The sequence below is a fragment of the Dryas octopetala genome, chromosome 3 (genome assembly GCF_963921425.1).
Source record: "Dryas octopetala chromosome 3, drDryOcto1.1, whole genome shotgun sequence".
Classification (NCBI taxonomy): Eukaryota; Viridiplantae; Streptophyta; class Magnoliopsida; order Rosales; family Rosaceae; genus Dryas; species Dryas octopetala.
In genome coordinates this window covers 17696056-17765920 of record NC_141368.1, presented here as the reverse complement: position 1 = coordinate 17765920, position 69865 = coordinate 17696056, and the positions used below count along the sequence as shown (strand labels likewise).

Below are 69865 nucleotides of genomic sequence, written 5' to 3'. Positions count from 1 at the left end.
TTGGATTACTGGCTTTACACTTCATTGACCCTCTCAGCTTGGTATAGCCGAGATCTTTTCGCTAGAGCCATCCTGCATGGGTCTTGAATTGGGTTTAGAGCTGGGCTGGCATTTCCTTTGGGCTAATTTTATGCTACCTGAAAATCATGGTACAAACACGTACTCATCATTTCAAATCATAATCAATTGATCATGGTGTATCGTTGTTCACCATTTGATGACTGTATGCAATGGAGGTTATAGAGGCTTCTTCATAAGCAACTTAAAAGTGTTGCAAAAATGAGCTTATCATTCTTTTCTTTCTTTTTCCTAGTTTAACCTATCCTTGTACTATAGTTTAAAAGAAGATGGCTGCTAATTGAACATCATTTTCCTCTCATTACACAGCTCTTTCATTTAAATTGTGAAATAATAATTTTAACCCAGTATCAAATGACAAGACTGTCCCCATATTCCCCCTTGGAACCTGAGGTGGCTCTGTGGGTCCAACATCATATAGATGTTGGTTCCGTTAATTTAAACTACCCACTTCATCATTATAGGGAGATCGATCAACCTAAAGGGGAAATTCTACCGATAATTCAGCAAAACTTCCCCTAAATATTTCACTATCCTCACCTGTAAAAACATAAAGATAAACACTTCTATATTATCAACATCCAAAAACAATCCAATTTCCCATCTCAACATTCATCCAACAATAACCAAAAAGTCTCAGACCCACCAAATAATATCTATGCTAAATTAATCATCAGAGCATAACTACAAAGAGTTCCACTCATAAAACCATAACATGAACTAAATGAATATATGAAACGACATTGAGCCTACAATATCAATATACCGATAACGAATGAAGGGATGCCTCAACGTGCTATGGGTCCGACCTCAACAATCTCTACTACCTGGGAGGAGACATTAAGAACAAAACATGAGAACAATCTCAGTGAGTGGACACAAATAAACTTTGAAACTTTTCCTTTAAAATCATTTTATAAAACAAATCATTTTCTTTTGAAAGCCCAAAGTTTTAAAATTCATTTCACAACCCATTTTCGAAAACATCTTAAATTTGTGAATGTTCTCAATGCAAAAGAAGCTCGTTAATATGAAATGTGTAAGAATCTCACAAAATATTCTTTGCAATAAAAACAAGTATTATCATATGCTTGCTAATAAATCAATTAGCTGAAAATACAAATTCTGAAAGATGTCATACTCAAACGTAACTCAACTAGCTAAGAATTTAGGACTTGTCTGGAGACTAATTATAAATACTAAATAAAAATTAAAAACATTAACAAATAACAATTAAAGAATTAAGTTCCATTTGTCACACAATCATAGTTTGTGTAATTTTTATGCAGTCACAGTTTGATAAAATAAATATTGGGTGAGGGTGGGCATTCAAACAGTGAAAGAGGTTTTTGCCTCAAATGAATGCTTGTTTCCCACTTGACACCTAAGCCATTTAGTTTGGTTATTTAGGAAAAAAAACAGTCAATGGATCTTAAAAATAATTAAAAAAACCTAAATGTAATCAAAATTAGAGAAAAGAAATTCAAAATCAATAAACTATACACAAAATAACCAGAACAATTAACCTCAAAACCCAATAATCAAAATCACTTTTAACTTTAGATCTTACCTTGTGATTTGAACTGGAAGAAGCGTAGAGAGATCGTTGACTGAGGCAGATTGAGAGAGAGAGAGAGAGAGAGATCGAGAGAGAGAGATCGAGAACAAAGAGATCTCAATTGAAGATGAGAGAAGATAGAAAGATTGCAAGCTACCGTGGAGCAGAAAAAACGATGCGGCTAGCGTGAGAAAAGAAAACACGTTAGAAGGAAAAAAAGAAAAAAAAGATATTTTATCATATTTGGAAAACATGCCTTTTTGAGTTTTGTTTCTGGAAACTCACTTTCGAAAAAGGGGTTGAGAAACAAGTTTTTTTTTTTTTTTAATTTATCTCTCTTTTTGAAAAAGGAAAAAGAGTTTTGAGAAAAATACAAAACATGTCCTAATTCTTTCAGTTAATTAACATATGCGCGGCCACATTGTTGTAGCCATGGTAGGTACCGTATATTTGCATTATTTCCCTTTAGTAACTACACCCTTAACTAATAATTTATCAAACTACATACCTTATTTCACAACACCTCCATTTGTATTTCTGTAGCCTTAACACCAGCCAACTCATGCCACTATACACAATACACCAAGGTACACCTGCAAAAGTCAGAATGAAGTGAAAAATTGATTTCGTGCCCAAAGTCCTTTTTCTTGTAGTGTATAAAGGAAAGCTTCAAGTGAACTTCATGATCAGATATTTACTGTAATATGGGTGGGTTAATTAAGATATGAATTATGGTTAATTAAAATTACATTAGTGTATTTTTTATTTAAATTTCGGTGCTAGGGACTTACTTATGCAATTTAATAACCATAAGTGAGAGGAGAGAGAGAGAGAGAGGGAGAGAGAGAGAGAGAGAGAGAGAGAGAGAGACATGTGCAAACCTTATGAGGAACTTGTTGCCAACCTTGTGTGAATGCAGTCCTTGAACATGATAGTGTACGTCAATGGTCCTTGAACGTACGTAAATGCCAAAGTGCTGTAACATCTTCTTTGATGGCCCCAAATTTCTCTAATCATCTTGGCCATACAACAGGCACATCCCACACTCTTTTATGTATACGTTCATGTTGGAGACAGGTTGACCAAACCTATTTATAGGGTAGAAGTTAAAAGAGGCCTCGGTGACATTGTTAAAAGTAGTGGGCCTTTTTTCTCCATTTTCTCCTCTTAATCTTTTTGGGAAAGTTTGTTCTCCTCTTAAATTTCTCTCTGGGAAAGTCTGATCTCCTTTGAATTCATTAGGATGCAGAGCGCGGTCATACCACACTAAAACGTGATCAAAATTGACAGTTCTGTTTTGATTCTTGCCGGCCGAATCCCCCAAACCATACAAGTAACTATTGAATTCAAGGCTTTCACCATCATTGGTTTTAAAATGGGATTTACATCCGAATTCAAGACCATAGCCACAAGGATTATAATTGTGGAATCTAATCACAGCACATAGAGCAAAGCCCAAGAAGTTTTTATCAAACCAATGTGGAGGAAGCTTGGTACTTATGGAGGAACCCTCACTTTGAAAGCTGAACCACTTCGGAATATCATTTCCAGGACAACAAATACTAACTGAAGGAGCATCCTGCACCATATATAGATGGACATGTAATTAATGATTATTAATTATGCTGGTGAGAAAATTGCAACTGCTCTAAAACTTTAATTGGTTAGCTAAACACATATCAATTTAACAGGTGACATGAATGTGTGTTGTGTGTGTGTGTGTGTGTATGAGAGAGAGAGAGAGAGAGAGATACCTTGTAATGGTATATTTCTTCTAGTGGTGCAGTTGCCATTCGCATAATTCTAAGACGTGCTTCAACCATTAATATGTTGTTCAGTGCATTCTGATCTAATTGAAGGCAATTAGAAAATATAAGTTGATGACCACGAACTCCATGTTGATCCCAACCTTGCGTGAGTGTAGTAGTAATGGAACCATACACTGTCTCCAATGATGTACAGCCATGTGCGTCCAAACGTTCTAGAAGCAATGGGAGCTCTTGCAATTGTAAGGATCGGAGGCTAATGCAATTGCTTAAGTTTAAGTACTTCAGCCCAGAAGCTTGTTTGATGCTTGTAGGTAAGCTCTCGATCTTGCTTCCACTTAGATTTAATCTTTTTAATGAGGATAAGCTAATGAGGCCATCAGGGATTTCTAATGTGATATTATTGCAGTCACCGAGGTTTAGTTCTTCCAAAGAGCACAAACCAACTGAGAAGGGAGGCAATTTCTTGAGTCTCGAACAGCCCTCAAAGGTGAGAAATTTAAGACTATTTAATTTGTAGATGTTGTTCGGGACATACTCAAGATTTTCGCACACGCGTAGGTGTAATTCTTGAAGCGCAACAAGATTTCCAATGGTAGAGGATAGCCGAATTAGATTTTCAAGCCCACTTAATTTAAGATGCTTTAGACACTCCAAGAGATAAATTTGACCAAGACATTGCAACTTACAAATGTTGGATGGAAGACTCACAAGTCTTCTTGTATGCTTCAGATCAAATGAAACACGACCAGCGAGACACTCCATTATCCCTGTCTGAGGCAAGTTTAAAGTTGTTGTCTTTCTGGGAAGCTCAGACACCCTGCTCATCTCTGACAAATTTAAACTTGTTATTTGACTTGGATCCTCAGAAACCCTGCTCATCTCTGAAAAATTTAAACTTGTTTTTTGCCTGGGCACCTCAGAAACCCTGCTCATCTGAGACAAATTCGAAGTTGTTATTTGCCTGGGAAGCTCTGAAACCTTGCCAAGAGATAAGCAGCCATTTAGATCAACAGTGCTGCTTGAAAGATACTCGAGTTCTTTACAGGAAGTAAGAAACACTGTATAAGGTTTTTCATCCAACCCAACTGATGCAGGCAATTCTTCTATGGCAGTATTATATAGTGTTAAATATTCACACCTGGTTGGTATCTCCGGAAGATGTTTAAGATTCGAACAACCTCCCAAAAACAGAATCTTAAGCTTCACAAGATATTCAAGATATGAAGGAATTTCAACCAAACTTGTACAGTAGCTAAGATCAATTTCCTCCATATTTTGACATCGAGATAAATCTGGAACTTCAATCAAGTACCTGGATCGACTAAGAATGATCTTTTTTAAGTTCCTAATATTCTGTAACAAATTAAAGAAGAATGGTAAGAATAATTTAGCATGAATAACTTTCTGCACTACATTTTAAATAACAAGAAAAAAAAATAATCATACCTGTCCTTTATCCCATAGTCTCTCAACTTGGCTATCTGGCATAATAAGCTCAACAAGATGATGTGGAGAAAATTTTGACGGAAAAGATTTCAAAGGACATCTTTCCCAATGGATATATCTAAGGGCATCAGGAAGAGAACGAAGACCTTGATCAGGAAGGTACACATGGCAATACTGCTTCTTGGTAAAGGGACCATTATCAGAACTATAAAATTTTAGCAGTCTTAGATTATACATCCCTTTGAAGGCTTTACGATTTAACTCTAGCTCTTCAATCTCAGACATGTTTAGGAATATTGCTTCAACATTTTCACTTCCCTGAAAATCAAGAGCAAAGTATATATATTAGTTAGGAAACTATCCAAAAAGGATAGTGTTATTGGCACTCCAAAATGGTCATCCTGCACTTCAACATTTACAAATTTTCTGTTATGTGTTTTTATAATTGGAGTGCAGGATGACTTTTTTAGAGTGCCAATAACACTATATATCCAAAAATATTTATTGTAAACGACATTTGTAGACATATCCACAAGTATATCAAAAATAAGTTTTTCCTATGCAAAATTCAAGCAACCTTTTTTTTTTTTTTAGAAAGGCAACAAATTTAGCACTTACTGTCTTGTTTTTCAATACATGACAGACATCCTCAGGGCTCCACAATATACTGCGTTGCCCAGGCTTTTCTTCACCTTGTTCGCGAACAATTTCCCAACCCATTTGTTGTACCAAATCATGCATCCATAGCTGGTTATATGTTATTGATATGAGAGACATGTCAAGAAGAGTTCTAATTCCTGCAGCCGCAAAGAAACCACATAAATCTAACATTCTTTTTGCATATTCTATAGTCTCCCCTTTATATAAACACGCGATATGCAGAAATATCTTCTTTTCGTCTTTATCTAATCCTTGGTAACTTATTCTCAAGAGTTCTTGAATTTCTGGGTTAGGAACTTTTTCCAATTTATTCAGTTTGCTTATCCATTCTTCTTTGTCGTCACACTTACCAAATGAGGACCCCAAAACTTTAAGAGCTAAAGGAACGCCCTTAGCATAATCTACCACCATTTTTGACAACTCTATATATTCTTCTGAAGGAGAGTTATTTCCGAATGCATTCAAATGAAAGAGCTGAAGAGCTTCTTCAAAATTTAATCCCTTAACCTCGTATATGTAATCATCATCAACTCTTTTATTAAGTAGACGCCTATCTCTTGTTGTAATAATGGATCTACTTCCAGTGCCAAGTAGTTGTTTAGCTAGATCAGCTAGATATTCTAATTGGCTGGGAGTGTTCACATCATCAAGAACAATGAGGGCCTTTGTACGGCGAAGTCTATCTTTAATAAAAGGTGATCCTAAAGAGGGAGTGGCGACATTTATATTTTCTTCATTTAGTAGTGCATGAAGAAGTTCATTTCGCAAATCAATTAGTCCACGACTCTTTGATTTTTCCCTGACATTTGCAAAAAAGCAACAAACATCGAATTCAGAAGAGAGTTTTTGATATACCGCATCAGCAAGGGTGGTCTTGCCAATACCACCCATGCCCCAAATACCTAAAGTGCGAACATCAAGTGAGTCAATGCACAATAATGACTCAATTTTCTCAATATGTTTTTCAATTCCCACCAGGCCTTTTAAATCGCATGTTGATTTACGATTCAATTTCTTCAAAATATCTTTGACAACTGTCTCAACTAATTCGGATTCAGGCCTGACATATATGAAGAAGGATAAATTATAGTTAGTAAGTATATATACATTTCCTAAGTAATCTTCTATTAATCAAATGATCAAAAAAAATAAAATTAATTGAGTTACCTAATTTTATTCGAATCAAATCCAGATAGACTGGCTGCTTTTGTCAAAGCATCCTTCCACTTGCTCACCATGTCCATCCTGTCCTGGAAACGTTGTTCAAGGCGCGCAAATGCAACCGCATAGCTTCCCTCCTGTTTCCTTACATGTGATGGATTGATGCCGCAAAAAACTGGTATAACAAATTGTCCATATAATTCCTTACATTGGAGTATATGCACAACTTCATCTAAGCACCATGTTGAAGAAGCATAGTCTTCTGAAAAAATTATCACTGACACCTTCGATTGCTCGATTGCTTTGGTTAGGGCATGTGAAATTTCATCTCCTCTCTCAAGTTTGTAGTCCATGTAGGTTTCAACTTTATTTTCAAGTAAAGCAGCATGAAGATGGCTAGTAAAATAATCGCGGGTGTCCACACCTCTGAAACTAAGGAAGACATCATACTTTTCTTGAGGGCAGAGGATGACAGCAGAAGAAGAAGAAGCCATATTCATAACCTGCAAATCCATGTTCATAACCTGCAAATCCATATTCATAGTATGATTACTAAACATTAGAAGATTAACAAAATGGTTTTTTAATTTTAAATACCAAATCTCAATAAAACTTATTAAATGTTTAGCACATGAAAATAATTTAAATTACTAAAATAAAAAACTTACAAATTTTGGTCTTCAATCAGAAGATCTAGAACCAGAAACTGGGAAAGTAAAATTATAGATATAAATATTTTGAGAGAAATAGAGGGGAGTAGCGAAATAAAAGATAGAATATTGGCTAAAAGTGTCTAATTCTAAGCTTATGTGTTTTTCTCTAAACAACCTCTCAATTTTTCTTCAACACTTGCACTCTTTAAAGGAAGGCAAAGAGCTTTTGCTTTCTTCAAAATCTTGAAGTAATTTATGGAGATGATTGTGGTCTCCATGGTTACTTTGTCGCATTTAACCACTCAAGAGTCTTCGCATTCAAAATCAAAATGACGTGGAGAGACTTTTGTTGAAGAAATTGAGTGGTTGAAATCTCAATTATTTTTTGGGACAAGAACCGGGTTTAGTAGTAGTGATTTGATAGCATCGTCTTTGAATGCTCTTGAAGCATTGAACTTAGACCACCACTTGACAATTTGTTCTTTATTACCTAATTTTTGTTTCAGGGTGCCTCCATAACCTGTACCTGAGGCATCATTATCAACTACATACTAATTTGAAAGAAATTGGGTCTGCTAAAATGTAGAAATGAGAGAGACGTTTTATTTTTACTTTGCTGACAATGCTTATATGTTGATTTCAATGAAGGTATTAATATCTTTAAAGTGTTGTTTTGAATTTAATTTGAGAAAAAATTAGAAACATTATCAATGTAAACAATTAAGAATTTTGAATAATTATTAAATATCATCGTTCATTATCTTTTGAAATTCATAAAGTGCATTTTTTAGACCAAAAGACATAACATTCCATTGATGATAGTGCCCAAATGGTTCAGTAAAGCAGTTTTATATTTGTGTTCCTCTATTTGAATTTGCCAAATATCAGATTTCATGTCAAATTTTGACCGAGAATACTTTTGCCTTGTGTAATCTTTGTAATAAATTGTGTTTGTTAGGTAATGGATATCTAATCCATTGTAAAATTATCCTCAAAAAAAAAAAAATTCCATTGTAAATTTGGTTTAAGGTTTTATAGTTAATTACCAATCTTGGTTTTCGTCTTTTACTGTAGCATTTTCTAATTAAATTTTTAGAAAGTACAGGTCTTGTGTTTCTATTTCACAATTAATGTTCAAGATCCATTTTAAATCTTTTTTACAGGGATTGTCAACAGCAGAACATACGTACAGTTTGGTCTATTCTGTTTTGAATTTGAGATATTTCTTTTTGGGAGCAATACACATCTAAGGGACTCAACATGAGAAACAGGTAAGGGTTGGATTTACTTCAAGGGAGATTTAAAAAACTAACCAATTAAATTTGTTCCATTTGAAGAATTTTAGCCATTTTTTTAGAAATTTAGAAATCCAACTCTTGGAGTAGTACGTACTAAAGGGAATATTTTTGGTGGAGATGATTGCAGTCAATCCCCATGATTGTTGTGTCGGAATAAGTGGATTGAATTTAGACCACCATTAGGAATAGCTATTTGTTAACATTGTATTTGAATAAATGCTGTCGAAGCCCCAAGGATTGAATTTAGACCACCATTTGAATCTAGTCCTAATGTTCTGCTGGAATGTCACAACAGAACATACAGTTTGGTCTATTCTGTTTTAAGTTTGAGATATTTCCTTTTGGGAGTAATGCTCATCCAAGGGACTCAACATGAGGGATATATAAGAGACAACACATTTAAATTTTGGATTTACTTCAATGAATTATTGAGTTCACAATGGCATCATTAAATCAAACCATATGAAAGAAGATTAGTCTTCTGAGAAAATGATCACCAAAAGCTTTTCATTAGGGCATGTGTAATTTTATATCCTCTCTCAAGTCTATATTTTATGTAGGTTTTGATTTTCTTCTCAAGTAAAGCAGCATGAAGATGGCTGGTAAAGTAATCACGGGTGTCCACACCTCTGAAACTAAGGAAGCTAGACATCATACTTTTCTTGAAGCCAGAAGATGATAGCAATTAAAAGAAGTAAAAGCCATATTCATAACCTGAAAATCAAGATAAAAGTGAAAACAAAAATTAAGTGGTTGGAAGAAAAACGTATTGTTGAAGGATAAGGAATATAGAACAATGGGCCCCTTCCCTCTTAATATCTCTTTTCAATTTGTAGGTTGTGGTGCAAATATCGCACACGAGAGACTGTTTTTGGTGATAAGGTTTTGCGTTCAATCGGTTTTAATTTAAAAGTGACCAAATTCTATTAAAACCTTAAAAAGGGACAGGATTGTTTCTTAGGTCTCTTGTGTCCTAGAGTGTAGAAAGCTCTGCGTTCAATCGGATTTAATTTAAAAGTGACCAAATTCTTTGGACTTAATTACTGGGCAGTGGGAAGAGAATAGTTTGTGTACGTCTTTGTGAGAGAGACTGATAAGAAGACAACAGAGATGAAAGATTTGACTGTAAAAAGCATGGAAACGGATACTTGATGCAAAAGTTATATATGTTCACATGGACTTTTGAGCCATTTGATTAAAAGGTCCGTTGATTTTAGCTACCAAATTATAATATTTTTTCATTTTAACTACCAAAATATTTATATCATTTTACTTTAGGTACTAAATTTAAATTTAGGTACCAATTTTAAAAAACATGGTTATATCGAACTGTGACTGTCTAACAGTCATAACGTTTTTATTGATTTGTTGTTTTTTCAATATTTGCAAGGCTTAAACTTTAGGGTTTTTTTTTTTAAAGTCCATTTTTTAAAATTTACTATTCATCCGGCCCAACCGCTACAGTAAACTACTGTAGCGGCCCACTTTTAAAAAAAACCGTTACTACAGTAACGGCGTTACTGTAGCGCGCTACAGTATTTTTAAAATGCAATTTTTTTTCTTCATTTTAGTGCCATTTAGTACATAAATTACCCAAAAAAAAAAAAATCATAATTTAGGTATTTTTTATTTCATAAACATATTAAATAATAACCAACATAAAACACAAAAAATCAAGATGTCCATAATCTTTTGCATTTTATTAGTAAATATAATTGTTACTATCGAAAAGTAACAATCACCTATTACTACTGTCCGGTAGTAACAATTACCTATTGCTATTGCCCAATAGTAACAATCACCTATTGCTACTGCCAGACAGTGGCAATCAAGTAACAATAACAATAAAATAAAATATAATTTAAACCTAATACAATCCTTGCTATCGAAAAGTAACAATCACCTATTGCTACTGCCCGGCATAACAATCACCTATTGCTATTGCCCGACAGTAACAATCACCTAACAATAGCAATAAAAATAAATTAGAGGATATAATTTAAACCTAATACAATCCTTGTGAAATCATAAACAACCAAATGAATTATAAACCTATGATACAATGACAACAAAATAAAACAAAATCACAATAACTTGAAACTTCCGGATCTAACTTGAAACTTGTTATACGAAATAATTGATTGAATATGGTGGTGAAGTGAAACAGCCCAAAAGTGTAGGCTAAAAGGTAATTTATTTTGCATGTTGAAACTTAGTTATTATACTCTTGCAACCAGTTTTGGATCTTGACTCTGTCATGCAAGCAAGTGATTCTGCAACAAACAATCTTCTCAGACTGCAAGAGACAATTGAAAGGAAAATATTTCATTATGAGAAAGTAAAGAAACTACTAAGAATATCAAGAGCGATCAAGTTATACCTCTTTGTAACCTATTGAAAGTCGTTTTGCATAATCATTGGCCACATGCTGCTTCTTTGTGCCACTAACTACATCAATTATCCCAAAAAATTCAAAGCATGTGTGCACAGTGCATGTAAAAATTATATACATGATACATCAAATAAGTTGCCACTGTCAAACAATAACAATAACATATTATTACTGACTTGAGGCTTTTGCTTCCTCAACTCCTCAATCTGAAAGTTTCTTTCTTAATATTTTTTTATTCATCTTTTTCTCCTAAACCAAACTAAATAGGTAAACTAACCTAACACATTTCCATTCAGATTTCTCAAATTTAATGAGATTTCATACCATATTGCAGGAACATAAAAATCATAGTAGAAGTTTGTTACTGTTAAACAGTAACAATAATAATAACAAGTTCTTATTGACAAACAGTAACAACTAGAACCTCACTTACATTTTCAATTTTAAGTAAACAATTGACAAAAAACCTTACATATTCAACTACTGAGTATGAAAAAATCAAAATAAGTGAGATTTCATACCCTAAGAACATAAAAATCATAGTAAAAGGTTGTTACTGTCAAGCAGTAGCAATAACAGGTTATTACTGATAAATAGTAACAACTAGAGCCTTACTTACATTTTCAATTCTAAGTCAAAAATTGACAACAAGCCTTACACCTTCAAATATTCAACATAAAAAAAAATCAAAATAAGTGAGATTAATTTCATAATCTACAAGAACATATATAAAAATCACAATAAAATGTTGTTACTATCAAACAGTAACAATTTGTTACTGCCAAATAGTAACAACCAAAGCTTCACTTAGCTTTTCAATTATAAGTCAAGCATTGACAACAATAGTTTCATAGCCAATTTTGATTTTACTGTGCCAAATTTTGATAATAAGATGAACAAACTATAAATTTAGCATGTCAAAGCATCCAGCACATCTTCGTGGTCCACAGGGAAAGGAATGAAAATGAAGGGTTGTGTTATCTACAATCATTTAATATAAGCATAATAATGTTGAATCTAGTTCAATTTATTCCAATCTCAGCATCCAAATAAATACACCTACATCAAATTCATGTAAGCTACCAAATACATTTTGGAAAACACCCGACCGCTGAGATATTTTATGTAAAATACTAAAGTAACACCATAAACTAAGATCTCTATGGAATATTAGAAATAATTAAGGTTGAATCATAACCTTTATCACATTCACCAACTTGTTGAGCTGTTCAACAACTTGTCGCAAAACCTTTTCAGTTCCAGACACGACTATGGTAAAGAGAGCTTTGTCCTTGTTCAAACCAACAGCAAGGGACTCGATGTTGTAGCCCCTCCTAGCGAAAACCCCAGCTATTCGGTTTATTATTCCACTCTCATCCCCAACAAATACAGAAATTGTATGGCGTTTCACCCTGAAATGATATATAGGATCAGTGTTAAAAACTTGAAATAGAAGATGTGCACATTGGAAAGCCAAAGAAGGCTTTCTCAGTAGCCTTTTCAGATTTAAAATTTCTGGCTCATTTATGAAAAATTGCAAGGATCAACGGTCACAGTAAAATCAAATTTTCAAACCCTAAAAATTTCAAAATCGTAATTCCTCAAAATTGACAAGCAAAACCATGGGGAAAAGAAAGCTCTTGATTAGAAGAGTAGGAAAATACCACAATCGAGTAGAGTCACCGTCGAGTTCACCTGAAAATTGGTCGAAAAGCTTTTGCTTCTTGACGTCGATCTGTCGCCGTCGCTGGGTGGTTGGACGATCGAAGGCCATGGGAAGGAAGAGGAGAGAGAGGCGAGCATGGAGAGGTGGGTCTCGCCGCCATCCATGGCTGGACGACGATGCATCGAGGAGAGAGAGAGTGACGTTGAAGAGAGATAAGAGAGAGAATGGTGCTGAGTTTGAAATGAGAGAAATGAGAGAAATGAGTGGGGGAGAGACGGAGAAATAAACGGAGGAAGGAAAAAAGGACCGGGTTGGTATAAATTGGCCTTGCTTCGAATATCAAAAAAAGACCTGGGTCTTAAAAGTAGTGAAAGTCTAAAATTGGGCTTTATAATCATTTACTTTAAACTTTAATGTTTAATCTTTGAGTTATATGACTTCATCCCCCAAGCTTAAATCAAAAGTATTAAACTCTTAAAAAATTTAAATTTTTATAAATTAATTTGAAACAGTCACAGTTTAATCACAACGGTGATTGTTCGATAGTCACAACTATATAACAAACTGATTTGTGACATAATCCAAAATGTCTTACTCTAGGTTAGTATCTAAACTAAAAAAAATTAATGGCTTGCTGCTTTATTGAAAAACTATTGATATTTGGTATTTAATTCTAATTTTCTATTGATTAAATATCTATTTGAATTCAGAGAAGTGCATTTAATTAGATCTTTCTCGATCATAGTCCCTCATACATCCCATATTTTAGATTAAAATTCCGACCCTTTCTTTTAATTCTTTTATTCAAATCTGATTTTTAAAACAACGTTGGTTTTCTTCCATTTGCCCCAGACATCAAATAACATACCACATAACAGAAAAAGATGAATAAATGGAGCTGAAATCCCAATGTGTATAGACCGTACTGCAGCAAACAAACACATTAATGGTTGAACACACGAGACAGCCACAATCCCAAAGGGCAAAAATAAGCATATATAAGCTGAAACTCAAAGAGCGCACAAGAACACACGAGAGAGCCACCAAACACCAAAGCGAAACCAAAATATGAAAGTTAATTTCAAACCCTTTTCAGAAAAACAAAATGAAAAAAGAAAAAAGGAGAAAGGGTTAGGTATAAAAGGAGATTATTTCACACAAGAATTTTGTGTTAGAAAAATGTTATTTGCCCAAACTAGTTCTCCCAACTTTATTTCTCAACCTACATGCTAGTCTTGACAAAAAAAAAAAAAAAAAAAAAAAAAAAAAAAAAAAAAAAAAAAAAGGAAAAGATTGTGTGGCCTAGTTGCCCTAATATGATGTACATTTATTCATTATTTGCAAAATTTATATAATAATGCCATGTCAAAGGGCACAATTACGGCACCAACTACACTATAGCACTCCCCTACAAAAAACCTACATGGCCGATAATCATACATTGAACTCTAAAAAAAAAAAAAAGAATAAGATAAAGGGTAATGCTAGGGTGCCTCAAAATTTGTGCCTTTATTGTGCAAAGCCATGTCATTTAAAACTAATTCTTTTTAAGTCAAATTCTTCACATCACAAGGAATGAACTACCCAATTTATCCATATTCTTCTAGATTCATTCCACTCACACCAACCTCAACCCTCACCACCTTCTTCCTCTAGCCTCTCTCTCCTCCTCCCTCTTTCTTTTCTTTCTCTGTCTCTATGGATGTAGAAGCCACTAGATTGATTTTTTAATTATTAATTTTTTGGGTTCGCAATTTTCATCCAATAACAAAATGAAGAAGATGAAAGATTTGTAATCTTGAAATTGAATCTCAATAAAACACAAGTTGTTAATAAGATATTGAACACAATGGAGCACTATTTACAATTAAATTGAATTAATGCTTGAGAAAAATGGTATCCAGACATTGGTTGGTGGTCAATTTTAATTTCACTGAATATTGAACAATGAACAATCATCAATCATCCACGACAATGCTAAAAAAATTTATGTGGACAACTTGTGACTTTATTTTCTTTTCCCCACATAACAAATACATAAAAATAAAAGATCTAAAATTGCATCCTTTTTACCATAAGTGGTAATTATTTTATTCACATATATGATCACAAGAAAGGGAGAGGGAAAGTGATGGAGATCAGGTTTTGAACATAGCCACCAACTCAAAGAGAATTCGACACAAGAGTAAAGGATATGACACTCTTGCTTGTGGCTAAAATAGCTGCTGTATTTTTCTATTAATCATCAAAATCTAAACAGATTTACCACAACTCTTAGCTTAAATAGCCTCTTAACCCTGCATTACTAGGAAATTAATAAAAGGAAAAAAAAATAAAAGAAAGATTACAATAATCCTAATTAAATAAATAATAATTAAAAGATTGACTTTTGCAATGGGTTTCTTTGGGCATTTCTTGGACTGATGTCAATCTTGGTGAGGCCCCTATGCTCCTGCATCAGACTCCCCTAATTTGAAAGAATTCGTTCTCGAATTCGAGCCACTAATTAGTTGGAGAGAATCCCAACAGAATCTTCCATTGTAATAAAGTCATTCTTGATTTGGCTTGCATTTGAAGTCTTCCTTTCCAAATAAACAAATATTTGGAATATTTTTTATTGCTTGAATTGAGGAATTTCTTTTTGCGAATAAATCTCAGCATCCAAAATTTCCTTTCAACACGTTTTATTTGATTGACAATATCAACCAATTGCTTTGGCATTCGCAAACTAAAAATATTGGTCTCGAGAAAATCAATTGAGTGAAATTTGTCATTCGATTGATTCTTCTTCTCAATTCCTTCTGCTTGAAAGTTACCATAACAAATCTCACAAATACCTTGTGCACAACAATCAAATTTCGGAGGCAAATCTAAATTCAATAAATTGGATGAAGAACATGATCCACTAGAATTATTAAACTTATTTGCACCTAATTCATTTTTTCAAAATTCCTAGCTAAATCATTATTGAATGGTTGGTCTTATTCATGTACCTCTCAATGTTTGATTTACTTCAATGAATTATTGAGTTCACAATGGCATTAAATCAAACCATATGAAAGAAGATTAGTCTTCTTAGAAAATGATCACCAAAAGAATGGGTTTCTTTGGGCATTTCTTGGACTGATGTCAATCTTGAGGAGGCCCCTATGCTCCTGCATCAGACTCCCCTAATTTGAAAGAATTCGTTCTCGAATTCGAGCCACTAATTAGTTGGAGAGAATCCCAACAGAATCTTCCATTGTAATAAAGTCATTCTTGATTTGGCTTGCGTTTGAAGTCTTCCTTTCCAAATAAACAAATATTTGGAATATTTTTTATTGCTTGAATTGAGGAATTTCTTTTTGCGAATAAATCTCAGCATCCAAAATTTCCTTTCAACACGTTTTATTTGATTGACAATATCAACCAATTGCTTTGGCATTCGCAAACTAAAAATATTGGTCTCGAGAAAATCAATTGAGTGAAATTTGTCATTCGATTGATTCTTCTTCTCAATTCCTTCTGCTTGAAAGTTACCATAACAAATCTCACAAATACCTTGTGCACAACAATCAAATTTCGGAGGCAAATCTAAATTCAATAAATTGGATGAAGAACATGATCCACTAGAATTATTAAACTTATTTGCACCTAATTCATTTTTTCAAAATTCCTAGCTAAATCATTATTGAATGGTTGGTCTTATTCATGTACCTCTCAATGTTTGATTTACTTCAATGAATTATTGAGTTCACAATGGCATTAAATCAAACCATATGAAAGAAGATTAGTCTTCTTAGAAAATGATCACCAAAAGAATGGGTTTCTTTGGGCATTTCTTGGACTGATGTCAATCTTGATGAGGCCCCTATGCTCCTGCATCAGACTCCTCTAATTTGAAAGAATTCGTTCTCGAATTCGAGCCACTAATTAGTTGGAGAGAATCCCAACAGAATCTTCCATTGTAATAAAGTCATTCTTGATTTGGCTTGCGTTTGAAGTCTTCCTTTCCAAATAAACAAATATTTGGAATATTTTTTATTGCTTGAATTGAGGAATTTCTTTTTGCGAATAAATCTCAGCATCCAAAATTTCCTTCCAACACGTTTTATTTGATTGACAATCGCAAACTAAAAATATTGGTCTCGAGAAAATCAATTGAGTGAAATTTGTCATTCGATTGATTCTTCTTCTCAATTCCTTCTGCTTGAAAGTTACCATAACAAATCTCACAAATACCTTGTGCACAACAATCAAATTTCGGAGGCAAATCTAAATTCAATAAATTGGATGAAGAACATGATCCACTAGAATTATTAAACTTATTTGCACCTAATTCATTTTTTCAAAATTCCTAGCTAAGTCATTATTGAACGGTTGGTCTTATTCATGTACCTCTCAATGTTTGATTTACTTCAATGAATTATTGAGTTCACAATGGCATTAAATCAAACCATATGAAAGAAGATTAGTCTTCTGAGAAAATGATCACCAAAAGCTTTTTCATTAGGGCATGTGTAATTTTATATCCTCTCTCAAGTCTGTATTTTATGTAGGTTTTGATTTTCTTCTCAAGTAAAGCAGCATGAAGATGGTTGGTAAAGTAATCACGGGTGTCCACTCCTCTGAAAGTAAGGAAGCTAGACATCATACTTTTCTTGAAGCCAGAAGATGATAGCAAAAGAAGTAAAAGCCATATTCATAACCTGAAAATCAAGATAAAAGTGAAAACAAAAATTAAGTGGTTGGAAGAAAAACGTACAGTTGAAGGATAAGGAATATAGAACAATGGGCCCCTTCCCTCTTAATATCTCTTTTCAATTTGTAGGTTGTGGTGCAAATATCGCACACGAGAGACTGTTTTTGGTGATAAGGTTTTGAAACCATTGTGCATGGTCCCTGGGGGCACTACTACAAATTAAAACCTTAAAAAGGGACAGGATTGTTTCTTAGGTCTCTTGTGTCCTAGAGTGTAGAAAGCTCTGCGTTCAATCGGTTTTAATTTAAAAGTGACCAAATTGCTTGGACTTAATTACTGGGCAGTGGGAAGAGAATAGTTTGTGTACGTCTTTGTGGGAGAGACTGATAAGAAGACAACAGAGATGAAAGATTTGACTGTAAAAAGCATGGAAACGGATACTTGATGCAAAAGTTATATATGTTCACATGGACTTTTGAGCCATTTGATTAAATATCTATTTGAATTCAGAGAAGTGCCCTGAATTAGATCTTTTTCGATCATAGTCCCTCATACATCCCATATTTTAAATTAAAATTCCGACCCTTTCTTTTAATTCTTTTATTCAAATCTGATTTTTAAAACAACGTTGGTTTTCTTCCATTTGCCCCAGACATCAAATAACATACCACAAAACAGAAAAAGATGAATAAATGGAGCTGAAATCCCAATGTATAGACCGTACTGCAGCAAACAAGCGCAATGGTTGAACACACGAGACAGCCACAATCCCAAAGGGTAAAAACAAGCATATATAAGCTGAAACTCAAAGAGCGCACAAGAACACACGAGAGAGCCACCAAACACCAAAGCGAAACAAAAATATGAAAGTTAATTTCAAACCCTTTTCAGAAAAACAAAATGAAAAAAGAAAAAAGGAGAAAGGGTTATGTATAAAAGGAGATTATTTCACACAAGAATTTTGTGTTAGAAAAATATTATTTGCCCAAACTTTTTCTCCCAACTTTATTTCTCAACTTACATGCTAGTCTCGACAGAAAAAAAAAAAAAAAAAAAAAAAAAAAAAGGAAAAGATTGTGTGCCCTAGTTGCCCTAATATGATGTATATTTATTCATTATTTGAAATTTTATATAATAATGCCATGTCATAAGGGCACAATTAGGGCACCAACTGCACTCTAGCACTCCCCAACAAAAAACCTACATGGCCGGTAGTCATACATTGAACTCTAAAAAATAAAAAAATAAAAAAATAAAAAAATAAAATAGAATAAAATAAAGGGTAATGCTAGGGTGCCTCAAAATTTGTGTCTTAATTGTGCCTCAAAGCCATGTCATTTAAAATTAATTATTTTTTAAGTCAAATTCTTCACATCACAAGGAATGAACTACCCAATTTATCCATGTGTGCCACAATCTTCTAGATTCATTCCACTCACACCAACCTCCACCCTCACCACCTCCTTCCTCTTGCCTCTCTCTCCTCCTCCCTCTTTCTTTCTTTCTCTATCTCTATGGATGTAGAAGCCACCAGATTGATTTTTTAATAATTAATTTTTTGGGTACGCAATTTTCATCCAATAACAAAATGAAGAAGATGAAAGATTTGTAATCTTGAAACTGAATCTCAATAAAACACAAGTTGTTAAGATATTGAACACAATGGAGCACTATTTACGATTAAATTGAATTAATGCTTGAGAACAATGTATCCAGACATTGGTTGGTGGTCAATTAACTTCATTGAACAATGAACAATCATCAATCATCCACGACAATGCTAAAAAATTTATGTGGACAACTTGTGACTTTATTTTCTTTTCCTCACATAACAAATACATAAAAATAAAAGATCTAAAACTGCATCCTTTTTACCATAAGTGGTAATTATTTTATTCGCTTATATGATCACAAGAAAGGGAGAGGGAAAGTGATGGAGATCAGGTTTTGAACATAGCCCACCAACTCAAAGAGAACTCGACACAAGAGTAAAGGATAAGGAGGCTAAATTCATGCCGCTTAAGTTGAAAAACAAAAGTTCGGGCGATAAGCATTTTCCTATCACACAATTTCCTCACCATCACATCCCAAAAAGTAAGGAAATGGTTAACACAGCTAGGCATTTACACATCCAAATACGTACGTGCAGGGGCACTATTCAACGTGAGGCATTTAAACGCTCAAAAAATTCTTGGTGCAAGCCTGCAAGGTATGCAACAATTGCAGCAGCAAGAAAAAAAAAAAATTTATAAATATTAAATCCTAAACCAATAAAATATCCTAAACTATATATGGTAAAACACACATCACACACTTAAATCATCTATAATTACCTGAAAAATTGTCATTGTAATTGTATTTTTAGCTGCTGCAACTACAACGTACTGCAACTCTAGCTATTTTTGAGCGATATTGACACTCCCATTTGTACATTTGTACTCCTTACTTTACTTTTATATATTTATTCTCCTTTTATTTATTAAGCTACCATAGTTATCCTTCATAGCATTTTAACTTTTTAGAATACTCGATCTTCGTCCTTTTTATTTTTCTAAATCTCATTTTCAAAGAACAATAGGCAACATTAATTCTCTTCGGTAAAAAGAATGACAATAGCTCTTAACCAATAACTTTTTCATCTCCGGCTCCCACGTGATTTCCCACACCTTTTTCTTATTTTTTTAATTTGGTTTTATTTTATTTTTTTGGGGAAAAATGACTTGCGTTCATACAAGAAGAAACTACAACATCAAGTAGGATAAAAGAAAGCCAAATTGGTTCAGTCCCAATCCAAGACATAAAATCAGCAATTGAAATAGCAAACTCAGCTAAATGACGAGCAACTTAATTAGCACTCCAACCCCATTTAAATCTTTTTTCTTTTGTTTAGCTCCATTTAAATCTCAATTGCCCGTCTATATATGTACGTGTTTTATTGTTTGAATCTTTTCCATTAATGTTTGGATGATAATTTTTATTTGGGTAAAAACAAATATGCAAATATGGTCTCAGAAATAGTGTAATGCTAGGTACGTAGACCACACGGCGGAAAAATTATTGTCTGTGTCCGTAACACTACGTGACATGATGATATAATGTTACTAATTCACTCAAATTATGACACGTGTAAAATTTGAAGAGTATTGTTTTGGGTCTAGAATTTTAAATATTAATTTTATAGACACATGTTATAATTTGAGTGAATTGTTGATGCAAAAATCCGTAAGAGAGATGCAACAATTTAAGGTGGATGATCTGGCTGATTGGAAGCCTTGTTGGATGATGAATTGGATGTTGATTTGAGATGATCAAGATTTGTTGAATTGCTGGTTGAAGCTGATGAGATCTTCCTGCACGAACACAAGATCAAAGGAGAAGGACCGGTGTGGTACCAGCCAAATATGCTCCGATGATGATCGAAGTCAATAAAGTGTATTTGAAGGTGTTTGAGTAAGAACAAAGAAGAGCAAGTGATGAACTTGGGAGAATATGGAAGAACAATGCAAGATCTTCTGGGATACTTTCAGCTGTTTGTATGTATTTGTGTGGTCTTTTGTGAGTAAATTGTGAACCCTACCTTTGTGCATATAAGTGGGTTTATATAGACAAAGGAAATGGTGAAGGTTAATTAAGTTACCTGCATGATGATGAATGACTGACAAGAGGCCACACATTCGATCATGAACAATAGCATGCACAGCTGCCCCTATCTTTGCATTCAATGTTGCATTGAATGCAAGTATGGAAGAACAAGTGAAATACCCTCATAGTCATGGTTGTGAGCTGGGATGTCCCATATGTCAGAAAGTTATGTCAGGTGCACTTGAGTATGGCGGTTCGTCCTAATGTATCTTCTTAGAATGGTGGTGGGAGGCCGAGCCGATCTGAACACATATGTCCCCATGTGTAGATGTGGAATCCATGTGTGATCGGATCTATCACACCCCAATTTGTAATTAAGAACTAATTAGATTAAGGTGTGAATCATACTCTAATTATAGAATTAACTTCTATAACTAGAATATGATGGAGTATAATAAAATAAAATAAGAAAAACTGTATACTAATAACTTACCATACTAAATTCAGCTTAGTTTAAAATACACAATCTATCTCAGTAACTTAAGTTTAACAGAACTTCCGAAAATAAAACGAAACTAAACTTCAAAATCTGTTCACACTTATTTACACAAACTTCTTCATCTTACTTCTTCTAAAGGTTTTGATCTTCAGTATTTGAACCTGCAAAGTCAATAAGGGGGTGAGCTCTAAGCAATGGCTCAGTAGGGACATTTCACCTTAACATGCAAAATTAATTATATTGAATCTCATTGAATCATACAACATGGAGCAGATAATATATATTTAATAATATTATAGAGCATGAATGTTATGTTGCACTTCCTTTATTTAAACCCTTGAAAAGTAAATTGCATCACATCTTCACTCCAGTCGCAACCGAAATGCAAGATATCCTAACTTTGGTCCCAACCGAAGGTCCCAATGCGCATTGGGAAAATGATAGTTTTATCAGTCGCAACTGAAGAAGCGTCTCTCCCCACGCATTTATGAATTTAAATTTGACACCCAATCCCTTCTCACCACTGTAAACTTCAATTCTCAATGAATTATGCTTCACATTCAAATAAATGCACATAATTATATATAATAATTAATTACCTTATATCGTGCTCAAATAATTCAAATAATTCATATAAGTCACATATTAGCACGCATATTGCATTTTTCAACTAACATTCAATAAAATCAAATTTTTGCAGTTTAAGGTTCCTCATATCCCCCTACCTCGAAAACAAACTTAATCCGCCGCTAGAAATAGCCTTGTGTCTCCGGGTCATTCTCCGAACCTAATTCCGTACAAGAAAATTACAATTAATTACGGAATAAAAATCGCTCACTCTCTAATTCTAGTGTGTGTAGTGAAAACACTAAGTTAGGGGTCTCGGATTGCAAAAAGGAGGCAACCATCGGACTCGGAATCGAAAATGCAATGGTGAGGGACTTTCCTCGGTCATCGGAGTCGCTGCACGCCGCCGCACGCACCTCCACGTGCCGGTGGTGCGAGCGGTGGTCCGACGGCACTGTTCATCATCTTCAACCTTGCTGCCAGTTTTCGCTTATTTGTTTCCAACTTTGGCTCGTTGTTTACCCTATCAAATCAACTCCAAATTGAGAAAACTTATACTCGTTTTAAAGATATGCAAATTTCTTTTACAACCATCCAAAGAACACTCAAAACGGATCTCTAAAACTCAAGTTATAAGGCCTTAAATTAGGCTACCTGAACACTGTCAAAATTTGCAGAAAAATGGCAAATTTTCCAAAATTCAACCAAACTCATTTTTCTTCGATTCTCATCATCCAAATCAGTTTCTAAGGCTAATAAATAATAAATTATAACTTAAACTTCAACCAAAATCAAAGGAAACACAATCAAATGAATTAAAATTCAAAAACTCAAAACTGAAAATTTGCTCTCTACACCCCAACCCGAAAATCCTTCACTTCTCCATCAATCTCTAGGTTGTTTGTGATCTTAAAGACGACTCTAACAATCAAATAAACCTCACCAATACAGATACCATCACCTAAATTCGAATCCAAGAAAACAGAGTATATGGAGGTGGAGCTTACCTCTTCTTCCTCTTTCCCTTTATCTATCTATCTATCTATCTCTCTCTCTCTCTCTCTCTCTCTCTCTCTCTCTCTCTCTCTCTCTCTCTCTCTCTCCTTCTCTCTCTCTCTCTCTCCTTCTCCTCTCTCTCTGATTTTCTGGGCTTTCTTTCTCTCGGGTTGGCTGGGGTTATGGGGTTTTGCTGGGTTTGTTAATCAAACCCAACCTTAAGTTATTAAACACACACACACACACACTCTCCACCGCCACACCACCGCCTCAATACGAGCACACACCTCACCTATATCTCAACCACTCACAAAACTCACACACATAAACCAAAACACACCCACACAAAACTAGAAGCTGCTGGACTTGCATCCAGCAACTTAAATTTAATTTTTTAAATTAATTTTTTTTTTACATAAATATAAATATAAAAATAAATATAATTATAACTAATCAAATAAAATTATTAACTAATTAAATAAAACTAAGTTATTACAGGATCGGACATGGACAAGTCGACGGAGCCGATCAGGTAGATAGTGTAGTGATCCCTTTAAGTGAAAATCGGCTGTGACTAGAATTTGAGAGGATGATCACCAAAGGCCAAACCGAACCGGGTGTCCACTTCATGATGGATTTCTCCAAGTGTAGAGAAATAGTGTTGATCGGTTCGGATCGGCGAGAAGCAGTCCCTAGGCCGAGCCGAACACATGTCATTTGTGAATCTCCCATGTATGAGGCAGTAAGATGTGCCGAATTGGAAGAGTAAGGCATTGGGCCGAGTCGAACCAAATGGTCGAGATGATCCGGTGATGACAAGATTGTCAAAGTAAGTCTGATCATGATCGATCATTGGGCCGGGCCGAGCCAAACCAATGGTCGAGATGATCCGGTGATGACAAGATTGTCAAAGCAAGTCCGATCATGATTGGTTGACCAAGCCAAAGTGATAAGGCTACTGGGGTGGCTGACCAGGTCAACCGTTGACTGGTCAAGATGTTACGTAGGATCTTTGAGGCGGTGGACTAGAACATCCGAGCCGAGCTGAATATATGACTTTGTAAATGTCTCATGTACAATGATCATCTTGTCTAGTTTGATCAACAAAATGATGATCTGGCCGGAGCCGAGCCAAGGTGAGTGGTACAATCATCATCTCGTCTAGCCGAACCAATCCAACCTGTACAATCATGATCTCTTCTAGCCGAACCGATCCGAGCTAAAGACTTTGGAAGTGATGTTCCAGGTTCTAATAGAATGTTTAATGATTGAGATGTGATTGGAGAAAGATAATCTCCAGATCCTAGTCGAATTGATGGTGTCCGAATGAGATGATCTCTCGAATTCCCGGTGGATCCTAATGTCAATTCGGATCGGACATGGGTAACCCGGAGGTAAGAGCCGATCTCAGATGTTGTACATGTTGTTGGCATTGCTAAGCTGACATGATGACACAGATGGCTAGGTCTGACCAAGTTGACCATTGAAAAGTCAGAACAAAAATGAGACCTGGTGTGCCACGTGTTGGTCTGTGATTAGCCATTGAATTCATGTGAATTTATCCACAAACATGAATTAATAACATTATGTCAACATGTCGATATTATAGTTGCACACAAAGAACTTGGTCCAATACTAAGAAGACCAATACAAACTGAATCCTTAGTATTAATGAAAGTGAAAAGGGAATTTCCACCTAACTGATGTAGAACAAATGGCAGAACGGTTCATGCAACAACTCGGCCGCCAGAAGCCCAAGAAAAGAAACAAGCTTCAGCCCGGCCCAGTGTCAGAAATGGGCCCATGATACACCGATTCAAAGGGAACGACGAGACAAATTCAATGGGCCTATTTTGGCCAAATTCCTTCGTTTAGGGCTTCAAATAAGCAATTTAGTGTTTTTGAATAAATTTCCTAAATTGCACTTTATTTCCCTTTTTATTTCCGTTTTGAATTTCGAACGTCTAGGGTTCTGAACGTATTTAAACAACCTTTTGGCTGTTTGTAAGTTTCAGTTTTATTATTTTCAATCAGAAAAACCTTGAGATTTCTTTCATTTCTCTGGTGGATTCCAGATTCTTTCTTAGGGATTAACGCTGGTTTTCCCTAATATATCTTAATTGCGTGTTACGCTGCGTCAAGTGGTATCAGAGCAAGGAGTTACCTGGCTCGATGGGTGATCATCCCAAAGAAGGAGATCGCGGACTTGATGCCCTATGGGAGGCTGTGAACAAACAAACCACGGAGACTACTCAGCTATCGACTCAACTTGAACAGATTCGACAGTTGTTAGTGGGTTTGAATCTTCAGGGTAATCCTAACCCTAACCCTAACCCTAACGGACAGGGTAATCTCAGACAACAACCAGTTGACGAAAGACTAGCCATGGGATTTGCCCGTGGTAACAACCGGCGACAACAACCTGAGAGTGACGATGAATCCGATGAAGAAGAAGAAGTCCCGAATATTCGCAATAACGAACGGCCGCGATACAACCACAACCAGAACTTTGATGACTACAGGTTAAAAGCTGATATTCCCTATTTCAATGGACATATGCAGGTCGAGGATTTCCTTGATTGGCTTACAGAAGTGGAAAGGTTCTTTGATATCATGGAGGTTCCCGAGGGAAAAATGGTGAGGATGGCTGCTTTCCGTCTGAAAGCCAGCGCGGCTGTTTGGTGGGATCAGTTACAGAAAAGTCGAAACAGACAAGGGAAAAATCCTGTCAGAACTTGGCGGAGAATGAAACAATTGATGATGGATAGATTCCTACCCCAGGACTATGAGCAATATCTTTACCGCCTCTATCTGAACTGTACCCAAGGTGTGAGATCTGTTGCGGATTATACGGATGAGTTTTTGCGACTAGCAGAACGCAACAATCTGGCGGAGTCGGAACATCAAACTGTGGCAAGATATATGAGTGGTCTGAAGCCATCGATCCAAGAAAAAAATTGGATTGCAAACTCTCTGGAGCGTTCACGAGGCTCACAATATGGCCTTGAAAGCCGAACTCATGGAAAGGGAGAGACGACCTGGATTTGGGAATAACACCTATCGAAGGAACATACCAGAGGTGTCAACCTCTAGTACTACTGATAAAGGAAAGGGGATTCTACCTATCCCTGCGATCCCTCCAAAGGTTCAGGGCCAACCTTTCAAACCCACCGAGAGTGGTGGCAGATTCCCAAATAGAAACCAGACTCGGGCTCAAAACCAAAGGTCGAATCCGTATGCCAAACCAACAACGGACATCTGTTATAGATGCAATAAACCAGGTCATCGATCAAATGTGTGTCCAGAAAGACGAACTGCAAACCTTGCGGAAGCTAAGGGGTTTGAGGATGACACTGAAGAAACCCAACTTGAAGATGAATATGAAGGGGTTGAGTTTGCTCAAGAGGAAGGCGGAGAACATGTTAATTTTGTCTTGCAGCGAATTCTCTTTTCACCCAAGCAGGAGGGGCAACGTCATAACATATTCCGCTCACTTTGTTCCATTAGAAACAAAGTTTGCAACCTGATTGTGGATGGCGGCAGCTGTGAAAACTTTGTAGCTAAAAGACTGGTGGATTATTTGCAGTTACCAACAGAGAAGCATGCAGCCCCATATTCCCTAGGGTGGGTCAAGAAAGGCCCTTCAGTGCAAGTAACCGAAGTTTGTCGAGTTCCTCTCTCCATCGGTAAGCACTATAAAGAAGAAATTTTGTGTGATGTCATTGATATGGATGCGTGTCATATTCTCTTGGGTCGACCATGGCAGTTTGACGTTGATGTCACCCATAGAGGTCGAGATAATGTCTACTTGTTTGCTTGGGGTTCTCACAAGATTGCACTGGCACCAATAAGTCAGACAGGGAAGACTGAACGACCAAGAATAGAGAGTTCAAATTTTCTGGCTATTTCTAGCAGTGAACATGAACTTGTGAAAGCTGCAGAGGAGGCCCATGCAATTTATCCGTTAGTAGTTAAAGGTTTGCTGACAGCCGAGACAAAAGGGGCGACGATTCCCACAGAAGTGCACAAAATTTTGGGTGATTTTCAAGAGTTGGTTTCTGATGACCTGCCAGATCAACTTCCTCCTATGAGAGATATACAGCACCACATTGACTTGGTGCCAGGAGCTAGTTTACCCAACCTTCCTCATTACAGAATGAGCCCGAAAGAGAATGAGATATTGAAGGAGAAGATTGAAGAGCTGTTGAAAAAAGGGTTTATTCGTGAGAGTATGAGCCCGTGTGCAGTGCCTGTTTTGTTAGTTCCAAAGAAGGATGGTAGCTGGCGCATGTGTGTTGACAGTAGGGCGATCAACAAGATCACTATCAAATATCGGTTCCCTATACCGCGCCTGGATGACATGTTGGATGTGCTAGCTAGATGGATCAAAGTTGTTCTCTAAGATTGATCTCCGCAGTGGCTACCACCAAATTCGGATCAAACCAGGGGATGAGTGGAAGACAGCTTTCAAAAACAAGGATGGATTGTACGAGTGGCTGGTGATGCCATTCGGCTTGTCTAATGCTCCGAGTACTTTTATGCGCCTCATGAACCAGGTTCTACGCCCTTTTATTGGTTCATTTGTTGTAGTTTATTTTGATGATATCCTTATCTACAGCAAGACCAAGGAGGAGCACTTAGCTCACTTGCGACAGGTTTTAATGGTGCTAAAGGACAACCAGCTTTTTGTCAACTTGAAGAAGTGCTCCTTCCTCACCAGCAAGCTATTGTTTCTGGGTTTTGTAATTAGTGCGGAAGGAATTCATGTGGATGAGGAGAAGATTCGAGCTATCAGGGAGTGGCCCACCCCAAAAACAGTGGGTGAGGTAAGAAGTTTCCATGGGTTAGCTACATTTTATCGGAGGTTTGTGCGAAATTTTAGTGTTATTACTGCTCCTATTACTGAGTGTTTGAAGCAAGGCCGATTTCATTGGGGAGAAGAACATGAGAGAAGTTTTGCTCTAATCAAGGAGAAACTTTGTACTACCCCAGTGTTGGCACTTCCCAATTTTGAGAAGATATTCGAGGTCGAATGTGATGCTAGTGGAGTGGGAGTCGGTGCTGTGTTGTCACAAGAAAAGAGGCCAGTAGCATTTTTCAGTGAGAAACTGAGTGAAGCTCGGCAGAAATGGAGTACTTATGACCAGGAGTTCTATGCCGTTGTGAGAGCTTTGAAGCAGTGGGAGCATTACTTGATACAACGGGAGTTTGTGCTGTATACTGATCACCAAGCTCTAAAATTTATTAATAGTCAGAAGCAGGTTAATAAAATGCATGTCTGATGGGCCACTTTTCTACAGAAGTTTCTTTTTGTGATTAAACACAAGGCTGGAGCCTTGAACCGAGTGGCAGACGCATTGAGTAGACGAGCCACTTTGCTTATCACTCTTTCTCAAGAAATAGTTGGGTTCCAGTTTCTGAGAGACTTGTATGTTGCAGACGATGATTTCAAAGACCTGTGGGCCAAGTGTGTCCAAAACCAACCCGTCATGGATTTCCATGTTAGTGATGGGTATTTGTTTAAGGGCAACAGATTGTGCATCCCTATCTCTTCTTTAAGGGAGAAATTGATCCGAGACCTACATGGTGGAGGATTAAGTGTGCATTTGGGCCGAGACAAGACTATTGCTAGCTTGGAGGAGCGTTACTTTTGGCCACAACTGAAGAGGGATGTGGGAAATATTGTGAGAAAATGTTACACCTGCCAGGTGGCCAAGGGTCAGTCTCAAAACACTGGACTTTATATGTCTTTGCCTGTTCCTAACGATATTTGGCAGGACCTCTCTATGGATTTTGTGCTGGGTCTTCCACGAACCCAAAGGGGAGTGGATTCTGTTTTTGTTGTTGTTGACAGGTTCTCAAAGATGTCGCACTTTATTCCATGCCGGAAGACATCTGATGCATCCAACATAGCCAAATTGTTCTTTCGGGAGGTTGTTAGATTGCATGGAGTGCCCCAGTCTATTACCTCTGATCGTGACACCAAGTTCCTCAGCCATTTTTGGATCACTTTGTGGAGGATGTTTGGGACAGCCTTGAATCGTAGTAGCACAGCCCATCCCCAAACTGATGGACAAACAGAGGTGACGAACAGATCCTTGGGCAATATGATTCGCAGCATTTGTGGAGACAAACCAAAACAGTGGGACTTCGCTTTGCCCCAGGCAGAATTTGCATACAACAGTGTTGCCCATAGTGCAACTGGACAGTCGCCGTTCTCTCTGGTTTACACTGCGACTCCTAAACATGTGGTTGATCTAGTGAAACTTCCCAAGGGACATGGGGTAAGTGTGGCAGCTGAAAATATGGCGGAAGAGGTTCAAACTATGCAGGCTGAGGTCCGGAAAAAGTTAGAGGCCACAAATGCCAAGTACAAGGCTGCTGCAGACAAACATAGGCGAGTGAAGGTGTTCAAAGAAGGTGATTCAGTGATGATTTTCTTGAGGAAAGATAGATTCCCAATGGGTACCTACAACAAACTGAAACCACGCAAGTATGGTCCTTACAAAATTCTCCATCGGATTAATGACAATGCTTATGTGGTGGACTTGCCGGAGTCAATGGGAATTTCTAGCACTTTTAATGTGGCGGACTTGCATGCTTTCCATGCCGATACAGAGCCTTTGTATCCTGAAGATAACTCGGGGTCGAGTTCTTCTGAAGTGGAGGAGACTGATGTAGAACAAATGGCAGAACGGTTCATGCAACAACTCGACCGCCAGAAGCCCAAGAAAAGAAACAAGCTTCAGCCCGGCCCAGTGTCAGAAATGGGCCCAGAAATTCCTTCGTTTAGGGCTTCAAATAAGCAATTTAGTGTTTTTGAATAAATTTCCTAAATTGCACTTTATTTCCATTTTTATTTCCGTTTTGAATTTCGAACGTCTAGGGTTCTGAACGTATTTAAACAACCTTTTGGCTGTTTGTAAGTTTCAGTTTTATTATTTTCAATCAGAAAAACCTTGAGATTTCTCTCATTTCTCTGATGGATTCCAGATTCTTTCTTAGGGATTAACGCTGGTTTTCCCTAATATATCTTAATTGCGTGTTACGCTGTGTCACTAACAATGAAAGAAATATCATTGAATCATTCAAATGAAATAAAAGGTTATAAGAGATAGAAGAAAGAAGAGGCAACATGCTCGACTTTGAATTGACTAATTACTACTAAGACAGAAGAAGAATGGACCCAGCTATTTCCTCTTTTTCATGCAAATGTGAGATGTCGCACACGAGACAGTTTGTGGTCATAAAGAGATTTGGCCGTACAACACATGACTTGACATACTTCGTGTTTTCATGATCCCATTGTGGTCCCTGAAAGCTCTGCGCTCAATGGGTTCAACTCAAAACCTCATCTGAATCTAACACCCACCTACCATAATATTGCTTCTACTTAATTACTTGAAATTAATCACTTGTTTCAACTTAATTAACTCTAGCCATTACAGAAAAAGCTTTCTTCTCTCTCCTCAACTCTCCCTCTCCGACCCTCCCAGCCTCGTACTTCAGAGGGGGGTTGCAAGAGGTAAGCTCTCCATATTGTTTCTTAGGTCTTGTGTCCTAGAGTACGTGTAGAAAGCTCAGCCTTCAATCGGTTTTAATTTAAAAGTGACCAAATGTTGGACTTAATTACTGGGCAGTGTGAAGAGAATAGTTTGTGTACGTCTTTGTGAGAGAGACTGATAAGAAGACAACAGAGATGAAAGATTTGACTGTAAAAAAAGCATGGAAACGGTTACTTGATCCAAAAGTTATATATGTTCACATGGACTTATAATTATTGAGCCATTTGATTAAATATCTATTTGAATTCAGTGCACTTAGATCTTTTTCGATCATAGTCCTTCATACATCCCATATTTTACATGAAAAATTTCGGCCCTTTCTTTTAATTCTTGTATTCAAATATGATTTTTAAAACAACGTTGGTTTTCTTCCATTTGCCCCAGACATCAAATAACATATATACCACATAACAGAAAAGATGAATAAATATATGGAGCTGAAACCTCAATGTATATAGAACTGCAGCAAACAAACACAATGGTTGAACACACGAGACAGCCATAATCCCAAAGGGCAAAAACCAAACATAAGCTGAAACTCAAAGAGCGCGCAAGAACACACGAGACAGCCACCAAACGCCAAAGCGAAACCAAAATCTGAAAGTTTGAACCCTTTTCAGAAAGAAAAGAAAAAAAAAAAAAAAAAAAAGAAAGAAGAAGAAGAAGAAAGGGCTATGTACAAAAGAAGATCATTTCACACAAGAATTTTGTGATAGAAAAATGCTATTTGCCCAAACTTGTTCTCTCAACTTTATTTCTCAACCTACATGGTAGTCTCGACAAAAATTAAAGGGAAAAGATTTTATGTCCTAGTAGGGCAGAAGATCTAAGTGCCAAATAATGAATAAATATACGTATATTTATTCATTACTACAACTCCAACGTCTGTTTATTTTCTACATTTCCTACGTACACTTAGTACTTCTCCTCTTAATCATTTTATTTTCTGTTTGATTTGTTAGGTAATTACGTGAATTTGAAAGGGGTTATACCTTGATGAAGATTAGAGAAGTTCTTTATCATTTAAATTGAGTTTAATATATAACTTTCTTGCTGTACGTGATTTTTTGAGAATTGTTGGGCCAAGACTAATTGGAGAGGCATGAGTCTAAATCGGTAATAACCAAACACCCAATAATGCAGAGAATGGTAGCCTTGTTAATAACTAAACTGTACATAATCCTGCAGATCGACAATAAACTTGATGAATATGCAGGAAAGAGTTTATTTGAAATTTACCCATATGCTTGGTCGAGATCGAACTGTTAAGGATGAAAGGTGAAAATCGACAAAATAAAGAAAAGAAAAGTGAACTGAAATTATTATTTTTTTATTTCTTTTGAAGAATAAAGATCTGAATAGGTATAGGTAGAGTTCCCAAAATCTGAATTTTTAGGGTTCTAAAATTTTAAATTAGGACTCATTTTTTATTTTTTTTCAAAAGGACTTTAGATTGGGGATAAAACTCTTTTTTATTTTTTGGCTGGGGGGAAGTAAAATATTTTTTATTCTTTTTTTGTAATTTAAATTTTGCAAGATATATTTTAATAAAGGTTTGTAAAATTTATATAATAATGTAATGTCATTATGACAGAATTAAGCCGGACACCAACTGTTAGGGCACTCTAGCACTTCACAAAAAAAGAACCTACATCCATGGTAGTCATACATTGGACTTTAAAGAAAGAAAAACTAAAAAAAAATAAGATAAACCCTGAAAAATAAATTCATGCCACTTCAGTTAAAAACAAAAGTTGGGGCTATAAGCATTTTCCTATTACAATTATCTCACTATCACTTCCCAAAAAATAAGGAAATGGATCACAGCTAGGCATCTACATGTCCAAATACGTGCAGGGGCACTATTCAACATGAGGCATTTGAACGCTCAAAATACTCTTGGTGCAAGGTATGCAACTGCACAATTGCAGCAGCAAAAAAAAAATATATATATAAATCTTAAATCATAAACCAATAATATCCTAAACTATGGTAAAACACACATCACACACTTAAATTATCTGTAATAACCTCAAAAATTGTCATTGTAATTGTAATATATTATAGCTGCTGCAACTACAACTGCAACTGCCACTGTAGCTTTTTTTGAGCGATATTCGCACTCCCGTTTGTATATATTTGCACTCCCTACTTTACTTTTAGGGGGTTATCCCAACTCAGATTTTAAAGGAGTTTAATGAATTTTAAAATTCATAGAATCTATCAAAATCCAAAGGAATTTGGTGGAATTCTCATGGAATTTGTTATGTGTTAAAAGTGCATTTAAATCCATCTAAATCCATTAAAATCCTTCACTTAAAGAAATTCATGACTTTTTGAGGACACATGGATTTCATTAGAATCCATTAAAATCTGAGTTGGTGACACCTAAAGTTCATTGGAATCTATTAAAATCTAAGTTGGGGACACCTAGATTTCATTGGACTTTAAGTTGGGAACACCCCACTTATATTTTTATTCTCCTTTATTTACTAAGTTACCATAATTATCCTTCATAGCATTTAACTTTTTAGAATCCTCAATCTTCATCCTTTTTATTTTTCTAAATCTCATTTTCAAAGAACAATATATAGCAACAATTCTCTTCAGAAAAAAGAATGACACTAGCTCTTAACCAATAACTTTTTCATCTCCGGCTCCCACGTAATTTCCCACACCTTTTCCTTAGTCTTTTTGTTTTTTTGTTTTTTTTTCTTTTCTGGAAAAATAACTTACGTTAATACAAGAAGAAACTACATCATCAAGTAGGATGAGAGAAAGCCAAATTGGTTCAGTCCCAATCCAAGACATAAAATCATTAATTGAAATAGCAATTTAATTAGCACTCCAACCCCATTTAAATTTTTTTTCTTTTGCTTGGCTCCATTTAAATCGCCGGTCCATATATGTGACTTATTGTTTGACTCTTTTTCATTAATGTTTGGATGATAATTTTTGTTTGGGTAAAAAAAAAATATGCAGATATGGTCTCGAAAATAGTGTAATGCAAGGTAGATCACACGTTGAAAAAATTATTGTGCATGACCGTAACACCACGTGACATAATAATATGGTGTTACTAATTCACTCAAATTATAACACGTGAAAAATTTTAAGAGTATTGATTTGGGTTTAGAGTTTTAGATATTAATTGTATTAACACGTGTTATAATTTGAATAAATCAATAATATTATGTCAACATATAACGTGATTTTACAGTCTCACACAAAAAACTAGGTCCTACTAAAAAGACCAATACAATGTGAATCCTTAGTATTAATGAAAGTGAAAGGGAATTGCCACCAATTCAACTTTGAGCGAATTATGGTTCAATCTTTTAATTTTCCAATGGACCACTTTAATTCTTCTTTTCAATTTGTACGTTGTGGTCCCTTTCCTCTCTCCAATTTGGAAGTAAGTGCATACAGATGTGAGATGTCTCCCACGAGACGGTTTGTGGTGATGAGTTTTGTCCGGACGACACATGACTTCTCTTCATGGTTTAATGTCAGCACAATGTCAAAATCTAAAAATTTTTATTTTTCTATTTTTGTCCAATTGTATTTTTTATTTTTGGCCAAGAGTTTTGTCCAATTGTTAATTCACATAGTTTCTTTTAATTTTATTTTGATTAATAGTGACTATCATAGTATTTTGAAAAAGTTAATTGACTAATTTATAATATTGAAATATTTATTAATTTTTTTGTAATTAGCCCTTTATTAAATTTCAACCAATGTATAATACATCGAAACCTTACTATTACAATAGCACCAGTAATTATTGTTATGGCCATAAACTAATATTTTCTAAAAAATATAAGTTACATTTAATTTATTACAAAAGAATTTTTTTAATAATAAATTTTGTATAAATTTTTGGCATTATGTATTGCAGGTTATTAAAAAAAGAGAAAATTACAAATTTGGTCTACTTATTTTATACCTAGTTCAATTTTGGTCCACGATTTTTTTTAAGTTATGTTTTGATTTACTAATTATTTCACTTGTTCAATAAAGGTCCAAATTTGTTTTCTCAAATTTGTCCCGTCTTTTACTCTATCAAATCTCAGCCAAATTCAACAAACATATACTTGTTTTAAAGCTATGCATCTCCTGTAACAACCATATAAAAATCATTTAAATCGGAGTTCTAAAACTCAAGATCATTGACTCCAAAATAGGGTACCTGAAACTACTAATTTTTCCTAGAAAAGTTTTAAGATTTTTCAAACTTCACCAAACTTTAATTCTCTTTTATTTTAATACTCCAAATTGATCCTATGACTAAAAAATGATGAAATATAACTTATACTTCAATTATAATTGAAGAAAATATAACCAAAATGATTTAAAATTATTACTTAAAAAAGATCGTGGACTAAAATTGAATTAGCTATAAAATAAGTGGACCAAAATTAAACTTAAAAAAGATCGTGGACCAAAATTAAACTTAAAAAAGATCGTGGACCAAAATTAAACTAGGTATAAAATAAGTAGACTAAATTTGTAATTTCCTCTTAAAAAAAATACAAGGTATTGCATGTGGTAGCCTTATTATTAATAAAATAATGTTTCTCGTGTGAAATATAATAATTATTAGTAAGTAGTTGAGAATCTAACAAAAAAATGATAAAATATATATTTTTATGTACAAGGGCATTTTAGTAATAAAGCTGGCTTTGATTCTAATTCCTTTGTGTTACTAAACAGCTTAGGAATTAGTCATATTCTCATTCAATTTTAGAAAGCTAGTAACCATGCACCTCAGTGGGAATGTCGTTTCATTCAAATTCTTTCATTTTGATTTATTTCCTGTATGATTCATTCCTATTCCAATCGCATGTAAGTAAATATTTTAATAACCATAAAAAATAAAAAAATAAAAAATCTCTTTAAAATTAACAAGAAAAATATATAATTAACCTAAAAAACTTGATCTTCTTTAGCCGAGCAAAGTTTTTAGAGGAACACAGAGGTGGTCACTGCTAGTCTCGAAAACCCAGACTCTATTGGCCTTCAACCTTGAGCTCAAGCTCGTTAAGGATTAATCAAGTCAATCACAAGGCCGACTCAATTGCAGCCCAATTTTCAAGTTGTATGTGAAGGAAGTTCATATTTCCAACTTCAATTTTCAATTTTTAATTTTCCTGCTAATTTCTATTGATAGGATGATTAATGTATGTTCCATAAAATTACAAGCCAGTTACCTTTTTCGTAGTAAATTATTAACATGATTAAGGATTCAAATTTAGTAAGTTGTGCCTTGTAAATAAATTAATGTTTTTTTCTTGAGATTTTGCTTTTGAAGAGAATGGATGCACAACACATATAGTATGGGGGTACATATGCAAATGTGTAGATTTACATTGACACGTAATAAGAGTATCCAAACACTAAAAACACATAAATGAGCAGATACCATTACCAACTCTAAGTATTCAACCTTTTGTTTGTTTTAAAAAAAATTTCAATTTAAGACCAATTTTAAGTTGTAAATCTATTAATGAATCAATGAATCATACTATATCATCTAGAGGTTTTCATGAAACATTTGCATACATTCCACCATTTCTACTCAAAAAGTAGTGAAAAGCTAGGAAATTTGTTTTAATCATAACAATTATATGATTCTATCAACATGTAACAGCTTACAAAAACATAAGATTACTGGCCTCTTCATCACTGTGGGACTTAGTCTGGACGACCATGACTCCACAATCAAAGCATTACTGGGCTGCAAACATAGAACAAGATGATGTTATATATGGTAATAACTACAAGTCATTGAAGAACACTATTGATGTAGATTAATTGGTATCTAGTAATATTTTTTATAAGTACGTGATGTAGACTAGCATTTATATTTTGCCTTATTATCCTAAGATACCTCCATGCTTTCAATTGCCTTATTTATATTGATGTAGAGTGGTATCATATACAGTAGGACAATTTTCTCAAATTTAAATTTCATAGTGTCCTTTCTTTAATCAGCCTTCTAAACAAACACATTTTACAGTTCACGCTCTTAAGATAAATAATATAAACTAAGCAAAGGTTCCATTCATGTAGAGTATGGAAAGAAGAGAACCTGATGGGACAATTGTTGGTGATACAGAGCACCAGAAGACTCTTTGGTAACAGGTGATACAATACCAACACTAAGCAACCAATCTTAATTGCATCTCTTGTTTGGAACCCAATTCCGCATCATTTTCGGTCTCATTTTCTCTGCTACCATCGCCATCTCTTTAGCCTTACTCTGCAAATTTAATATTAGTCGATCTACAACTTAAAACCATTCGAAACAGTGGAAACACCATTGGATCAAAAATATCTATGTTGATATATATACACACGTACACATGCATCACTCCCAAACTAATTTCTAACCATGTAAAAAATAAACCATCATAATAATATAAATATATATATACACTATATTTTTTTCTTTCACGGATTTTCATCGCCGAGCACTCAGTAGTGTATTTTTCTTCTTTCTCCGAGTACTTGACGCTGGTTAATTTGTTGGTTTTATGTTAGGTTTTAACCTAGGAATTTTGAGTGTCGGTTTTATATATGTTCGATTCTTCCCCCTAAAATGCAGCCTCAACAAACCTCATTCTACACCCTAGGAGGGTAGGGGTGAACCGTCGAAAAAATACCCTCACAAATCGGCAGAGGAAGCGGTGCCGAGCGCTTGTTGCAACGATCGGCTGTTATAAAAATTTTGCTACGTATCGAGCCCTCGATGACGAGAATCCTCAAAAAAAAAAAAAAAAAAAAAAAAGGGCAGACATGTCTACCCTAGAGAAAATCCCTATATATATAATAAGAATTATATAGCCACTCGTTTAAGGGAATAATGAGGAAAATTGTGAGGACACTTGGCAGAATAAGAACAAAACTGATCGACAAGGAAAAGGTGAGTGTAAAAGATGGATAGCATTCCACTTTCTTGAATTGAAATGTATGATTATGAACTAACATTATAATATACTAGCCCCTCTGCACTAAGTAACGCGTGTGCGAATAGGCTCTCCCTATTGTGCAAATGTCAATATTTTTGTACACTTTGTCGAATAAAATTTCTTATTGTGCATACATAAAAATGTTTTTTAATGAAATAATAATTTATTTGAAAAAAGTTCCTCAATTTGACTTCTCATAAAATAAATTATAGCATCAATGTGAATTTTTGTATATATTTTTTTGTGCATGCCATTGTAAATTATATATATATATATATATAGTCATACGTAGCTTATAAATACTGTAAATTATAGTACTCACACGTAGCTTATATATAGTTTATAGTTGTTGCATGCAATAAACCATGCCATTCATAATCATGAAGTGACTATTAGAAATAGATCGAAATATAAACACAATTGTTCAACATCTAAGAGAAGGCATAGAACATTATACAAAGTAAGCTTCCTTGATTTGATGATATTGTACTCTACTCTATAATCGCTTTCTCTAGAAAGGTCTTTTATGCTCAAACATAATCAGTAAACAAAGTCTCTGTGCGGGCTTGCAGCTCTAGTGGTTGAGTGCATTTATCCTTACACCAAGGACCAAAGTTTGAATCTTCTCCCACTTTGGCCTCGATCCCTTGTAAGCCAAAAATAGTGTTTGAATTAAATAGTGCTTATTGTGGAAAAAATGCCTTACAAAAAATTAACAGTTAATTACAAAAAAGTTCACTTTTAGAGCCCTTTGTACAAAAAACTCACCTAAAAAATTGAACGACAAATAAATCACTTTTTTGTACAAATAAGTACACGTTATGTTTTTTTCCATGGTTTTTTTTTATATATATATAAAAACTAAGCAAATTGTCACAATAACAATAATTGCTTATGTCAAACAGTAGTAATTAATAGTGTATTTTTGCAATTTAAATAGTTATTGATCCACAGTAACAATGATTGCTATTGTCAAACAGTAGCAATTAATAGTGTATTTTTATAATTTAAATAGTTATTAATCCACAGTAACAATGTTGTTATTGTTAAACAGTAACAATTAATAGTGTATTTTTGCAATTTAAATAATTACTGTTAGACAATAACAATTATCAAATGTACTAAGGTACTATAGCGCGCTACAATAACTCTACTACAGTAGTACCTAATTTTTAAAAAGTGGGCCGACTGGGAATTGGGGTTCCGCATTTGGGTTTTTTTTTAAACTACTTTTGTCCAAATGGAATTATTATAAAAAAATCCAAAAATTAATGACAACTATAAACTCAGTCAGATCCCCAATAAATAATCGAAATATATAGTGAAAAAATAAGTGTCCAAAGTGAAATTTGATATATATATATATATATATCAAATGCAAACTAAACCAAGAAACGTTCAAAAACTCAGAATATTAAACCAATAAAAAAAACTCCTAGCTCTTAAAAGAGCAATGTAAATGTCATTTATGGTCCTCTTAATGGATCTAGTCATCTAAACTATATATAGGCCATTTCCGTTAAGGTATACTTCAACTTAAACAACTTAAACATGATGAGGTATGGCTTGTGGGACCCACTTCGCATTATAATTCGATGATCAAAACCGTCTATTTTTTAAGTCTACATACAAGGATCATCCTTGCAAAAAATTAGATAAATCAGAAATCGTTTAACTATTTGAATAAAGGGCTACCATTTCCAAGTATTAATGGAATCCATATATTCGTTTATTTATTCTATCACAATTAAATGTCTTAATGATTTTCGATTTACCTAATTTTTTGCAAGAATAATCCTTATATAAAGACTTAAAAAATAGACGGCTTCGATCATCAATTTACAATGCGGAGTAGGTCCCACAAAACATATCTCATCATGTTTAAGATGAGGTATACCTTAACGGAAGGGTATAATATTGCACATTAATTAATTGAATTGTGCTAGCCTATTCATATGCAGCATATGTATGTATGAGAAAAATACCCAGCAGTTCAATCAGCAAAAATTAACTTAAAGATGCAAAAACTAAACACTAAAACACTCAAATTCTGAAAACGGTATGGCCAAAAGTAGAATGAACTACATCAAACAAAATTACGAAATAGAAATACTATGACACTAAAAGTAAAAGCAAGATTCAACATTTGAAATTAATAGAAAAATTAAGAACCTTAATATATACCAAATTAACATGGGGCACATCCAAGTTAGTATCAGTGCGTAATGAACTAATACCGTCAGCATGTGAACCTTTGATTTAAAGCAGCACTCATCCTGAAATGTATACTTGAAGCCTTCAAGATTTATTGGGTTGCATAAGTCATCAATGAAAAGCTTCACTTGGACAACCTAAACAAAGACACGATTAGTAAGAAAAAATATGTTTAGACAATCCAGGCTAAGAATATAATAGACACATCAAAAGTACCTTAGTATCTGTCAAAAGAAATAAATTTTTCATACATCAAATAAGAAAAACCCATCTTTCTCCACACATTTAAATATATCAAATCAACATAAATGTTTTTAGATGAGCCAAACCAAAAACCTATAAAAAAAAAAAAAAGGTGTAAACATGAGAAAAGTCTATGGTAATTAATCTACAATTCAGGAAAAAAAAATTAACATAGGCTCTCTCTCTCTCATCCAAAACAAACTTTTGGTAGAATCCCTCCCAATATCTACACCCGCATTTCATCAAACACCTCATATGCAACATAAATAAAAAATTTAACCTTTTAAAAAAAAAGTCTAGAACATAAGAAAAAGTCTGTGGTAATATACAATTCAGAAAAAAAAAAAAAAAAAAAAAAAAAAAAAAAAAAAAAAAAACATAGGCTCTCTCTCTCTCTCTCTCATCCTAAACAAACTTTGTATAAAATTCCTAACAATACCTACACCCGCATTTCATCAAATTAACACATCATATTCAACATAAATTGTCAAATACAAACAAAAAAAAAAAATTTTATTTTGATTATATAACTATCCTATGTAACTAAATCCCTGACAAAAAACGAAAAAATCTAGAACAATGTAAATTCCCAAATGATTAGTAAGATCACAGTAACATAAACACAAAGGGGAAAAGGTACATTTTTTGGGCTAGATTTATCCACCTAGGAAGTCACCTGCTACTCGGAATCGGAAGCTCACAAATTGAACCTTGACGCCTCTTCTTGAAGTTTTTGTAACCTTGTTAACGATCACTACTAGGAAGTACCCCATTAGATATCACTACATAGATATCAGTTTTAACAAAATTGATATAGTAGAAATTTTTTATATCAGTTAGATTTTTAGTTTTTTAAAACTGATTTCTAAATACATTTATATATCGCCACATTTTTAAATTTGATATCTAATTTTTCGGTATAAGTTATTATTCTGCAAAAACCGATATCTAAATCCTTACTGATATCTTTGTTTCAGCTAAAAAAACTAAAATAAAAATTTGAAGACTATTACTTAAATTTTTGGACTAATTTCCCAATACTTCAACCCGATACCCTCCTCTCTCAAACACAAACACTCTCAAACTTTACTCACCCCAAGCTCTCTCTCTCTCACACCCTCACTGATCGAGACCACACTCACCACCCTCGTTCTCTTCAACCTCCGAATCCAATCCCAGAGACAGAGATCGACATAGACAGATGGAGAGAGAGAAGAATAGCCATGGACGATAGCTGTGCGGTGTGCGGTCTGCTCCCCCTGCGTCGCTCGCCTTCGCTTCATCTGCCAAGACCGCCGATGCTTCATCTTCAAGTCCGAGCCAGCGAAAGAGAAAGAGAGCCGTTGCGTCGCCGTTCTCACAGTCCTTGTCATCGTCGCGTCGTTGACCTTGGCGATGACGTCGGCCCTCAAGAGCTTTCTCTGCCTCGCTCATCGTCTTGGGTTGCAGTCAAAAGGTAAGATTAGTCATCTCGATCCCCTGGGTTCTCTCTTTCTCTCTGTCCTCGATCTTCTCTCTATCTCATGCTGGGTTCTTTCTTTCTCTCTGTCCACTTCTCTCTTTACTGAAATTAGGGTTTCCAAATTGGGGTTTTCTGTTTGTTTAGGTTTTTCTTAAAATTAGGGTTTTTCCCGGTGGTATTTGAGGAGGTTGAAGATCTTGTTTTGGGATTTTTAACAGAAAGCAACTGGTCGGAGGTAAGAAGAGAGATTGGGTGTTGGCATCTTTAATTGTGGTAGCGTTGGGGCTGACAATTACAACTTTGAGTGATTTTAATCTGCAAGCAATAGAACCTATATAGTACCTAGCTAGAAGAGAGAGAGTCAGAGAGAAGGTTACAAGATGTTGGATATTGATTTTAACTTGTTCAATACAAATATTAGTCTGCCATGATATCTACCATTCTGCTAGTTTACAGGATGCATTCTTGAGAGATGGCAGGCTTGAAACTATGGAGTACAAGTAGCACCATACTTATAGACTTTTCAACTAACTCTAGTTTTCATGAGAATTCGGTTATACTTGGTTGAGTGTTTCTGTAAACTGTGTTCTGGCTATAGTTTTGTGAGTTTGATAAGCTAATATACATTATTGAAGTTATTAATACTGTGTTTCTAGGCCCCTGAATTGCACATGGAAATCCATAAGCATGGTTTTGGTCAACAGGCGATGGGAGCTGCTGCTGGACCTTCCACTTCATCGGGTGCAAAGGTGAATTGGAAATCTCATGGTTCTCTTTTTCTTGACATTTTGTTCTTTTTGTTTCTGGTTTTCTTTTCTAAATGATATTAGTCTTTGCCAATTTAATTATTTTTATTTTGTGTGTTTATGAATTCATGGAATCATGGATGTAGGCTGTGTGGCTGATATGTAGTTGATGAAAGATTAACTTCAGTGCATTGCATTTGCAGTTACATATGGTTCAACTCAAATGCTTTTTGAATACCAAGCAATGTGACAGATAGCATGCCAATATCTTATTTTTTAAAGATAAATGAGTTCTTGTGGCCAAAAAAAAAAAAAAGAGTTCACATGAGTGGTACCAAATATGAAACACCACTTGGTATCCAAATTTGGGATTTATTTTAGTGCTTGTAGAATTTCTGATTTTTTACATGTAACATGCTTGAAGTTTAATTATGTACAGCAGTCTGTCTCTGTGTTCTTATATTATGGTTAGTTTCTTCATCTGTTGATGAATTATTACTGTTTCCCCTTCTCTACAGGCTACAAAGAAAAAGAAGAGCAGTGATCTCAAGTATGACATATTTGGTTGGATAATCCTTGCTGTTGGAATTGTCGCTTGGGTAGGATTTGCAAAATCCCATGTGCCTCCCCCACCTCCGCGGTGAGCATAGCATTTGGTTGGTCTTAATCTTTGGCCCTCTGGAAGGCAGTTTGGAGATTAATCATTCATCAGCAGGTGGAATTCATGTGAAATTGATTCATATTTGGCTGACCATCCATAAGTTAACCCGGTGGTCTCTGTCTCTGTCTCTCTCTCTCTCTCTCTCTATCTATATCTATCTATTTATCTATCTATCCTGCACTTGCACATGGATCCAACAAACAGAACTCTGCTCTCTCAAAACTCCTTACCTACTCTTGAAGTCCTACTTGGAATTTTGAAGTTTTTGTTTGCCTAAACTATCCAATTCACATGAGTCTTGTCAATTGATTAATTATTGATATTAATATATATATTGATTAATTATTGATATGTATATATAATAAATATATATACATAGATAATACTTGCCTACAGTTTCCAAGAGCTTTCCTACCATTCATTGTTGATATTATTTTATACTGTTAATAGTGTTCCCCGTTTAGTTCTTGTAAATTACCAACTAGATCTGTTTATGTTAATTATTTTGGCACCTCTTTGATGTTGCTCTAATTTTCTTGAAGCTTCCTCATCCTCTTACTGACTTGTTAATTAATTTCCTTGTTTTAAGGCTTCAAGGTTGAGAAACACATAATTGAAATAAAAGCAACTGAAGCAGAGTTTGCTAGAAGGAGAGAAGCTAGTGAGTTAGAAGTTGAAGCTAGGACAAATGAGATTTCCTACATAAAATGTTTTTTTTTTTTTTTTTTTAAAAGCTAGCATTTCTCAAACAGTAATTGGATTAAGGTTTCAATATAGACTTTGCTGCAGTTTCCACCTAATTTGGTTGCAGATCCAAAATATTTGATGAGTGGGCATATTAAAATTTGTCCTATATACAAGAAAGTAAGAAACTCATTGCAGCAAGACTTAGAATATATATGGGTGTACTATTAAAGTTCCTTATCTTAACATTAGTTTGTAGGGATATATTTGTATATAATACAATGAATATAAACCACCTTATATATGATATTCATTTGTGGATGGCTTAGCAGAGACAAAGATGGAAGAGTTCATGTTATTTCCACAAGATGCAGCTTAATTAGGAGTGGTTATTCTAAAATATGTAGATTGCAGCAATCATATGTTCCAGATTACTTGAAACATGTGGAGGTGCATGCTCTCTCTCTCTCTCTCTCTCTCTCTCTCTCTCTCTCTCTCTCTCTCTATCCCTCTATGTCTTGCATCTTTCTAGTCTGTTTGATTTCCAGTGCTCTCAATTAGCAGCAGATTTAGTAGATTGTGCTAGTAATCTTGTCACTAACACATGATAGGAAGATTACCCTGCATGACTGGAATTGAAAAATAAGTTTGTAAATATATGACTTCCTTAGAAAGTAAAGCAGTGATAAAATTGTAACTAAGTAAGACACTTGAACTTTCATGGCATTTATATAAATGAAGGTGAGCTTTTGTTTACTGTCCAAAGAGGTGTTGGATATGGAAGTGCAAGAGTGGCATGTCCAATTTATATTGTTTGTACATAATGGTGTCATTTGTATAATATATATGTTTGTATATATTGTTTTCATTTATATCTAATTTAATATTAAAATGTTTTTAACTTCTAATTTTAGTTCTGTTTTTTTTTTTTTATTCAAAGAAAATGATGTAAGCCAAGTCAATGTGCTAATTTGAACTTTACTCCTTCGAAAAGCTTTTTTATTTATTGCTTGCTTATGTGCTAATTTGTGGGAAAGAGTCTGGTTTTGGGCATCATTATGGGCGTTCTTACAAATCTGTTTGTTTCTATCAATTTGTGGGAAAGAGGTTCATCCAACCATCATTATGTGGATAATTTCTTACAAATCTGTTTGTTTCTATCAATATATGTAGGTTGCAGAGCACATGGTCTATCTCTCTCTCTCTCTCTCTCTCTCATCTTTCATCTCTCAGCCTTTTGAGTCCTATATTCTCAATGTGAAGGTTACTCTATGTTAAACATGGTATTATCTAGGATCTAGTTTCTGTTATGTCTTTTTAATCATTAATCTTTCTAGTTTTCTTGTTAAGATGGAATAATACTCCAGAGTCTAATTTGTTAATATGTTGGTATTATTTTTTGCAGGTTTAGGTAGATAATCCTTGGCTCATGCTCCATTTTTTCTAATGCAAGTGGTATGCAAAAAGATTTTTGCATCCTAATGTTGTACGTAGTAGCATATGATTATATTTAGACCAAGTGTTGCTGCCATTTCAATATTTGTAAACCGAGAGCTTGGAGGTAAGGCCCTAACCCTAGCTTGTATTATGCTCTTAGTTGGTTGTAATTGTGTGTTGTTGTGTGAAAAGGCCAAGCTTTTTGACAGAAAGGCTTTGATTTTCATGGAAACTACACAATCTGCCTACATTGCACAGTTTTGACCTTGTGTCATATTTCTGAAATTCTGAAGTGTTTGACAAGGCTTTTGAATTTGGTTTTTGGACCATTTAAACTAGACATCTCAACAATAATTTCAAGCTCTGAATCACTGAAATCCGATTTGAGATGTATTTTCTATGATTTTCTAAAATTGATTCTGTTTTGCTAGAAAATGACAGTTTTACTACGCAGTGCATTATTACGAGTTTGGTTGCACCATTGTGATTTTGAGTAGTGCTTTTGACCTGATACTTATGGAACAAGTACTAGACATGTTCAAGAGTGTTTTAAATAAAAAATCTTATGAATTGAAGCTATGTTTGAATGATTTGGTACTTTGGGTCTAGTTTGTAGCATTCGACAGGTTTTGTTGGTTTTGATTTGGTGAAATTTACATGCATGAGTGATAATTTGGGTAACAAATCTGATTTGAGTATTGGTTTGAGCTTTTGCATGTGTTGGCTGCCAATATGTAAATATTAATGCACTTTTTTATAATGTTTTCAGTGGAGTAATTCGAAGTACAAGCGGAGCGGTTACACATAAGAAAATTTTGATGAAATTCGAGTTGAATGGGTAGAGTTTGTTACCCTCAATATATTTAGACTGACATGCATGTTGGTATAAATCTGGTACATGTTTTGAGCATTTTGTGGATATGATCGAGCTGTCCAAAAACTTTATATCTTGTACGAGGATATAGCTGCAGTATTGAGGATGGAGGAACTTTCAGCAACCTGCATAGTTGTGTACATGAGGTCAGTGTACTCTTTGATTCATCTACATTGTTTTTTTTTCCTCATAAACTGTTGTGATACAAATGGATGCTTGAAAATTTTTAGGTACCTGTACGATAGGCTTATCGAATCCAACATGGCTGAAATGGTTGGTCTTGTGGACCCAGCACGTGTCTCTGTGGGAATTGGAAATTCAGAGAATAGATCAAAGTACCTAGTGTGCATCATTTAGAACTAGCCATGCCTTATATTTTGTGCAGATTTTTGAAGTTTCTTAGGGGGGTTAAAAATGGATTAGCTAGCTAGGGTTATCCCTACTTGTTGAGGGATTTGTAATTTATTTTTGTTAACTTGAATATGGTTGAAATTGGATGTTGGAAATATTGTATGAGAATGTTGGATGAAATTGATTGAAGCATTTAAATTGCACAAATTGGATGGTGCATGTTCGAATTTTTATATCAAATATTTGACAGGAAAAACTGATATCTAACAATCCATTTTAATTTTGTTTTTTTTAATTAAAAAAAATTTACAATATCCGTTCAATACTGATATCTAATGTCTTAAATCTGATATTTATACAGGCATATACATCGAAAAAAAAAATAATAGCGATATCTAATATAATTTTTATATCACATGGTAGCTCAAACATGATGTTTAAAAGACTTATAATATCTGAAACAACGGACAAACATCTATACAGATATATCGGTTTTATTTAAAACTCTGATGTGTTAACAATATTAAATATCGCTTTAATAAAAAAAGTGATGTAACAACTTACCAAACATAGCTTTTGCTGAGTTTACAATATCGAAAAATATAACCAAACCGATATATAATATACATGTTAATGTCAGTTTTTAAAAAACTAATGATATTGAAAGTACATTACATATCGGAATCCATTCATATAGATAGCGGAAACTTAAAAATTCGATATATATTATGTATTAACAATATCGGAAATTCAACAAATAGGATGTCTAAGTTTTTATAAACATCGGGTAAAAACCGATATTGAAAATAGGGTACATTAGATATCACGTCTGCCCTTATCGGTCGCAAACCTAATAGACATCAGTGTTCCACTGATCTCTAATGGGGTACTTCCTAGTAGTGGATTTCTCTACTTCCCTCTTGTATGCACTTTGTCACCCACTGGCTTTGGCTGAACGTGGGATGAATGACGGTTTCGAGCGTCATTTCTATCATTCGTTGTCCCCCATTTTGCTGTGTGGATTCAGAACTTTTAACACGTGATTAATTAATTTTACAACACTAAAGGCATAAGGAAATAATAAAAAGCATAAGGAAATAAAAAACGAAACTCTCACAATTGTTGTGCACGGTTGTTGAATCTTGCCAACATGAGGGTTCTTGTCCCAAAATTCATCAATAGTTCGATACTCTTGGGGTTTTCGTCTTCTTCTGTCTTCTCTCGGGTGTGCATTAGTTTTTTCATAATTTTGGGATTTTTGAAACTCTGAATGAGAGAAACTGAGGTAGTGGAGTTAAGGTTGGGGTAGTGCTTGGTCTAAAGGGATGTAGAAAACTGCTGGTAACTGCCGGGTGCAACGTACGTCGTGATAAAAAAGTTCGTTCTTCTTTTTGTTTTTGTTTTTGTTTTTCAATTTTCACTTATGTCTTTTACTGATTTGCCCTTATTATATTATAATGTTCAGATGTTCTTTAGTTACCTTTTTTTTTAATACACATATCCAAACCGTGTGTGAGTACAAAATTTGAACCAGACACTGTCTCCAGTGATGTGCAGCCATGTGCGTCCAAATGTCGCAGATTCAACGGGAGATCTTGCAATTGTAAAGATCGAAGGCTCTTGCAGTTGCTTATGTCTAAGTCCCTCAGCCCAGAAACTTGTTTGATGTTTGCAGGTACGCTGTCAATCTTGGTTCCACTTAGATCTAAGCTTTCTAATGAGGATAAGCTAATCATGAGGCCATCAGGCAATTTTTTGAGTCTCGAACAGCCCTCAAAGGTGAGATCTCTAAGATAGTTTAAATTGTAGATGTTGTTCGGGACAGACTCAAGGTTTTTGCACATATCCAGGGGTAAATATTTAAGCCCAATTAAATTTTCAATGGACGAGGCAGATAGCTCTTTAACTGCTGTTCCACTTAAATAAAGTAGCTTCAGACATTCCATGGGCTCCAAGATTTCTGGGAAGCATTCGAATTTAGAGCAACCACTGAGAAAAAGATTACCAAGAGATTTCGACTTACAAATGTTGGATGGGAGCCTCACAAGCCTTTCGCAATAATTCAGATCAATTGAAACAAGACCAGAGAGAGACTCAAATATTGATGAGGGCACTACTTCTATTGATGTCCCCTGCAAATTCAAAGTTGTTATATTCCTGGGAAGCTCTGAAACCTTGCCAAGAGATGGGCACCAATATGGACGAAGCTCTTGGAGTTTATTTAACTTACAAGTGCTGCTTGGAAGATTCTTAAGGTAGCGACAGCTATAAATTTGTAACTCCCGAAGTTTTTCACAAGACCAAACTGATGAAGGCAATTCCTCTATTGCAGTCCCACATACATTTAACCATTCAATATTGGTTGGTATTTCCGGAAAATTTTTAAGATTCGAGCAATCTCCCACATCCAGATTCTTAAGCTTGTCAAGTTTTTCAAAATATGAAGGAATTGCAACCAAACTCGTACAATAGCAAAGATCTATAGACTCCATATTTTGACACTCAGATAAATCTGGAACTTCCGTTAGCTGCCTAGAAGAACGAAGATCGATCTTTTTTAAGTTCCTAATATTCTGTAACAAATTAAAGAAAAATGGTAATTAAGATTGGATAACTTAGTAACAATAACTCTCCACACTACATATAATGTAACAAAGAACAAAATTAATCATACCTGGCCTTTATGCCAAAGTTTCTCAACTTGGCTACCAGGCATATGAAGCTCAACAAGATTGCATGGAGAAAATTTTGACGGCAATGATTTCAATGGGCAGGGAAATTCTAACATAACTGCAGGCATTAGATGCCTTCAAGCTTTTGACCGTTAGATCAGTAAATGTTGATCTAACGGTTAAGAAAAAAACTTATGGGCCAGCAGGTAGCAAGTTAATGAGATGAGAGAGAAAGTGAGCTAATATACAGGGTTAGCACTTATCGGTAGCCTTTCACGAAAAAACCCAGACTTCCACAGGGGCAGAGCTGAGCTCAGTGCACAACCCAGCAGGGGCAGAGCTGAGCTCAGTGCACAACCCAATCCGAGATCCATCCACACTTCCAGAGGGACAGAGCTCACTTCACAAAGAATCAATTTAATGGGTACATCGAGACTTCCACAGGGGCAGAGCTGAGCTCAGTGCACAACCCAATCCGAGATCCATCCACACTTCCAGAGGGACAGAGCTCACTTCACAAAGAATCAATTTAATGGGACAGAGCTCAACCACGAATTGCACATCCATCACACGAATTGCTCACTCCTTCCTCTGTTGTGCTCTGTTAATTTAAGGTATTTTGCACTATGGGTTTGGTATGGTCTTGACGTTTTCCCATTTAATTTGAAGATTTGGCTTAAAATTGTTATTGGGGTATGGGTTCATGTGGATAGTTTTGATAATTGTTCGATTTCAAGGTATGGATATATTTAGGGATTTCAGGACATTTGCATGCAAAACGCTATAAATGATTATGACTGCTCATGTCCTTTTGGAATGTGTGTGTGTGTATGTGTGTGCTATTTATCTACTAATAAGTCTCTGCTGCATTGATTAAAAGAAAGAATATACATGTATCTTTCCTGTGCCAATCTGTAATCTGCATGACTTTATCTAGACATCATAATGTTGACCTTAAGTTTTAACCGGATTATTAGAAAGATACTTATATCATCAATACATGTACCTTACAAACCATACTAAAAACCAGTCTTTTAGTGGAAGAATAGTGATTGCATTACTTAAACATTACTCTTGCATGGTGGACCTTCTAGGTAGGGCTGGTCATTTGGAAGAAGCAGAAGAGATTATCAATGGCATGTCAGTTAAGGCAGATGCTGTGGTGTGGGGTGCATTATTCTTTGCTTGTTATATTCATAAAAATATTTTGATGGCAGAAAGAGCAGCTTCCAAGCTTCTCGAGTTGGACCCTCATGATAGTGGAGTTTACATTTTGCTTGCAAAAATGTATAGGGAATCAAATATGTGGGAGGAGGCAGGGAGGGTGCAAAATATGATGAAGGAGAGAGGAGTAGAGAAGACTCCTGGTTGCAGCTCAATTGAGGTCAATGACATTGTATATGAGTTTATTGTCAGAGACAAATCACACCCTCGGACGAAACAGATATATGATTGTTTAGTTCAGTTAACAAGACAAATAGAGCTTGTTGGTTGTTTATCTGCAGTTCATGCAGTTTGAAATGACTTTCTCCTTGGTTCTTAATTTAGGCAACAAATTTGAATTAGCAGGTAAAGGAGAAGAGTGCATGTGAAGTGTCCTTCATTTCAAACTGCTAGACAACGTTCAAAGAGTGCATTTTAAGAGTGTAGTTTGCTTTGAAGTGATCTAAATTAAAGAGTATCTAGAACAAAATCTGGACAGCTATACAATTGCAACAATTGAAGAACTTCTCTATTCTTTGGTGCTTCTGCTCTGGTATGAACCCTTAGGAGCTGCTTTTTTGTTTTTTGTTTTTTTTTTGCCCCTCTTGTTTTGTACTTTTATGATTCTCTGAAAATGCTCACCCTTCTGGATTGACATTTTTCCTTAACAAAAAATAATAATAGGACTTTCCTGAATGCAATTTGTTTTTGTGTTTATTATACTGACCATGCTTTCTGCACTAATGTCAGGGTTCTTACAAGGAAAACATGATAGCTTTTCTTCACCAGCACCAAAATGTTGTCAAGGTTGCTAGCCAAGTACATCGCAGTTCCATCCTTTGTCAAGGTATTCAAAGTTGCTCCATTGGCTTTTGAAGGGCTGCTATTTATCAAAGCTAATTTCCACGAGGTAATGGACCATTACTTGCCCCAGAATTCAATATTGCACTTTCTAGAAATTGTCATTTTTATGGGAACTTTTTCTCTCAGATGAGCATGAAATGGACTTCGATCAATTTGGGATACTTATAAAAGTAAAGTTCAGGTGATTGCATTTTCGTTCCTGTTTACATATACTTTCATGGCACTACTTATTTGCGTTTGGAAGTTTAATTTATGACCTGATATAGTAGATTACCATTTTATAGCTGGAAAAGTCATTAGGATAGAGACGTCTTTTTCATTGGATTACTTCTGCCTTGACACTCTTGTGAGAGGTATTCAATTGGTTTAGAGAAGAAGGGAAATCTAGTGCACAATCCCTTAATAAGCTATATTGGATTTGGAACCATTATTAATACCAAATTTGAGATAATGTAAATTAGATCTCTTCCTAACTGCTTGGTTTTCTTTGTCAATCCAATTAATTTGATACACTTGGTACCAATTATTGCTTAATTGAAAGTCTGTCTTAGGTTAATGCGAAGTGTCTGGTTTCTCTTATTGCATTAAATGCTATGAATTCATAGTTTTGATTTGTTATGTGAAATTGTGCTTCTGAATAATTGGGTTGGTAGTTCTGTTCACTCAATGTATATCTTCATGTTAAAATTGTGTGAAGAAGCAACCTTGCCTCCAGACCTATTGCAGAGGCAGAGTATCTTGCCATTGTGTGGTCTGCAACGTCTCAGCAATCAACACATGAAGATTGACTAGTATTTCATACCAAGTGTGTTCAAGCTAGTTGCTGATATTTTCCAAACCACTTCCAATGGTCCCATTATGTTCTCCAAGGATCAAAATTGGTCTCTGAAACTCTCCGTGCTTTTGGAACATGTATTTGAACAAATATTGATTAGTTAAATGAATGGATGAAATTTTTTATGAATGGATGGATTTTTGTTGAATGGATGGATTTTTATGAGAGAATGGAATATAAATAACATTTATAACATCCAAATCCCATTAAAAATTGACATGTATAATCTTGTTTGTTTATATCAATTTCAGGAGGTTTTATACATCGAAAAAACTTGATTACGATTTCCAATCTTGTTTTGGATATCAGTTGGGCTGAAAAAACAAATGGCATTTGCTTTGTTCTTTTGACAATTCATCCATTGCGTTTGATCTGTTGAAATGATTTTAAACGATTCGACAGGGACTGCTCAGGATCCCAATTATAACAGCATTATTCAATGATTAAAAAACAGAAAAAGATTTTGGTTAATACATAAAGGGGCAGCAAAATACAAGCATGTGTATTGGCAAAATATGTATTGGCACTTTTGGGTACTTGATATTCAACAAATTTTACCCAACTCAAGAATGCCTAAACATTTTGATACAATATTGATTAAAAATGTAAAACACATGTAAATGTGTAATGTATATAGTTTTAGACTTTTAGTACAAGGTTTTTAATTAAACTTGTTAATACTTAATACCTTAAAAAATTTGATCTAAAAAAAACCCCCTACAAAATTTAAAATTCAAAAAACTAAAACTGAAAATCACTAAAACAAAAAAATTAAAACACAAAATATTGAAATTGAAACCAAAAAAATTCCATCCTCGCCCAAAATATAAAATTAACCCACCCAAGTTGAAAAAAAAATGAACCTCTGGCGCGTCTCCAGACTTGTCAAATAGTGTAATTTTGAATTGCATGTCAAAACCTGATTGTTACACAGGAGCTTGTATATAGCACTCTGAGAATGCAATTGCCCTTTCGTGTATACACAGTTGCAGTGCGAAACGTTTTTTTGGCCCAGTGATGAAATTACCATTTTCTTGAGATTTGGTTCAAGAAAATGGTAACTTACAATTCATTGAGAAAAAGTTACCATTTCTTGAGAAAACAAAATCAAGAAAATGGTAAGTTTGGTCACGCTGGGGCTGGATTACCACTTTTTTGAATGAAGTTACCATTTTCTTGATCAATTGATCAAGAAAGTGGTAACGTGTTTTGCTTCACTGATTCCGTTACCATTTTCTTGATATTTGGTTCAAGAAAATGGTAACTTCGATCAAGAATGTGGTAACTTACCATTTCTTAAGAAAATGTTACCATTTCTTGAGGAAAAAAATCAAGAGAATTGTAACTTTGGTCAAGATTGGCCTTAGTTACCACATTCTTGAACTAAGTTACCATTTTCTTGATCGAACGATCAAGAAAGTGGTAACATGTTTTGCTTGGCTGATTTGGTTACCATTTTCTTGATGTTTGGTTCAAGAAAATGGTAACTTGGATCAACAAAATGGTAACTTACCATTTCTTAACAAAAAGTTACCATTTCTTGAGAAAAAAAATCAAAAAAATGGTAGCTTTGGTCAAGCTTGGGCTTGGTTACCACTTTCTTGATCAAAGTTACCATTTTCTTGATCGAACGATCAAGAAAGTGGTAACGTTTTCTGCCCCACTGATTTAGTTACCATTTTCTTGAGGATTGGTTTAAGAAAATGGTAACTTGGATCAAGAAAATGGTAACTTACTATTTCTTAAGAAAAAGTTACCATTTCTTGAGGAAATAAATCAAGAAAATGGTAACTTTTGTCAAGCTTGGGCTTGGTTACCACTTTCTTGATCAAAGTTACCATTTTCTTGATCGAACAATCAAGAAAGTGGTAACGTTTTTTGCTTGGCTAATTTGGTTACCATTTTCTTGAGGATTGGTTCAAGAAAATGGTAACTTGGATGAAGAAAATGGTAACTTACCATCTCTTGATCCAAAGTTACCATTTCTTGAGGAAAAAAATTAAGAAAATTGTAACTTTGATCAAGGTTGAGATTGGTTACCACATTCTTGAACCAAGTTACCATTTTCTTGATCAAATGATCAAGAAAGTGGTAACGTTTTTTGCTTGGCTGATTTGGTTACCATTTTCTTGAGGATTGGTTCAAGAAAATGGTAACTTGGATAAAGAAAATGGTAACTTACCATTTCTTGAGAAAAAGTTACCATTTCTTGAGGAAAAAAATCAAGAAAATGGTAAGTTTGGTCAAGCTTAGGCTGAGTTACCACTTTCTTGAACCAAGTTACCATTTTCTTGATCGATTGATCAAGAAAGTAGTAACGTGTTTTGCTTGGCTGATTTGGTTACCATTTTCTTGATGTTTGGTTTAAGAAAATGGTAACTTTGATCAAGAATGTGGTAACTTACCATTTCTTGAGAAAATGTTACCATTTCTTGAGGGAAAAAATCAAGAAAATTGTAACTTTGGTCAAGATTGGCCTTTGTTACCACATTCTTGAACCAAGTTACTATTTTCTTGATCAAACGATCACGAATTTGGTAACGTGTTTTGCTTGGCTGATTTGGTTACCATTTTCTTGATGGTTGGTTCAAGAAAATGGTAACTTTGATCAAGAATGTGGTAACTTACCATTTCTTGAGAAAATTTTACCATTTCTTGAGAAAAAAGATCAAGAAAATGGTAAGTTTGGTCAAGATATAATTTTGTGATTGCATGTTCAAACCGGATTGGCAAACAGGAGCTAGTTTTTAATACTCAGAGAATGCAATTGCCTTTTCATCTATGTACAGTTGCATGCGTAGGTGGTTACCACATTCTTGATGTGAATTTACCATTTTATTGAATTTAAGATCAAGAAAGTGGTAACTTGGGTTTTAGGCAGTTTTGTGAAGTTACCACTTTTTTGATGCATCCCTCAAGAAAGTGGTAACTCATAGTCAAAATTTGGTAAGTAACCAAATCTTGACAGAGTTACCACTTTCTTGAGGGATGCATCAAAAAAGTGGTAAAACCCAAATCACACAGAACTTCCGCTCATTTCACTCTCCATTCAAAATAAATAACGTAGCCTCACCCAGACCCTCGCTCGCCGCCCTCGACTCTCTCTCGCCGTCCTGGCACTGTCGTTCAATCCTCGCTTGGCCACCCTTTCGCCATCCTCCCACCAAAAACGCAGAAAACTCAGAAACCCATCCTAGCACGTCCATCGCCCATCATACCAGAAGACTCAGACCCTCTCTCACTGAGTTTCGAAACCTAGAAACCCAGAAAACTCACTCAGACTCTTTCTCTCACCGAGTTTCGATCTCTCAGAAACTATAAAACTCCGACTCTGTCTCTCTCACCCAGGTTAGGGCTTCGATTTGTTTACATTTGATTTTGTAGATTTATTCATATGTCAAACTCTCTATCTCTTTCATGAATTTAATATTTGGATTTTGAACTAATTTATGCAGGCTCAACAGGCACTTGCAGCAATTTAACTGAAGCCAAGACACGTTGAATGACAAATATTTCTGCGCAGGGATGACCTGTGTTTATGCAGGTTGAATTATGTGATTTGTCAACTTCAATCCCAAATCCCTTTTATCCCTGTGCACCACTGACATCTGGGAAGCAGAGTATGAAAACAAATTGGCACTGCTAAATCAAAAGGAGAATCGGTATATTCATTTTTCTAAGGTTCTCCTCTGTGTGTTTGTTTTTGTTAGGAATAAGTTTGACTATGACTATGCACAGGGGACAATTACATGCATTAGTTTTATTAAAGAGTGGACAATTTAGGAATATATGAAGGATTATCACAGTGCACACCTTTATTTCTTTACTATTGATTCTGAATATCATCTTTTCTTTGACCTCTGATATATGAAGGATTACTACCTTTCCAATTAATTGATTGCGTACTATTTTTTCGTGTGGCAATAAGAGTTTTTTCATTTGTAGTGAATAGTTATAGCTTTCCCTTTTTTCTGTTTAATTTGTGCAAGGAAAAAGAAAAGTGGGGTTTGTTTTTATGCTCTTTTTCTTTTCAAAATCTTGGAAAGGGGGGGGGAGGAGGAGTACGTAAGTGGGGCTGATTTGTTAGGCTATTTTATTTTCCATGAAGGTTTAAAATTAGATATACTTTACGATGATGAGGTTCCGTTGAAATTATTCAGAAACTTGATCAGGTGGAGAGCAATATTTCTAAATAACTGGAAGGTATGAGATCATGCGTAGGATGGGTTTGTTGAGCACCCTTGTAGGCTGGGTCTACAATTCATATGATGACATCCATAAACTGGAAATGCATGCACTGTTTAGCTTTTCCACTTTTTTTTGGGTGTCAATATTCATTAACTAAAATTTGCACTAGTTGAAAGACAGTATTGCTTTAGGGAGAACAAATTGAAAGTTTTACTTTAACTTAACTTTAAAGCCCATGGTACATTTTGAAGCCATGGTAGACAGTCAAGTGAGATGTATATGTTCTTATTGAAATTATCCTGTTACTATATTGTGTCTACCTAATCTTTTTACGTAAAAAGTAATCTTCTTTTCACTAAATGTTTTTACTTTTATGCATCTCTTAATCAAAATTTGTAATTATCTATTAAATCTTGCAGGTAGCATCCTTCAAGCACACAATTGCTAAAAAAGATGAGAAGATTGAGTGATTGCTGAAGGTCAATAGTAATGTCTATTGATTGACATGACTTTCTCTTCATTATGAAGCCTAGAGTCTCTTTCCTCTTGCAGGTTTTTTTTTTTTTTTTGGATTCTCATATCTTTTATCAATGCAATAATTTCTTTGCTCTTGCAGTTGTTAACTTGTTGCAATATATTATGAAACATTTGACTGCTTCATTTACAAACTATGAAATAGGACTGTATTAGATAGCTTCTAGGAAGTGTATGTATGTGCAGTAAAAATATCTTAAATATGTCCTTTTTTTTATTAAATGAAATCATTGTCATTTTCTGGAATTATATGGAAGTTGGACTTTTACCTTGATTATTCTTGTTTCAGAATTTGTACATAGAAAGTTTCACTTCTTGGGATATCTATTCATCTTATTGAAGACACTTTGTCGAATTACATATATATAACCACAACGTTTGTAGTTTTTCAATTGACTAGTGCTTGCATGTTCTGTTTACTTGTTTAATAGGAACACTGACTTCCACATTTGAGAAATAGATTTCACATCTAGACAATTGGCAAGAGGAGGTCTACCTGAAGGTACTATCTCTCTCTCTCTCTCTCTCTCTCTCTCTCTCTCTCTCTCTCTCTCTCTCTCTCTCGCTCTCTCTCTCTCTCTCTCTCTCTCACTCCCTCTATCTCTCCCTCTCTCTCTTACTTTGAGAATTTATGGTGACTGTCTTTTCTACTATCTATTTGGGTAGTGTTGTGAAGATATACAAGTTGTAAGAGCGATTGCTTACTTAATATGAAATATAAGTAGGAATAATCTGTTTAGTATAAAAGTCTTAATTCACAATTTTGTATTATTTTCTTAGTATAAAAGTCTTAATGTGTTTAATATAAGTAGGAATAATATGTTTAGTATAAAATCAAGTATATTATGATTAAGTGAATTCATTGTTTCCATCCATGTTTGTTTTGGTTGAAATTGCAGGATGTGTTCAATCTATTTCCAAATTTCAATGTGGCTGAGTTAATCTAGGCATGCATTTGCAGGTATACAAGACATCACATGGTCGCATTTTAGCTTATGAATTTATGAACTCGTTACGTGCTGTTTTTCTGAGTTTGTTCGTTACTCGCATACAAGAAATCACCCAGTGGCTAAATCTAGCCAAATCCCAAAGCATATATATGTGTAATAACAAAAATTCATAACCACAAAACATATGTTTTATATAAATTGTAAAACATATCTAAAGCAATAAATGTAATAAAAAAATCGAAAGTGGTAACGTGTTTTGCTTGGCTGATTTGGTTACCATTTTCTTGAGTATTCGTTCAGGAAAATGGTAACTTCGATCAACAAAATAATAACTTACCATTTCTTGAGATTAAGTTACCAATTCTTTAAAAAAAAATTTAAACAAATGGTAAGTTTGGTGAAGATTAAATTTTGTGATCGCATGTCCAAACCTGATTGCCAAACAGGAGCTCGTATTTAAGGCTTGTAGAATGCAATTGCATGATGGTCGGCATACAGTTGCCTGTGTACGTGGTTACCACATTCTTGATGTGAAGTTACCATTTTCTTCAATATAAGATCAATAAAGTGGTATCCTGGGTTTTAGGCAGTTTTGTGAAGTTACCACTTTTTTGAGGGATCCCTCAAGAAAGTGGTAACTCTTGGTCAAGATTTGGTAAGTTACAAAATATTGCCTGAGTTACCAGTTTCTTGAGAGGTGCATCAAAAAAATGGTAAAACCCAAATCACACAGAATTTCCGCTCAGCTCACTCTCGATTCAAAATAAATAACCTAGCCTCACCCAGACTCTATCTCGCCGCCCTCGCCCTCTGAGGCCCTCACCTTCTGACTGAATCCTCGCCCTCTTGCCACCCTCGATCTCGCCATCCTCTCACCGAAAACTCAGAAACCCATCCCAGAAAGATCAGACTCTCTCTCGCCGTCCTGGCACTGTCGTTCAATCCTCGTTGTCGCCACCCTTTCGCCATCCTCCCACCAAAAACGCAGAAAACTCAGAAACCCATCCTAGCACGTCCATCGCCCATCATCCCAGAAAACTCAGACCCTCTCTCACTGAGTTTCGAAACATAGAAACCCAGAAAACTCACGCTCACTCTCTATCTCACCGAGTTTCGATCTCGCAGAAACCGTAAAACTCAGACGCTGTCTCGCTCACCCAGGTTAGGGCTTCGATTTGTTTACATTTTTTTTTGTAGTTTTATTCATATGTCAAACTCTCCATCTCTTTCATGAACTGAATATTTGGATTTTGAACTAATTCATTCAGGCTCAGAAACAGGCACTTGCAGCAATTTACATTGAAGCCAAGACACGTTCAAGTTTGGTTTCAGAACAGGAGCAAGGTAAGATTTCCATATATCAAATATGCAGATATGCTTATATTTGTTTTTGGGATTTTAAAAACAAATAATAAAAAAATCACTTACACAAGCGTATTAGAAAGCTAGTATTTTCTAAACGAATTTAGTAAACTAAGTTGTGAGATTGGTTGCTTAATGTTATGGATTTCATTTATGGCAGCTTGATACCTGGTTCCTAACTTGTGAGTAATTTAGTAAACTAAACTGTTATTGGTTGCTATACTTGCTTGCTGTGTTATTGGTTAGGAATTTTAAAAATTTATTGTTAATAAAAACAAGTGATGAGAGTTGTAGAGCTGAAGTAGTCCCAACAGGGGCTGCGGCGGCTACCCCTCTTCAATCTAGTACGGAAGTTACTCAAAATAAGCAAAACGTGGGATTTTTTCTCTTTTTGATCATCTCCCTGCCCTTGTACTTGTTTTTGCTGTAAAGGTTGGGTATGTATGTAATTTGTTTGTTTGGAGTTTGTTTTTAATTTTTTTGTGCATGTGGTCGGTTTTTTTTCTACTGTCATACACGCGGATGTCAAGTTATTTAGTCTTGGGAGGACAGATATCCATTTTAGGTTCTCCCATTTCAGGAAGGAGTTTGCAAAATGTTTCGTGAAAACAAAATGAATGGCCATAAAAAGAAAGAAGAAAAAGCTTCTTGAAAAGACTATGATTTTTCATTCAAAAGCATTATTATCTTGCTGCAGTTGAATATTGGAAATTGCGTACATGGTGTGTTATGGATCAAAATTTCACATTGTTAGGTATTTTTCCATAATATGTTTGCAAAGAATAAAGACAATGTGTTTTTGTGCAAGTAGGAACATATGGCCAACGACTTAGGTCCACGGTGCTTAGTTTGCAATGGTTCAATGCAATATATTGCCAATTTTGAAGGTAATCAACGTCCAGCCTGGGGATGCGAAGGGACTAATGTAAGTGAACGTTGTTGTTAAGTTTGCCCAATCCTTAAAGCAACGAAAACATTGAAATGTCATAATGCATGTGTTTTGTATTAGGGTAAGGCTGACTGCCATGGCTGGATATGGGTAGATGAGTACAGTAGCTGTGGATTCACAATTGTTTCGGCATCACAACCACCCAAAGATACCGGAGTGTCAAATGTTGCGGATTCATCACAAGGGTCAGCTGCCCCTGATTTATCTCAACAGTCCAGACCACTGGATTTGGTGGATGAAGAACCTGGGAACGACTATCATTCAGAGTCATCGCCGGACTGCACCCCTGCCAATTGGCGTCCATGGTGGCCATCTGACTCATCGTGGTCACCTGATCCTGATGACATTTACTCCCCGTAATAACGAATGTAATTATAATGTGAAAAACTGGTCGTAACGTCACCAAACTTGGCAGGCTACAATTGGGAGGCTTTTTGCAGTTACTCTTGATTAATTTTGCAGTTTTCATGTAGTGATAATTGCTTCTTCGGTATCTGCTTGGTTATTGTTGTACTAAGACTCAATCTAAGTACTATGGATGAAGTGTATGCTTGGCCATTTTATTTTATGCATTTTGTTCGTTCTGTTGTTTATGGATGTGAGTAATGTGACTGTGTGTATGAATACGTGGCTGCATTGTTTGGTAAATAAATGACGTAGCGGTGTGCATCCTGAAAATTATGACAATTAAGTTATTGAGACGTTAATAAGTTTATGTTCGTTAGTAAATATTCAGGCACTCCAACTTAAACTAGCAGAGGATAATTGGGTATGTTAGACTAGACAAATACATTCATTTAAGAAGAGATGCTGAAAAACATATTGTCATGGGCAGGGGCTTGCCTCCGTAATAATATGCCTTATAGGAACCTCAGTTGTGCACGAGGATGCAGTAGACCTATCATTCAATACCAGGCAGAGTAAACGTGTCCAAGAAGGAGGCAGATTCTTCAACAGATGCTGCCTCCGGCGCGTTTCCAGACTAGTCAAACTGTGTAATTTTAGATTGCATGTCAAAACCGGATTGCCAAACAGGAGCTTGCATTGAGTAGTCTGAGAATGCAATTGCCCTTCCGTCTATACACAGTTGCAGTGCGAAACGTTTTATGGCCCAGTGATTCCGTTACCATTTTCTTGAGATTTGGTTCAAGAAAATGGTAACTTGAATTAAGAATATGGTAACTTGGTATATAACTATAGAAGCAGTTTTGTTCAGAATTTTGGATTGCATGTCCAAACCTGATTGTCAAACAGGAGCGTGTATTTAGAAGTCTAATAATGCAATTGCCTTTTCGTCTACACGCAGTTGCAGTGCGAAACGATTTTTGGCCCAGTGATGAAATTACCATTCTTTTGATGTTGGGTTCAATAAAATGGTAACTTGGATCAAAAAAATGGTAACTTACAAATTTTTGACAAAAAGTTACCATTTCTGGAGAACAAAAATCAAGAAAATAGCAACTTTGGTCAAGGTTGGGCTTGGTTACCACTTTCTTGATCAAAGTTACCATTTTCTTGATCAAACGATCAAGAAAGTGGTAACGTTTTTAGCCCCACCGATTTGCTTACCAGTTTCTTGAGGATTAGTTCAAGAAAATGGTAACTTGGGTCAAGAAAATGGTAACTTACCATTTCTTGAGCTAAACTTACCATTTCTTGAGAAAAATAATCAATAAAATGGTAACTTTGGTCAAGATTTGGCTTGGTTACCACATTCTTGACTGCGGTTACCATTTTCTTGATCGAATGATCAAGAAAGTGGTAACGTTTTTTTGCCCCACTCATTTGCTTACCATTTTCTTGAGGTTTGGTTCAAGAAAATGGTAACCTCAATCAAGAAAATGGTAATTTACCATTTCTTGAGCTAAAGTTACCATTTCTTGAGGAAAAAAAACAAGAAAATGGTAAGTTTGGTCAAGATTGGGCTTGGTTACCACATTCTTGAACCAAGTTACCATTTTCTTGATCGAATGATTAAGAAAGTAGTAACAACACTGATTTGGTTACCATTTTCTTGAGGATAGGTTCAAGAAAATGGTAACTTGGATCAAGAAAATAGTAACTTACCATTTCTTGAGAAAAAGTTACCATTTCTTGAGAAAAAAAAACAAGAAAATGGTAACTTTGGTCAAGGTTGGGCTTGGTTACCACTTTTTTGATCGAAGTTACCATTTTCTTGATCAAATGATCAAGAAAGTGGTAATGTTTTTTGTTTGGCTGATTTGCTTACCATTTTCTTGAGGATTGGTTCAAGAAAATGGTAACTTGGATCAAGAAAATGGTAACTTACCATTTCTTGAGAAAAAGTTACTATTTCTTGAGGAAAAAATCAAGAAAATGGTAACTTTGGTCAAGATTGGGCTTGGTTACCACATTCTTGAACCAAGTTACCATTTTCTTGATCGAACGATCAAGAAAGTGGTAACGGTTTTTGCCCCACTGATTTGTTACCATTTTCTTGATGTTTGGTTCAAGAAAATGGTAACTTTGATCAAGAAAATGGTAACTTACTATTTCTTGAGAAAAAGTTACCATTTCTTGAGGAAAAAAATCAAAAAAATGGTAATTTTGGTCATGATTGGGCTTGGTTACCAGATTCTTGAACCAAGTTACCATTTTCTTGATCGAATGATCAAAAAAGTGGTAACTTGGTTTGAGGCAAGGTTTTAGTTACCATTTTCTTGATGTTTGGTTCAAGAAAATGGTAACTTCGATCAAGAATATGGTAAGTTACCAAATCTTGATCAAGAGTTACCATTATCTTGAAGGATGCATCAAAAAATTGGTAAAACTTGTTTACCAGTTCAGCAGGTTATCAATTTTTTTTTTTTTTTTTTTTTTGGTGCAGGCATTGCATGCCTGCTGTCATGATAGAAGGTCCCCAATGGGCATCTTTCCCAATGAAAATATCTAAGGGCATCAGGAAGACACTTAAGACCTTGATCAGGGACGTACACTCTAGAGCCACCACCAAAGTTATACAATTTTAGCAATCTTAGATTATACATTGTTTTGAAGACTTTACGACCCAAATATAGCTCTTCAATCTTAGACATGTCTAAGAATATTGCTTCAACTTTATTAGTTCCCTGGCAATCAAGAGCAAAGTATATATAAATGAGCATACAATAGACAAAAAGATAAATAAATAAATAAATATATTACTACATACTACATTTGTAGAAATATCTAACTTCTTTATTGAAAATGTGCTTTTTCTATGCAAAATTCAAGCAAATTTTCAAGAAAGGCAAAGACATTTGGCTCTTACTGTCTTATTTTTCAGTACATGATAGGCCTCCTCAGCAGTCCAAATTATATCGCGTCCTCCTGGCTCTTTCTTATCTTGCTCACGAACAATTTCCCAACCCATTTGTTGTACAAGATCATGCATCCCTAGGTGGTTATTTGTTATTGATATGAGAGACATATCAACGAGAACACGAATGCCTCCACCTGGAACGACATCACATAAATCTAACATTCTTTTTGCATAATTTATATCCTTTCCTTTATATAAGCACGCAATATACAAAAATATCTTCTTCTCATCTTGACCTAAATTATGATAACTTATTCTCAACACTTCCATAATATCCAGGTTAGAATCTTTTCTCAATTTACTCAATTCACTTTCCCATTCGTCTTTGTTGTTGCAGTGAAGGAATGAGGAACCCAAAACTTTAAGAGCTAATGGAATTCCGTTAGCATAATCTACCACCATTCTCGACAACTCTGTATATTCTTCCGTAGTAGAGTTATTTTCGAAAGCATACAACTGAAAGAGCTGCAGAGCATCATCAAAATTTAATCCCTTAACCTCATATATCATATCATCATCAACTCTTTTCCTAAGTAGGCGCCTATTTCTTGTTGTTACAATGATTCTAGTTCCACTTCCCAACAATTTTTTAGCTAGTTCATCATCTCCAACTAAAGATTCTAATTGACTTGAATTGTTCACATCATCAAGAACAATGAGGGCCTTTGTACGGAGAAGCCTCTCTCTAACAAAAGGTGATCCTATAGATGGACTGCCGATACTTAGATGTTCATCCTTTAGTAACTTACGAAGAAGTTCATTTCGCAAGTAATTTAGTCCAAGTTTCTCTGATTCTTCCCTAACATTTGCAAGAAAACAGCAAGCATCAAATTTGGAAGAGAGTCTATTATATACAGCACCAGCAAGGGTGGTCTTGCCAATACCACCCATGCCCCAAATGCCTATAGTGCGAACATCTAGTGAGTCAATGCACAACAACGATTCAATATTCTCAATGTTTTTTTCAATTCCAACCAGACCCTTTAAATCACATGACGATTCACAATTCAATTTTGTCAAAATATCTTTGATAACTGTCTCAACTAGTTCGGACTCAGGCCTGAAATATATGAAGGAAAAGACAAATCATAGTTTGTAAGTATAATATATACATCTCGTAAGTAACCTTCTCTCAATCAAATTAATGATCATAAGTAGAAATTAAGAGAGTTACCTGATTTTTTTAGAATCAGATAGATTGGCTGCTTTTGTCAAAGCATCCTTCCACTCGCGCAGCATGTGATTGTCCTTGTCCTTGAAACGTTGTTCAAGTTGAGCAAATGCAACAGCATAACTCCCCTCCTGTTTCCTTACATGCGATGGATCGATGCCGCAAAAAACAGGTATAACAATCTGTCCATATCTTTCCCTACACCGGAGTATATGGACAAGTTCATCTAAGCACCACGTGGAAGAAGCATAGTTTTTTGAGAAAATGATCACCGAAAGCTTTGATTGCTCGATTGCTTTGATTAGGGCAGGTGAAATTTCATCTCCTCTCTCAAGTCTGTCATCTATATAGGTTTCGACTTTCTTGTCACGCAAAGCTTTATGAAGATGGCTGGTAAAATAATCGCGAGTGTCCACACCTCTGAAACTAAGAAACACATCATACTTTTCTTGAGGGTGGGGGATAGCAGAAGAAGACTGCGCCATATTCATCAAACGCTTCCTTGAGACAGAATCTGAATTAATCATCAAACGCTTCCTTCTTGAAGATGAAGAAGATGCCATATTCTAAAAACAAAATTAAGTGGTTTCATTAGAAGCAGGGACTTACAAGCAGCAGATAGAAGAAGAAGCAACAGCCATATTCATTACCTACAAATCCATATTTATAAACATGCAAATAACCCTCCTATATAATAATTTGTAATTGACTATATATATAGATTTTATGCATATATATATATACAGGCTCCTTCTGTTGAGGTATACCTCAACTTATTTATGTTGAGGTATACCTTGTTGGGGCCCACACGAGTCCTTTTGTGTCGATCCGAACCGTTCAATTTTTACATCTCCATAGATAGATCATCCTTGCAAAAAATTAGCCAAATCGGAAATCATTTGCCTATCTAACTTTGATCAAATAAATGGACGAACCAAATATTTTCGATAAAACCGTCCATTTGTTTTATCAAAGTTAGATAGGCAAATGATTTCCGATTTGGCTAATTTTTCGCAAGGATGATCTATCAATGAAGATGATCCTTGCGAACGGTTCGGATCGACACAAAAGAACTCGTGTGGGCCCCAACAAGGTCATACCTCAACATAAATAAGTTGAGGTATACCTCAACAGAAGGAGCCTGTATATATATATATATATATAAAGAAGAGTGCTCTAAAACTAATTGGTTAGTAAGTTAATACGAAGCTAACCATGCTTTTAGACCCACCACATAATTAATCTCATAATCTGAACCGTCGATTTTTTAGGCCCTACTTCAAAGATCATTATTGTAAAAACTCAACTAAGTTAAAAATCATTCAGTCATCTAATTGTGATTAAATAAATAAACGAACACTGTTTTCGATAAAAGCATATGAATAGTTATTATTATAATCAAATTGCTAAATAGATTTCGATTTTAGAGATTTTTTAGAGAGAAGATCTATGAAGTAGGGTCTAAAAAATGGACTGTTCGGATTTTGAAATTATATTGTACTGTGGGCCCAACATGGTGGTTAGCTTTATACATATATGGGACAAAAATGTTCTTTGTCCCTGTGTTTTACTTAAAAAACAAATTTGGTCCCTGTGGTTTCAAAATTCGACGTGTTTTATGTTTTTTGCAATCTTAGGACAATTTTAAAAAACTAAAAATTTCAATTTGGAGATAAATTATCCATTTGTTTTTAAGAAATATTTTGTTGGGGGATTAAAGGACCATCTTTTTGGTATTCTAAAACTAATTTCAGTTTTCATTTTTTGTATTTATTTGCTAAAGAGATTGATCGAGGGTCACAAAATTTTTTGGGTTTGAACTATAAGTTTTCGATTTCTTTAAATATTTGTTTGAAAATTAAATTAAAGGTTATAAACATGTTTTTTGGCCAAAAAATTATTAAGATTGCAAGTTTAAGCAAGTTATTAGTTTCAATTTGAGAAAAAAATGTCATGCATGAGTACCAAATTAATGTCTAAGATTGCAAATAATATAAAACACGTACAATGACCAAATGTGGAATTTAAAACCACAAGGACCGAATATGTTTTCGGAGTAAAACACAAGGACCAAAATTATTTTTTTCCCTATATATATATATATATTCAAAATGAGATATGTGAAAAACAAGTTTGAGATTACCTCCATGCAGAAGAAGCAAGTTACGGATGGAGAGATTAACTAAGAGAGCAACAAGTTGCACCTCAGGAAGCAAGCTAGCTAGAGAGAAAACGTGCGAGTAGAAAGAAAGAAGTTTCAGAGAGATGAAGTAGCAGATATCACTAGATCAGACTCATCAGAGCTTATATGGCCTTCCCTTTAGCTAACAATTAATTGTATTTGTGTGGATGGGAATTCTTTTAAAGATGAGGTGATTGATTTTCCACTGAAAGGAGAAAGAAGTTAATACTTTGTGCCAAAAGAAAAATAAAGAATAATAATTTGTATAAAAAAAAAAAAAGGTACAAAATAATGGTGGTGGGACCTTGGGCTTCTAGTGGAGGACTAAGGCCCCGTTTGGGATTGCGGTGGAAGACCCAAAAGCTGCTGTGGATGACAATTCTCAATCACCTACAACAGTTTTGGTGTTTGGTAAAAAAATAAAAAACTGTTTTTCCCCACCATTCTCAACTCTTCACAGCAAAAACAGAAAGCAGGTTTCTAGGTGCTTTTGAAAGCTGCAGTGACTCACAGCAACAATGAATATTTTATTTTACCCATAATACTCTCATTGATTTCTATAATTTTTTATTTGTTTATTTTAAATTAAAAATTATGTCCATTGTTAGTTATATTTTATATTGTGATAATTAATTATGATATTTTATTTATACGATTAAAATTATAATATACCTAAGAATAGGCATACTTATTTAATAATGTTGTTCTTAGAAAAATTAATGCTAATAGAAATTTGTAGTAAAAAATTTCAAAAACAAGTAAAAAAACATTTTATTTTTACCAAACAAATAAGTGAAATGCACTTTCAGCATCATGTCCATTTTAGTAATTATACACAATCACAGCATTTTTATATAAACATTTACCAAATACTATGATACTGTTTTTTGCACTCACAGTACTTTTGAAAACATAGTTTACCAAACACTTAATTGCTTTACTTTACAGCTGACTTTACTTCACATCTGTTTTACTTCACAACTGTTTTTTCTCACAGCAATACCAAACTGGCCCTAAGACCAAGGAATTAAATTTCAGTGTCAATGGAAATTTTGATGGTTAAAAAATACGGAAATTTCTATGAAAATTTCGAGAAAATATCGATATCGATAAAAATTAGATCAAAATGGTGGAAATTGTGTGATAAAAAACTGTAAGCATATCTACTTCCATGATGAATATACCTAATATTATAGCTAGAATATATTATATCCTTAAATCTATACCCTTTTCAGTTTCTTATTGTTGGCTTGATATATATGGTTGGCCAATTCCCAAGAAGTTAAGCTTTTGAGGTTGATCTAGTGATTATTGATTGCAAGAGGTCCTAGGTTTGAAACCTCCAATCCCCATCCCCCATTTCTTTGATGATTTGCAAAGTGTGGGGTGGGACTGCACCTATGTGTTTCTCTTTCTATTTGCAGTTATTTATATCTTTATGTGTAGAATGGGGCTACACGTATGTGAGGGAGGATACTAGCTTGATATACACTATAAGCTTATTCCCTAACAGCTTAAACTGTTGGTCTGGGTCCTGTTGTAGAATAACACTTATTACCATCGGCTGCACTACCAAATAAGTATTGCTGTAGTGCGTGGTTGATCTAATGATAATGACTATTCAAAGATGCTTGGAATTTTACAATGAATCACTGATGAGACGAGGTAGATATATAAGATTTGGCAAACAAGTTCCAGCAAGCGCAGTGTGGACTGTAGACAATAACATGCATGCATAATGAGAAAAATCAAGCTGCCAAGATCAAAATAGATTTTAACTTCCTTATTGAGTTCACAATCGTATTAAATCAAACCATATGAAAGAAGATTAGTCTTTTGAGAAAATGATCACCAAAAGTTTTTCATTAGGGCATGTGTAATTTTATATCCTCTCTCAAGTCTGTACGTACATTCGTATACGTATTTCATTTCGGTTTTGATTTTCTTCTCAAGTAAAGCAGCATGAAGATGGCTGGTAATTAAGTAATCAAGGGTGTCGATCCACACCTCTGAAACTAAGGAAGACATCATACTTTTCTTGAGGGCAGAAGATGATAGCAGAATAAGTAAAAGCCATATTCATAACCTGAAAATCCAGATAAAAGTTAAATAAAAAATTAAGTGGTTAGAAGAAAAACGTACAGTTGAAGGATAATGATATAGAAGAATGGGCCCCTTCCCTCTTAATATCTCTTTTCAATTTGTAGGTTGTGTTGCAAATATCGCACACGAGACTGTCTTTGAAACCACAGAAGACTTGTCTTCAAGTTTTCATGACCCCATTGTGGTCCCTGGAGGCACCACTACAAAATCCTTAAAAAGGGACAGGACTGTTTCTTAGGTCTTGCTTGGACAGGAGTGTAGAAAGCTCTACGTTTTCAATCGGTTTAAATTTTAAAAAGCGACCACATTGCTTGGACTTAATTACTGGGCGGTGGGAAGAGAATAGTTTGTGTACGTCTTTGTGAGAGAGATTAATAAGAAGACAACAGATGTGAAAGATTTGACTGTAGAAATCATGTATACGGTGACATGCATGGACTTATTGAGCCATTTGATTAAATATCTATTTGAATTCAGAGAAGTGCACTTAATTAGATCTTTTTCAATCATAATCCCTCATACATCCCATATTTAGATTAAAATTCAGGCCCTTTCTTTTAATTCTTTTATTCAAATCTGATTTTTAAAACAACGTTGGTTTTCTTCCATTAATTTGCCCCAGACATCAAATAACATACCACATAATAGAAAAGATGAATAAATGGAGCTGAAATCTCAATGTATATAGAACTGCAGCAAACAAACACAATGGTTGAACACACAAGACAGCCACAATCCCAAAGGGCAAAGACAAACATATATAAGCTGAAACTCAAAGAGCGCGCAAGAACACACGAGACAGCCCCCAAACGCCAAAGAGAAACCAAAATCTGAAAGTTTGAAACCCATTTCAGAAAAAAAAAAAAAAAAAAAAAAAAAAAAAAAAAAAAAAAAAAAGGAAGGAAGAAGAAGAAGAAAGAGTTATGTATAAAATTAAGGAGATTATTTCACAGAAAAATTTTGTGATAGAAAAATGCTACTTGCCCAAACTTGTTCTCCCAACTTTATTTCTCAACTTACATGGTAGTCTCGACAAAAAAAAAAAAAAGTAAAAGATTTTTGTGCCCTAGTAGGGCACAAGATCTATGTGTTCTAATCTAATGTATATTTATTCATTATTTGCAAATACAACTGTAAGTTAAGTCCAACGTCTTCTCCTGTATTTGTAAGACTTCAATTCCTATTTTCTCTCTACAACTCCAATGCCTGTATATTTTCTCAACATTTTCCTATATTTACTTCTCCTCCTAATCATTTTGTTTCAGTTCGATTTGTTAGGTAATTATGTGAATTTTGAAAGGGGTTATACCTTGATG

At 34.9% G+C, this 69865-nt stretch overlaps 6 protein-coding genes and 4 long non-coding RNA genes across 36 annotated transcripts in view; 5 read left to right on the top strand and 5 right to left on the bottom strand.

Moving 5' to 3' along the window:
* LOC147291490 (disease resistance-like protein DSC1) overlaps positions 1–7645 on the bottom strand; it is a 7967-nt gene extending 322 nt beyond the window's left edge. The window contains exons 1-9 of one of the 8 annotated variants that reach the window (XM_086236348.1): positions 7341–7645; positions 6679–7196; positions 5470–6571; positions 4852–5169; positions 3391–4758; positions 2518–3215; positions 2145–2229; positions 1649–1817; positions 1–905 (exon numbers count right to left, since the gene is read on the bottom strand). The exon at positions 1–905 is cut by the window's left edge and continues 322 nt beyond it. In XM_086236348.1, coding sequence (XP_086092474.1) covers positions 2646–3215; positions 3391–4758; positions 4852–5169; positions 5470–6571; positions 6679–7193 — 3873 coding nt within the window. In that variant the 5' untranslated portion in view covers positions 7194–7196; positions 7341–7645 and the 3' untranslated portion in view covers positions 1–905; positions 1649–1817; positions 2145–2229; positions 2518–2645. Of the gene's footprint in view, positions 906–1648; positions 1818–2144; positions 2230–2517; positions 3216–3390; positions 4759–4851; positions 5170–5469; positions 6572–6678; positions 7209–7340 lie in introns of those variants that run through there. The other 7 variants (XM_086236343.1, XM_086236342.1, XM_086236347.1 and 4 more) reach the window with 7 other exon arrangements.
* Positions 7646–10345: 2700 nt separating this feature from the next.
* On the bottom strand, positions 10346–12968 carry LOC147291489 (acetolactate synthase small subunit 2, chloroplastic-like). 4 transcript variants are annotated; one of them, XM_086236369.1, is made up of 4 exons: positions 12711–12968; positions 12214–12427; positions 11004–11071; positions 10346–10919 (listed from the first exon to the last, which is right to left on the bottom strand). In XM_086236369.1, exons 1-3 carry the CDS (start codon positions 12839–12841, stop codon positions 11015–11017), a joined length of 402 nt encoding a protein of 133 aa, XP_086092495.1. In that variant the 5' UTR covers positions 12842–12968; the 3' UTR covers positions 10346–10919; positions 11004–11014. The 4 variants fall into 4 exon arrangements, 3 of the variants coding, with proteins under 3 accessions (XP_086092495.1, XP_086092494.1, XP_086092493.1); XR_015121137.1 differs by having other exon boundaries at positions 11004–12427; positions 12680–12968; XM_086236368.1 differs by lacking the exon at positions 11004–11071 and having other exon boundaries at positions 12680–12968.
* Positions 12969–39616: 26648 nt separating this feature from the next.
* LOC147291488 (uncharacterized) lies at positions 39617–40751 on the bottom strand. The gene is made up of 2 exons (XR_015121143.1): positions 40676–40751; positions 39617–39893 (listed from the first exon to the last, which is right to left on the bottom strand). It is a non-coding gene; the product is annotated as an uncharacterized LOC147291488 (long non-coding RNA).
* A 309-nt stretch (positions 40752–41060) lies between these two features.
* Positions 41061–46440, top strand: LOC147291487 (mitochondrial import receptor subunit TOM20-like). Of its 13 annotated transcripts, none has more exons than XM_086236381.1 (8): positions 41061–41455; positions 42118–42210; positions 42726–42847; positions 43885–44002; positions 44726–44835; positions 44958–45113; positions 45759–46009; positions 46094–46440. In XM_086236381.1, the coding sequence occupies exons 1-3, from the start codon at positions 41223–41225 to the stop codon at positions 42778–42780; spliced, it is 381 nt and encodes a 126-aa protein (XP_086092507.1). In that variant the 5' UTR covers positions 41061–41222; the 3' UTR covers positions 42781–42847; positions 43885–44002; positions 44726–44835; positions 44958–45113; positions 45759–46009; positions 46094–46440. The 13 variants fall into 13 exon arrangements, with proteins under 13 accessions (XP_086092507.1, XP_086092499.1, XP_086092496.1 ...); XM_086236373.1 differs by having other exon boundaries at positions 43882–44002; positions 44726–44815; XM_086236370.1 differs by having other exon boundaries at positions 43882–44002.
* Positions 46441–47686: 1246 nt separating this feature from the next.
* Positions 47687–49014, bottom strand: LOC147291486 (disease resistance protein RPS6-like). Its single transcript, XM_086235953.1, has 2 exons — positions 48889–49014; positions 47687–48787 (listed from the first exon to the last, which is right to left on the bottom strand). The coding sequence occupies exons 1-2, from the start codon at positions 49012–49014 to the stop codon at positions 47687–47689; spliced, it is 1227 nt and encodes a 408-aa protein (XP_086092079.1).
* A 96-nt stretch (positions 49015–49110) lies between these two features.
* On the top strand, positions 49111–50888 carry LOC147291485 (uncharacterized). 2 transcript variants are annotated; one of them, XR_015121139.1, is made up of 3 exons: positions 49111–49500; positions 49981–50642; positions 50840–50888. It is a non-coding gene; the product is annotated as an uncharacterized LOC147291485 (long non-coding RNA). The 2 variants fall into 2 exon arrangements; XR_015121140.1 differs by having other exon boundaries at positions 49123–49500; positions 50104–50642.
* A 4-nt stretch (positions 50889–50892) lies between these two features.
* On the top strand, positions 50893–51921 carry LOC147291484 (uncharacterized). Its single transcript, XR_015121138.1, has 2 exons — positions 50893–50999; positions 51080–51921. It is a non-coding gene; the product is annotated as an uncharacterized LOC147291484 (long non-coding RNA).
* A 2926-nt stretch (positions 51922–54847) lies between these two features.
* On the top strand, positions 54848–57468 carry LOC147291483 (uncharacterized). Of its 2 annotated transcripts, XR_015121142.1 has the most exons (5): positions 54848–55136; positions 55244–55450; positions 56396–56528; positions 56942–57012; positions 57410–57468. It is a non-coding gene; the product is annotated as an uncharacterized LOC147291483 (long non-coding RNA). The 2 variants fall into 2 exon arrangements; XR_015121141.1 differs by lacking the exons at positions 56396–56528; positions 56942–57012; positions 57410–57468 and adding an exon at positions 55949–55996.
* An 872-nt stretch (positions 57469–58340) lies between these two features.
* LOC147291482 (uncharacterized) lies at positions 58341–60321 on the top strand. 3 transcript variants are annotated; one of them, XM_086236387.1, is made up of 4 exons: positions 58341–58621; positions 58741–58804; positions 59634–59747; positions 59832–60321. In XM_086236387.1, exons 3-4 carry the CDS (start codon positions 59640–59642, stop codon positions 60129–60131), a joined length of 408 nt encoding a protein of 135 aa, XP_086092513.1. In that variant the 5' UTR covers positions 58341–58621; positions 58741–58804; positions 59634–59639; the 3' UTR covers positions 60132–60321. The 3 variants fall into 3 exon arrangements, with proteins under 3 accessions (XP_086092513.1, XP_086092511.1, XP_086092510.1); XM_086236385.1 differs by having other exon boundaries at positions 58735–58804; XM_086236384.1 differs by having other exon boundaries at positions 58342–58621; positions 58729–58804.
* A 2254-nt stretch (positions 60322–62575) lies between these two features.
* Positions 62576–66580, bottom strand: LOC147291481 (disease resistance protein RPV1-like). The gene is made up of 4 exons (XM_086235952.1): positions 66408–66580; positions 64268–64830; positions 63043–64153; positions 62576–62860 (listed from the first exon to the last, which is right to left on the bottom strand). The coding sequence occupies exons 1-4, from the start codon at positions 66411–66413 to the stop codon at positions 62576–62578; spliced, it is 1965 nt and encodes a 654-aa protein (XP_086092078.1). The 5' UTR covers positions 66414–66580.
* Between the last annotated feature and the right edge of the window lie 3285 nt (positions 66581–69865).

Excerpts from the sequence above, each read along its gene's own strand:
- LOC147291489 (XM_086236367.1), bottom strand. The coding sequence starts at position 12,841 with ATGGCGGCGAGACCCACCTCTCCATGCTCGCCTCTCTCTCCTCTTCCT. Across the intron at positions 12,428-12,710 it reads GCTTTTCGACCAATTTTCAG|GGTGAAACGCCATACAATTT; the intron begins GTGAACTCGACG and ends ATATCATTTCAG. Across the intron at positions 10,920-12,213 it reads AGTTGGTGAATGTGATAAAG|TCTGAGAAGATTGTTTGTTG; the intron begins GTTATGATTCAA and ends TGTCTCTTGCAG.
- LOC147291487 (XM_086236370.1), top strand. The coding sequence starts at position 42,133 with ATGGAAATCCATAAGCATGGTTTTGGTCAACAGGCGATGGGAGCTGCT. Across the intron at positions 42,848-43,881 it reads GTGCCTCCCCCACCTCCGCG|CAGAGACAAAGATGGAAGAG; the intron begins GTGAGCATAGCA and ends TGGATGGCTTAG. Across the intron at positions 44,003-44,725 it reads ATTACTTGAAACATGTGGAG|GTTGCAGAGCACATGGTCTA; the intron begins GTGCATGCTCTC and ends CAATATATGTAG.
- LOC147291486 (XM_086235953.1), bottom strand. The coding sequence starts at position 49,014 with ATGCCTGCAGTTATGTTAGAATTTCCCTGCCCATTGAAATCATTGCCG. Across the intron at positions 48,788-48,888 it reads AACTTTGGCATAAAGGCCAG|AATATTAGGAACTTAAAAAA; the intron begins GTATGATTAATT and ends AATTTGTTACAG.
- LOC147291482 (XM_086236387.1), top strand. The coding sequence starts at position 59,640 with ATGGCCAACGACTTAGGTCCACGGTGCTTAGTTTGCAATGGTTCAATG. Across the intron at positions 59,748-59,831 it reads GGGGATGCGAAGGGACTAAT|GGTAAGGCTGACTGCCATGG; the intron begins GTAAGTGAACGT and ends GTTTTGTATTAG.
- LOC147291481 (XM_086235952.1), bottom strand. Across the intron at positions 64,154-64,267 it reads TCTGATTCTAAAAAAATCAG|GCCTGAGTCCGAACTAGTTG; the intron begins GTAACTCTCTTA and ends CATATATTTCAG. Across the intron at positions 62,861-63,042 it reads ATGTACTGAAAAATAAGACA|GGAACTAATAAAGTTGAAGC; the intron begins GTAAGAGCCAAA and ends CTTGATTGCCAG.